The following is a 70,986-nucleotide window of genomic DNA, read 5'->3' as shown; positions in this document are numbered from 1 at the left end:
AGCACTGGGGATAGAGCAGTGAACAAAACAGACAAAAAGCCCTGCTCTTATTGAGTTTACATTTTAGTGGGGGAGAGCAATGATAAGCAAGATAAATAATTAAAATATGTGGTTTCTTAAAAGACAGTAAATGCTATGGAGAAAAAAAAAAGCAGGGAAAGGAGATAAGGAGTTCTGCGGGAGGGCTGCAATTTCAAATTGGGTAGCTGTTGTGTGAATGTCTCCCCAAAACTCATTGAAGCTTGATCCCCATTGCAACAGTGTTAAAAGGGTGGGAAATTAGACTGTGGCAGTATTGAAAGTTGGGGCCCTTGGGAGGTGATTGGATCATGAGGACTATGTACTTGTGAATGTGTTAATCCATTCATGGAGTAATGTGTTAGTGGTTTAATGGGTTATTGTGATGATTCATTTAGGTAGATTAAGGAATATGTAGAAACCTGGTAAAGCATTATTTTGGGGTGTGACTTTGAGGGTGTTTCCAGAAAAGATTAGCATGTAAGCCTGAGTGGACTGGTTGGGAAAGATCCACCCTCAGTATGGGCGGGCACCATCCACTCCACTTGGGGGCCAGAGAGAACAAAAATGAAGGAAAATGCCAATCTCTCACTCTGTTTCCACTGGAGCTGGGATATACTCTTCTCTCCTGTCATCAGAACTCATGACTCTTCAGCCTTTAGGTTCCAGGACTTACACCAGCAACATCCTGGCTCCCAGGCCTTTGGCCTCAGACTGAGAATAGCACCATCGGCGTCCCTGGTTCCAAGACCTCCATACTTGGACTGAACCATGCTACTGACCTATGGTGGGACTCCTCAGCTTTCATAATCCCAGGAGCCAATCCCCCTAATAAGTCCCCTCTCATATATTTTTATGTATATATCATACTGGTTCTGTATCTCTGGAGAACCCTGACTACTACAGTTATCATGGATGTAGGCTGGTGGCTTTATTAAGGAACCGTCTTCCCCCTCCTCCCCATGTCATACCCTGCGCTGCCTTGGGATGCTTCAGAGAGTTCCCACCCATATGAATGCCCTCACCAGATGTCCCCCTGGACCTTGGACTTCCCAGCCTCCCAAACTATAAGAAATAGCCTTTGTTTTCATATAAATTACCCAGTTTCAGGTATTCTGTTATGAGCAACAGAAAATGGACTGATAGAATAGCCAAGGGAAAACCTCTCTGAGAAGTGGACATTTGAGTAGGGTTCTGAACGAGGTGATTGAGCAAGCCATGCAAATATCTGGTGAAAGATACTTCTAGGTGGAAAGAATAGCTGGTGTCAAGGTCTTGAGGTGGGAATATGTCCAGTTCGTTCAAGGAACAGCAAGGAGGCCACGGTAGCTGAGCAAGAAGGAGTAGTCAGAGATTCAGGGGCTGGGGCATGGTGAGGCAGATGATTGTGCAAGGCCTAGCGAGCCATCGTAATGACTTTTTGGATTTTGTTCTGAGTGAGATGGGAAGCCATTGGATAAGCTATGGGTGACAGGGTCTGAGTTAAGTTTTAAAAGAATCTCTCTAGCTGCTGTGTAATAACAGACTGAAAGGGGACAGGGGTGTAAGCTGGGAAACCAGTAAGGAGGATATTGCAATAATGCATTTCCCCTAACTCCTTCCCCAGTTCACCAGCTCTAGACTTCTGCTCTAATAGATGGGGATTTGGCTCACTTACACCACAGCACCGCCCCTCTCTTCCTCCTAATATGTCATCTGTTTAGCTCCCCTCCCCGTAGATAATCATTCTTTTTTCTTTCTTTTCTTTTTTTTTTTTTTTACAGATGACCGGTAAGAGGATCCTAACACTTGACTTGGTGTTGTCAGCACTACGCTCACCAGTGAGCCAACCGGCCATCCCTATATGGGACCCGAACCCGCGGCCTTGGTGTTATCAGCACCACACTCTACCGAGTGAGCCACAGGCTGTCCCCTGTAGAAAATCATTCTAACGTATCTTCTTTGTATGTCTTTTTGCTTATCTTTGTACCTTTATATAAGACACATTCTTGTTCATCTGTAGATAGTATCTCTTGATTCCACACTTTCTAAAATTAGAATATTAGTGCCTCCACATCCTTCCACTCCCCTAATTCTACTTTCCAACTTCTGCAAGCTATGCTTTTGCATTAAGTTTGTTAACGTTTACTTTATACTTTGTCATCATAATTAAGTTTCTCGTGATTTGTCTCTAGGTTGGATTCCAAACATTGAAAACCAATATAGAGTTTACATTATTATAATTATGTAAATGTTTTTCAGTGTAAGGCCAAGGGATGTGCCTTGATTACATTTTCTTTTTCATGCTTCCAATGTTTATACCGCCATTAATTGCTCTATATCATTCCATGTTCTAGCTGCTTTCATTACTGAAAAAATGGCATTTTGGGAGAGTTTTTTATATTCCTTGAATTTCTGATTGCCTTTTTCGTTTTCTACTGCAAGTAGACTAAATATATGCCTTTTTAAAAAACAGTATCCCTGCTATCTTCCAGCTTCTTCCTCATTTTATCTATTGCTCAGAATAAATTCTATTCTTCTGGAAGCCCACTTCCTCTGTTAATTTGAACCAATTTTTCACATTTGATTCATGAACTTCTTGTGTAGCTTTTGCTTTTCCTGGCATTTCTTTATTGCCCCCCCCCCCCGCATTCTCTGCCTTTATTGTATCCTCAGTGTTCATAGCTGTTAATCATACCATCTCTTTTGCTGATTTCCCTTTTACCTGGAGTCCTCCTTCTATGTTCTCTATGGCATTTTTCTGGATTGGTTGGCTCCCTAATTGGCCTTAGTCCCTGTGTGTTCAGTCAATACTCTTCCCTCTAATTTCTGTCTTCCAGAAATTGAGGAAATACATTGTCCTCTGATGTCCCTCTTCTCCTTGTTGTGAGTTTATACCCTTTCAATCCCAGTACTGTAATTCTAATGGTGTCTGTATTAATCTGTTTCTGTTGCTTATAACAGAATACCCGAAATGGGATAATTTACAAAGAAATGAAATTTATTCCTTACAGTTTTGGAGGCTGGGAAGTCTACAGTCCAGGGGATGCCTCCAGTAAGGGATTTCTACAGCGACGTGGGGTGTCATGTGGCAAGAATGGGCTGAACAAGAGTGCTAACCTGCTCACTCGCTCTCCTTGTAAAGTCATCAGAACCACACCCATGACCACCCATTGAAACATCAACCCATTACTCTATGAATGGACCAATCCATTCACTAGGGTACAGTCCTTGGAATCTAATCACCTCTCAGAAGTCCCACCTTTCAAATATCATAATGGATTTCTCACCCTCTTAACACTATTGCAATGGAGATTTAGTTTCTAATATATGAACTTTTGGGGGACACATTTGACCTATAGCAGTGTGTTAGGGAGGGAGAGGAGATAAATGCATGTGGTCATTCTGCCATATTGAACAAGAAGTATGCAGCCTTATAATAATTTTTAAAAATTTTATTTTTTAAGTCCTAAAATTAATACCTTCCCCTTGTAACTAATTTAGACATTAAGAAAGTATATAAAGTAAAATTTAAAGGTTTGTTCACCATCCTCATTCTCCAGAGGTAACCACTTTTTGGTAAATATCCTTCCAGACTTTGAAAGTATACATATATAAAATCATAGACATACACTAATTTGTTTTATTTTTTTAAAGTTGGATTTTATAAATATTTAGACACTTGCTTTTTAAACTTGATGTATATTGGGGACACTTGCATATCAGCACATAGATAATTTTCTAAGAAAATTATTTTTAATGTAAAATTTTTATTGAAATATATGCACATACAGAAAGGTGATGGTCTGTTTTTTTCTGTATTCATATCTCATTATTTTTAATAGTTGCATAATAGTCCACTGTATGGAAGTGAAATAATTAATGAACTTTTTGTATGCTAATTTTTGCAATTATGAGCAATGCTATGGTGAACATCTTTGAACTAGTATTTCTAGATAGAAGTTGGATTGTTGGGTCAATGGTTACATAATGTAAAAATGTTAAGAGAGGGGTTGGTCAGTTAGCTCAGTTGGTTAGAGCATGGTGCTGATAACACCAAGATCCAGGGTTCTATCCCTGTGCCGCCGGCCACCAAAAAAAAAAAAAAAAAAAAAAAAATTAAGAGGTACTGCCACATAGCTCTACTAAAAGATTTTACCAATTTACTCTTCTTCCAACAGTATTTGAGAGTGTACAGCCTTTTGAGTCAAGCTCTCCTCAAGAAGTTGGAGACTGCTGTGAATAGTTGAGAATCTGATTCTGCACTGTTTGGTATTTATCTTTAATAACTTCACAGGTGCTGGTCTTTTCTCCCTTAGAATATTTTAAGTTCCTTGGAGGCGGGATCATGTCATATACTTCTTCAGTATTTCCCATGTGGCCTATTACAGGCTGGGCAAACTGTGGGTGCTCAGTGCATACTTAATGATTGACTGATAAACTGGTTTGTATTTTTAGGCTACACAATCTCTTGAGGTCAGCTCCTGGAATGAGAGGGTTGGGCAGAGTCAAAAACTAGGGCCATGCCAGGTCAGTGTCAGATGCTCTCACTTGGACATCAAAATTAGATCATAATCTGGGAATATAATCTGCGTAAAGCACATGGTGCGATCCCTGGCTCAGAGGAGGTCCTCAATAAGTAGTCTCTACTGCTGTTATTATGATTCTTGTTTAATGAGAGGGTAGTCCTAAGGCTAGTGTTGAGAGTTCAAACATAGCACCAAAAACCATTCCAAGTACAGTCACAAATCCAGTCTAGAGATGGTGCCAAATTGGGAACCAGCAGGAGCAGCTAGGCATCAGAGGAAGAAACAGAGTCTTGACTTTGCGTGTTCAGTTGCATTGTGATGAACACTTTCCCTGCATTGGGCTTTCTGTATGTTTGGCTTTCATGCATGGGTGTCTTAAAGGGGCTGCTCAGTCTCTGAGAGGAGCCAACAATGCCAGCACAGAGCTGTGAACACAGGAGGCACTTAATGAAAGCGATTCTATTTTATCTCTCACCTGGTGGAACAAATAATGTGGCAGCAATATTGAGAATTCACTTGAGAAGATGGTGCTAAAGAACAGCCATTTGACTGCCCAAGCTTTTTCCAATCAGGGGGTGGTGTGGAGGGCTGGGAAACAAAGCAGCCAGTCAGATAAAGATTACATCCAGTATTGAATTTAGAGGCTATGAAAACATGGTGGCATATGGATGACATGGGCTCTACAAAGTGAAGAATGGGTCTCGTTCTTCTTACCTCTCTACTCCCAGTCAGCGGTGTGGCTAAAGGAGGGAGGTGGGAAAGGGCAGATACATAGAATAATGTTCAGCATTGATTGTGTTTCTCCTACATGCCACACATTTAGCACACGTTATCTCTGATCCCCTTTATAACTCTATGAAGTAGGTATTAGCTTTAGTTTACAGATGAGGAAATAGGCTCAGAAAGGATAAATTACTGGCTGGCTGGTTAGTTCAGTTGGTTAGAGCATGATGTTGATAACACCAAGGTCAACAAAGGATAAATTACTTGCTGAAGGTTACCCAAGAGTAGGTATCCATTTCATTTCTTGTAACAGAATACCTGAAACTGGGTAATTTACAAAGAAATAAAATTTATTTCTCACAGTTTGGAGTCTGGTAAGTCCAAGGTCCAGGGACACATTTGGTGAGGACCTTCTTAATGGGAACTCTCTACAGAGTCCTGTGGTGACCAGTGTATCACACGGTGAATGGGTTGAGCAAGAGAGAGCTAAACTTCTCACTTGTTCTCCTTATAAAGCCACCAGAATCACACCCATGACCACCCATTAAGCCATCAATGGATTAATCCATTCATGAGGGTACAGTCCTCACAATCAAATCACCTCTTAAAGGCCCAACCTTTCAATTGCCACAATAGGATTTCCCACCCTCTTAACAGTAACAATGGAGATTAAGCTTCCAATGAGTTTGGGGGACATTCAATCCACAGCAACAAGTTATTAAGGAACAGAGCCAGGAATTGAACCTAGGTTTATCTGGCCATAATATTGCTTATGCCCTTTCTGCTCTACATACCATCCTGCCTCTTCCATGTCAGCAATAGCAGCCGAGGCCTTAGAGAAGCAGATGTTGCTTAAGAATACTAGCTGCTCAAGTGTGGGCAGGACATTCCGTGGTTCTCTTTTTTGCTCATCAGTTCATTTTACAAGCATATATTGATTTACAGCCAGAAAGTAGGGAGAGGGGTGCAAGTCAGGTAGGTGGGGTGGGAAGGGACACTTGTGTAGGGTGGAGGGCAAGGGGACATGGGAGGGTGTAGACTAAAGAAAATAGACAAAAAAGGAATCATCATGAGCTCGAACACAGGATGGGGGCTGATTTCTTGTGTCTGTTCTTAGATACAGTACTGAAGGGTCTCTGGGTGGTTGCAGAAGGAGTCCCTGGAGCAACACTAACAGGCAAGCTCCAACCCATTGATGGCACTCAGGATCTGAGGCCCTTCAAACAGCACTTCGCACCTAGACACACACACACACACACACACACAGAGGAAACATAAATATAGAGACAGGTATTTTTAAACAAGTACATCAGAATATATGCCACTACACAATGAGCTGTCTTATAAAATGGAAAGCTATATCCTGGTTCTAGTGGTGTTTCTAGCACTCATCATGTGACTGTAACTCCCCTTCAAAAGAGCCAGCACTGGTTTGGATGCATAAAGTGGGAGGTTTGTTGAAAGAGAAGAGGAGAGAAAAAGACTATAAAAGAAAAACATCATCTCGGTTTAAGTCACAATTTAGTTGTGTGTGTATTAAAACTTTAAAGATATAAAATGGTGTAATTACATAGAAAGAAGTGCTATGGAGTGTTTGTACACATAGATTTTCCTTATTTTTCTTTTAGTGGTGAGCACAAATAATAACAGATTGTAAGAAAACAAGTCTGACTTACATAGCCACTTAATCCCAGAGGGAATGTGACCCAGAGCAGGGAGGGGCAGAACTCAGGAATGTGTTGCCATGACACATTGATTCCAGGACTCCCCAGGCTTCACCTGCACCTGAGCTATGGACAAAGTATGTTTGGGTGCTGCTGAGTCAGAAGGATGGCAGCTGGGGTGACCATGCTATGTCCAAAGGCATCTGATATACGCAGGCTTGGGAATCCAGAGAGCTGATGGGGCTGAGGGAAGTTCTTCTCCCTTTCATATCAAGTGCGTGCAATACCAGCACCCTTCAGAATTCAAAAGGGAGAATTAGAGGCTATGATACTGATCATATGCTTCATAAGGAATAAACCAAGGATTATACTCAGCATGAGTGCTAAGGAACAATAAAAGCTTTATAAAGACATTTCTCTACAAAGTAATTATAATACATCTCTCTTATAAGAGAATTACCTAGTGATTTTTAAAACCTTTACAATTTTTTTTCTTTTTCTAAACCTTTAAAATTTTTGATTGAAGGATGCCATGAAAATGTCAAATGTAATTATCATTATGTAGCTTTTTGTTTCATCTTGTGTGGGATCCAGATACTGTAAAGGAGAAATAGTTCTTGACCACATATGTGGTCCTTCAACTAATGAAACACTGCCTCAGAAAGAGCTTTGGCAGTCTCTTCTGTACTACTTCCGAATACCCTCACCCTAGAGAAACTTTTGTCAAGCTCAGGAAAACCTAGGCTGGTAATGTAGGCGCTCTCCCCTAACAGTGTGGCTGTTTAAGAGACGCCACCTTCAGGTTTTTTTTTTCTCATATTTCCTTTTACATTTGGAAGGCAAGAGCCATACTAGTAGAAACAGGCCTAGTGCCTTTTGAAGTCCACCGTATAATATAATGCTGTCGTTCTCAACTGTTTCCCCCACTCCAATCTCAAACTTCTTTAAAGAATAAAACTCACTGGGATCAGTAGCAGTGGCTCATGGTGGCAGTAACTGCAGAGGCGGGTCGCAGGAGAAAAAAATCAGTCTGGTTGATGGGTGGAAATTCCGTCTTGGATTCCTCCTTAATTATCATAAGCTCTCCAGATCTAGAAGAAATTTACAAGCTTTTTGGCAATCTTTACTTTATTACCTACCTGGAAGAATTTATATCCTCTCTGTGGAGTTCATCTCCCTTGATGTTAATTACTTGTTTTCAGTACTGCAAAATGATTTCTATGTTCTTGGGGACAGTTATCCCTTTCAATTTCCTTTCTATGTTTGTTTTGTTCTGAAAGCCTTAGAGGCTGGCGGCCGTAGACCACTTAGCCATCCTGACACACCCAGAAAGCCTTAGCGATGTAGGCCAGGGGGACTGAGACAGAGGTGGGATCCCTGGCTGCTGAATGGGACTTGCAAAACAGAAGACTTGTCTTTATGCTTGTAAAGTGTAAGATCCTGAGTTGCGGTTTATTTTGGCTGCTGGCGGGCGTGGGGATACGAACCCTTGACCTTGGTGTTACTTCTCCGGGCTCTAACCAACTGAGATAACGGGCTAGCCCTTTGCGGTTGATTTTTATGCAAACAGAGGAGGAGAGGCCCAGGGCGGACCTGGTTTGGGGTGAGCACCCGGATCTGTGAGCTAGTGTTGCTTCAGCATCTCACCATGTGTGTGCGGGGTTGTGGTGGGGGAGGTTGGTCCCCGCCCCTCCCTGTCCCATCAGCACTACTCTCCAGCTCCATCTGTGCGTAACTATATTAACAGAAGGCAACACTTCACATACTGGCGCTCGGACCCCATAGAGAGGCTAGCAGTAGCTTGGCAGGTGGGCATGTGGCAGAGAGATGGGTGGGGGAGTGGGCGGGGGCATCTCCGAGTGGCGTTAGGGGTAGCCAATAGCAGTTCGGGGCAGGGGTGGCAGGGGCGGAGGCGCCGAGGCTGACCAGCCAATGGAAGGCGAGCAACTACTGGAGCGACCTGGTGACGTGAGGAGCGTTCCATTTGGCCAGCGGTGGGCGGCTGCCACAGCTGGTTTAGGGCCCCGAGTGTTGGGGCCCCTTGTCAGAAGGAGGCAGCCTCCCGGTCCGGGAGGAGAAGTCGCTGCCACCTTTGGCGGCCGACGCGGTCCCCTGGGACAGTCCACTTCCTGCCCTCTGTTGCCTGCGGAATTCAGTCTCTCTCGTTCAGGTAACAAGGGGTGGGGGTGGGGGTCTCCTGGGCTCGGCTGCATGGTGGGCTGCCTCCCCTTTAACTGCGTGGGGACGCGGGGACGTTGGCACCGCCCTGCTCAACTCGCCAGCCGCCCAGCCCCTGGCCCGGGGTGACTACACGTGGCGGGGCGTGTGTGAGTGTGTACGGGCGTGTGGATGCGTGTGCGTGTGGAGGTGGCGCGCGTCCCAACCTGCCTGGGGCGGTGGTCCGCTGTGTGGCGGAGGCAGGGCGGGCCTCCCGAGGCCGCACCCGCGGCCCGTCCCCGGAGTCGGCCTCGGGCACCCGGCTGGTGGGCCAGTCGCTGCTTCCCGACGTATTTTGATCTTTGTTCTCCCAGGCCGGGTTGCCCTTCCTGGTCTCTCTTCTCCCGCTGGGCCGGTTGATCAGGAGGATATTGTTTTCCAGGTTAGTTTTACACAAAGGAAGTGTTCTCCGCACCTCTGGTGCCCCCTCCCCTTTCCCAAGCCATATACCTTCTCTTTTCCCTGTTCAGCTCCTGGTCTGTTTTTGGACCCTTGCCTTCTCCAGCCCAAGAATGATCTAGTTGGTAGTTTCTCTCTTGACAGTCAGGCTGCAGGCTTCCGCCTCATTCTTGCCAGCGTGGGGCATGTGGTGTCAGTAAATAGAGGCCACAGCACCACACCTGCGAGGAGGAGAAGGGTGGCAGTGGCTGAGACGCCTAGGCCTGGGAATTTAGGATGCTGAGTAGAGATGGTACTTATGAAATGTCCAAGAAAGAGCCCTTATGACTTTTCTCAGCGGCTGCCAACACGCCCCCTGCCCCCCAACCGCCCATCATCAGTCGTCAACCATTGCTGAATCTCTCTTGCTTGTCAGCCCTTCACCTGCAGGTCTGTGATATGGTTTCATAAAGATTCCCACAAATGTTAGGCTAGACCAGCAAGATTGTTTAATTTCCCGGACTTGGGAAGTTACAGAGGGTTTGATCAGGGGATATCTGTTCTGTGTAAATATAATGCGTGTATGTGTACAGAGTGTCCAGACCTCTTACCCCTGCCAGAGGGTGACTTGTTCCGTGGTGTGATTCATATTTGAGTGGCTAATTGAAGAAAGAATGTGAAGAAATGGAGGAGGGCAAGGAACAGCACCTTAAGGACAGAAACTCTGCTATTATTTTTAGTGTCCTCTTAATTATTAAAGAACATTGTGGTATAGTGGAATGTGCCCTGGACTGGAAGTCAGCAGATGTGTTTTCTTGTCTCAGTTTTGCAGCTGTGTGACCCTGGATAAGTTATTTCCTCTCTCTGGTCCTCAATTTACACATTTACAAGACAAAGTAATTGGGACAGTCACCTATAAAATTTCTTCTAGTTCCAAGGTTCTATTATTATCAAATCAGTATTAGATTGGAAGCATAGGGGTTTATTTAAGAAATATTAACCCTTTCTTTTTTTTTTTAGGTCCTTTGTTTTTCCTTTTAGAGGACAAATGCAGATTGGAAATAAACTTCCCCACTTCCCTATCCCTGCCCCTTCAGGCAATGTTCATGTTTCTGCCTCTGGGACAGGAGAGTTGAACTGCATTTTCTTATTCCTGTCTCATTTTTTTTTTTCTTTTTGTGCTTTTTCTTAGGGTTAGAAATTGAACTTTTGATGATGTTTGATCCAACAGCAGCAATAGCAGGCGATGTGATTTCAAAGCTGGGCTCAGCCTCTGCTTTTTCTCTCGTGTAATCACAAAGCCCATTTTGGACCAGGAATTCCAATCATGTCTGTGATGGTGGTGAGAAAGAAGGTGACACGGAAATGGGAGAAACTCCCAGGCAGGAACACCTTCTGCTGTGATGGCCGCGTCATGATGGCCCGGCAGAAGGGCATCTTCTACTTGACCCTCTTCCTCATCCTGGGGACGTGTACACTCTTCTTTGCCTTCGAGTGAGTATCCATTAGGTAGAATTGCCAGATTACATTACTTTGGGTCCAGAGGAAGAACCCTCTTTCTGGGGAGTTTGTGGCCTGTCCTTGGATGACTTTTACTATCCTCTTGAGCAATGTCTATAGATCATGCCAACTGAATTCATTGCTTTGTGATTATAGCAGAGTATGTGCTTCCTAAAAAGACCAAGACCTTTAATACCAATTCTATAGCACTGATTTGGGGCTCTGAAAAACTTGGGATATAAAGAAGTTTATCTTAATTACTTATCTCCCCCTTTCAGTGGTCTCCTTAGAGCTTAGTTACAAACTGCCTCTTCCCCACCACTCCCAAGCCTGGGGACACCCCTCATTGTTATAGCACCACTCACCTATTCTGTTATTCTGGGTCCTATTTCCTTAGGGTTCAGCTCTCAGCAAGCTGTTAAATAGAAAAGCCAACTGAATTGGGAACCTGCAGATTGGGTCCAGCCTCAGCTGTACCACAAACTAATAGTGTGTGTGGCACATATATGCCTATCAAAAGTGAATTGCTCTTTCTTTCCCTCAAAATCACTGAACATAAACAACTCTCTATTCTGTGTATGCCTGATACCAGCCTTGGAGTTATTTTTTCCTGTGATGTAGTACCTCGTACTGTAGCCACTGTTTGAAGTCTGTGTAGGTCACTGCTCTAGGGAGGTGGCCAGTTGGATTCTAGGGCACTGTGGCATGACTACTGGATGTGCTGAGAATCCTCTATGCTCTAGGGATGGGAGCAGTTCTAATTGTTTTGGGATCCCTATGGGGAGGGCCTTGAGGAGCCAAGAGGAGTGTGTAGACAACAAGCCACACTGATGTGAGCCTGCTGTACTTCATGTTTACAGATGACCTGCTGGGGCATGGCCATGAGAGGTGGGAGGGGGCTCCTTGACCAGACTTTGTGGGTAATTAAAATAAGCTCAGGTCTCTTGGGGCTCATTTCTGTCCTTCTGTAAGGGCTTCAGCCTTTCCCAGTGCATCGAGAGTGACTTTTGGGATGCTTTGCCAGACTTTTGGATGATTGCAGCTGGTTTGAGAAGCAGTAGGGGGAGGAAGGGAGCCCAGTTTATAACTGGGCTGGGAAAATATGATCATAGGAGCCCTTTGTTAAAGGCCCTTTTGCTGCTGCTGACTTTGTGAAGTATTTGGCAAAGTCAGGCAGGTTGCTGAAGGCTTCTTAGCTACTTTCCAGTCTGAGTTTCCTGGCTGAGTGTGCACATGCTTATGTGTGGCACAAATGAGCATGTGCAGTCAAGCAGGCATATATATAACATTAAAACATTTTTTTCCTTTTCCTCACCCTTCTCTCCAAGTTTTCTTTGCTTCGTTCCTGCCTTGCTTCTTTTTGGAAGTGCAAATCTGAACTTTGCTCTCTATTATTCTCCCTCTCTCTTTGGCCCTTTTTGTCTCCCTTCCCCCATCCCTGTGGTTACGTTTTTATGATTGGAACCATTCAAAACAGAGATGAGACTTGTTTCTAGGCTCTGAGTGAGTTGGTAGTTCTGGGCTCAGGAAACCTCTGGGTTTGACTGGCCAGAGGAACTTGAAATTTGGAACTGTTGCTGTTTGGTCCTTTGTGTATCTGGGAGCCAGCAAGAGAGTCTGATTTGGATCTTTTCCACTTAAGCCCCTTAAGGCCTCTAAAGAAGACTGCCCATGGGATAAAGCTTATAATTAGCCAAGTTACTATTCGAAAGAGGCAGGTTGAGTTTTCTACCAAGGTGATTTTTCCCCCAAGTTATTTCTTGCACTTTGCCTGAGGTTGTTTGTAAAACTACCCTGAATTCCAGCTGTCAATGTAAAAGAATAAATATTTTTGAAGGTAGGGCTTGGGCAGGGAGTAGTGGGAGAAGAAGGGGAGAAGGAAGTAAATCTATTAGCTGAGGAGTGGAATGGGGAAGTATAAGTCTGACCAAAGACAACTGACCCCGGATGAATCTTTTTACTGAGAATGGTGGAATACATGTTCATGAACATACATGCGTGTGTGTGATATACAGACACACAGACACTCTAGATGGTGATTGTCTTGTGCCTAGCCAATGACAGGCTGTACAAGGTACACCAGCATGCATGTGAGGAATGTAGTCTCTTTCTGGTCAGCCTTTTTCTTTGGAGTCTATAATTTGCTACCAGCCACATAGTGGAGGGTAGGGTTTGCGGGGCAGAATATGGGCTCCTTTGTTGGTATTAGAACTTAATGAAACCTCAGGAAATCAGCTGATCTAACCCCCTGCCTTCAGGCAGGTGAGGGTATCTGAAAAGACAAATGGCTATCTATTTTCATTCTTAAATTGTCCAGGAGCATATCCTCTGGCTGCTGCATTTTTGCCATGTGGGAAGATAGTCCAAATCTTGAGGCACATCTGGCTCTGCATTTTAGTAACAGGGTCCTGTGTGTAGCAGGTGCCTAGGAACAAATGTGAGTTGATTTATAGCTGCCTGCAGTACAGCTCTGGGTCAGCCAGATGGCTTGAGGAGGCTGGTCAGGTGTGGGGTGCCCTTTAATGAAAAACATGCAGTGTTAATAGTTAAACATTTTATTTTTATTTATTTACTTATTGGTGGCTGGCCGGTTTGGGAAACATGCAGTGTTAATAGTGCCAGTGGATATCCTTTTATTTTTGGACTTTGCCTTTACAAATCTGGACTTTCAAAGGAGGGACCTGTAATTTTCAGTGGACAGAAAGTAGGTTGAATACATACCTAAAACCAAAAACGGTTGTCCACCAAGAGGCCAGTTAGAAGTGCTGCTGAAGAAACTGGTGGCCATCTCTCAGGGCTGCTGTCACAGAGTGGAAATTGGGCTAGATATTCACTAAGCCTCTTGCAACTCCAAGAGTCTGAATTTGTATATAACCCTGTGTCTGTCTGAAAGATTCAAAATACATACAAAATAGAGTATAGATATACTATATTTTGATAATATAGAGGAAAGTATAGATTACTGGTAGATAGCTGTATTTAAATGTAATTTTATTCATGGTAAATATATTTAAATTTAAGAGCAGAGTGAAAATCATACAATGCTTAAAGAGAAAGAATTTCCTAATTCATTCTTAGGGTGAGATATTTAGGAAATGTGAGTGTGTATGACAGTTTTAGCTTTGAGTACATGAATCATTTTTAATCCTTCCTACTCAAACCCTGTCCAGTGTGTATGATGAATACATAGCCACCAGCTTGGCTTGGAATGTCAGGACACTATAGCAGAATGACACTGACAACCTGTGAGCTGTCCAGCTACTGAAAGGTATTTAGTTAAACTCAACTTCCTGATAAAGTGTTGTCCTGGGGAAAGGACCAAGTGCACTGTCTTCTGGAATTGGCTTCCTAGCTTTCTCTTTTAACTTTGTAATCAGACTGAAAGACTCCCGCAGTGGGTAGTCAGTCAGTTCAGGGAGACCCTCCCAAGGAACAGCGAGACCACGGCTTCGGATGCAAAAACAAGAGGTTTATTGAACACACAGGTACCCGGGCGACTCAGTCTTTCGAAAGACTGGCGCGCCGAGTAGAGCTCCTGGGTCCTTTTTATAGCAAAAAGCGCGGGTACAGAAGCGAGAAGCAAGTTTAATTGGTCAGTTCAAATAAGCGCGGGTACAGAAGCGAGAAGCAAGTTTAATTGGTCAGTTCAAATAAGCGCGGGTACAGAAGCGAGAAGCAAGTTTAATTGGTTAGTTTAAATCAAGCCAGGGGTGAACTTCGGTCAAGTGGGAGTCCTTGAAACAGCTGAGGGGCACTCTTGAAACTTTAACTGACTTGTCTATTTCTGGGAACTATCCGCCCTTGGCTCCGGGCTGGGGCCCAGGTGCATAACTGCAGATATCTCAGACCTGCCCTCTTGGCTGTACTTTCCCTATACCCTTGTAAAAAGCACTTCCTTCATTCCCCCATTTCTCTTGTGGATCGCTCTAATCTTAGAGCGGAGTTAAAAGTTATTTTCATTATCTATAGTCTGATATTTTTGTCTAAGAACCAGGACTTTAATTGTACTTATTCTATCATTGATGAATTGGACTAACCTGTTGATGACACAGGGCCCCAGAATGAGCAACAGAAGAAGGAGTACTAGGGGCCCGGCGATGGTTGATAGTAGGGTAGTGAACCAAGGGGAGCTATTGAACCAACCTTCAAACCAGTTTTGATCTTTTTGGCGCTCTAACTGTCTTTTATCTAGTCTTTGTTTGAGTTTGGCCATGGTGTCTCGTATCACACCTGAATGGTCTACATAAAAACAGCACTCCTCTCTGAGGGCCGCGCAGAGGCCTCCCTCTCTTAAAAACAGTAAGTCAAGGCCTCGCCTATTTTGGAGTACTACCTCAGATAGAGAAGTCAATGAGTCCTCTAACTTGCTGACTGAATCCTGGAGGGCCCGGAGGTCAGTGTCCATGGCAGTCTGGAGCTCGGTTAGGCCCCGCTGGAGGTCTATAGGTCCTTTAATCAGAGCAGCCGAGCCGGTACCTATACCTGCCACAATTCCCAGTAGGACAGCTAGGGTAAGTGTGAGAGGTTCTCTCTTAAACCTGGGATGAGGGTTGTCATAGGCCTGCAACAAAGTTTCTTCAGGATGGTAATAGATGCGAGGAATCAGCTGAACCTGGACACAGAAATCCTTAGACTGATTAAAAACTGAGAGGGAAACGCAAGGGGTGAGACCGGTGCTGCAAGCCCACCAGCTATGGTTGGAGGGGAGAAGGTACTGATGGTCCCCGGAGGAATTGATGGATAGGGTCTGGTTGCAAAGATGTTGATGGGTAGAAGGTATTGTTCCTATACATAACCCTTGTCCTGTGACCTCTGTGAGAGTAAGCTTTCCCTGGGTCCCCCAACGGCAACTCTCGGCGCTGGTATAATTGGCCTCTCCCAAAAAGGCTATTCCTTCATAGTAGGGGGGGCTTATGGCCAGACAGAGCCAGCAATGCTCTGTGGCGTTCGGGTTGGTGGCATTTAGAGCTAGGAAGGCCCCCTGTACAAGACCAAAGAGCCTGTCACCCGTGGTGGGGGGTAGAGTGCCTGGTGATAGGAGGCTCTGTGTAGCAGTGCTCCTTTGTGCCGCGGGGGGTTGCCTGCTAGTCATTGGGAACAGCTTGTTGCTAGGAGGTCCCTGTTCTGCAAGGACGGGGTCGGGGCCCACTGCCACAGTTGGCATATTGGTGATATCTAGGCGAATGGTGAACAGTACACCTGGATCGTTTCCCGTCAAATAGAACCTTAGTCCCCAGGTTCTTCCTTGTGCCCAATCTCTGGAATTTTTTCCTTTCTCTGTGAATTTTATTTTAAGGGGGTTACACCAGCCGGAGTTGTCACAGCTTTTACTGCTACCGTTACGTTCTACAGTTATGAGGTCCCATGAGGAACTAGGTCCCCAGTAGACTGTCCCCGTGGTTTCACAACCCCATTCTTTGCAATATAGGGATTCCAGCCCTCCGCACCTTCTAGCTTCTGAAAGGGTCCGGCCATCCCGGGGGCACACGTAGAAGGGGGAAGCGGCAAGCCTGTTTCTAGCTCGGGGATAGCTGCACCCTGGGACCCCCCAGGTGATCTGATTATAAGCTTTTGTATAGTCTGAGTCAGGGGGTCTGATCTGGGCCTTGGAGGCCGATACACTGGATCCCGGGATATCCCAGGTTTCAATACCCGCCGCCAGGGCACATACATCAGGTTTAAGATCGGGCCACCAAGTCCAAGGAGGCTGGGCAGCCTGTTTGACCCAGACAACGTCTCCAGTTTGGGACAGTACCTTCCAGGTGAGGGTCACAGGCCGGTGAGGGTTCTTACCCGGTGGACTCATTTTTCCGCCGCCGAATACGCAGCTTAAGAGGATGATCAGTCCTTTCCAGCTCCCAGGTCTCGTTTGGTGCCGGGGGTGGTGCAGGCTTGAGATGGGAAGCATGGACCCAGGCAGCGATGCCATCAACTTTTACTGCGGTCGGGGTGGTCAGCAATACCAGATACGGGCCTTTCCACCGAGGCTCAAGGTTGCTGGGTCGATGGCGTCTGACCAGCACTCGGTCTCCGACCTGGAACGGGTGGGGGACAGCTATGGTACCGGGCTGATATGCCTCTTTGATCTGGTCCCAAATCTGGGTCTTCACAACTTCTAGAGCCTTTAAATGGGTAAATAAGACAGGGAGAAAATTATCATCGGGACCCAGTGTTTCTCCCATCTCAAGTATGGGGGGGGTCCCCCGTAGAGGATTTCATAGGGAGTTAGACCGTACTGGCCAGGGGTATTCCTGGCTCTGAACAGCGCTAAGGGAAGGAGGGCCACCCAGTCTTTTCCACCGGTCTCTAAGGCCAATTTAGTTAAGGTCTCTTTGATGGTTCTATTCATTCTCTCTACTTGACCTGAGCTCTGGGGCCTATACGCACAATGTAACTTCCAATTTATCCCCAGTTGTGTGGCCAGTCCCTGGCTTTTTTACTGGTAGCAGAGGGGTGTTCCAGGGCGACTGGCAGGGCACTAAGACCCCTAGGTCTAAGAACCTTTGGATGTGGGGTCTGATGCCTTCCCGGGCTTCTTTAGTCATTGGATACTGTCGGACGGCCACCGGTGAGGCACCCGATTTCAGCTCTACTACCACTGGTGGGACTTGATTGGCTAGCCCCATGCCTGCCCTTTCTGCCCATACAGTGGGAAAAAGCTGGAGCCAGGACGGGTCGATAGAGGAGGGAACTGGCTTTTCATGTAGCCGGTATTCTTCTTCTAGGTTTAGGACCAGGCACATGGTAGAGTGATCTCCCCATGTTACTTGTGGGCCCTCTGTAGAAAACTGGATTTGAGCTTTTAGTTTGGTCAGGATGTCCCGGCCCAACAGAGGAGTAGGGCACTCAGGTATGACCAAAAAGGAATGGGTCACTTGCTTATGTCCGACCCTTAAAAGTCTCTGTGTGGTCCAGGGGTAGACTTTGCTGCCGGTCGCTCCTACTACGACTGTCCGCCTGGACCCTACCTTCCCCATGGGTTGGGTCAGTACCGAATGTTCAGCCCCGGTATCGACCAGAAACTCGATGGGGGTCCCCTCCACAGTCAGTGTTACCCTAGGTTCGGGGAGGGGGTCTCCGATCCCGGACGAGCCCCCAAATGAAAGACTCCCGCAGTGGGTAGTCAGTCAGTTCAGGGAGACCCTCCCAAGGAACAGCGAGACCACGGCTTCGGATGCAAAAACAAGAGGTTTATTGAACACACAGGTACCCGGGCGACTCAGTCTTTCGAAAGACTGGCGCGCCGAGTAGAGCTCCTGGGTCCTTTTTATAGCAAAAAGCGCGGGTACAGAAGCGAGAAGCAAGTTTAATTGGTCAGTTCAAATAAGCGCGGGTACAGAAGCGAGAAGCAAGTTTAATTGGTCAGTTCAAATAAGCGCGGGTACAGAAGCGAGAAGCAAGTTTAATTGGTTAGTTTAAATCAAGCCAGGGGTGAACTTCGGTCAAGTGGGAGTCCTTGAAACAGCTGAGGGGCACTCTTGAAACTTTAACTGACTTGTCTATTTCTGGGAACTATCCGCCCTTGGCTCCGGGCTGGGGCCCAGGTGCATAACTGCAGATATCTCAGACCTGCCCTCTTGGCTGTACTTTCCCTATACCCTTGTAAAAAGCACTTCCTTCAAGACCACTAGTGGGGTCAAGGTCTCGACTTCTCTTGTGGCAGGAGTGACTGCGTGACTCTTGGCCACTGAAGTAGAAGAAGTTTGTTGCTATGATCAGTGCTTATGTTCTCACTTGTGCTGTATGTGGAGGAAATCGTATCAAGGCTCCATCAGACCAGTTTCTATTGTACTGGTCCCCATGGGTGCTATTCATGTACGTATTGGCAGAGGAGTCATTGAATTGGATGAACTGGAAAAAGCTTTGTAACACTGCTTAGTAATTGTCCCGCTTCTCCTTGCCTGTCCAAATTCTACCCCTCTTTCAAGTTCTTTCTTGAGTCTTCCTTCATGAAACTTTCAAGTAATTTCTGCGTTAATTGGGCTAATTATACATACCATTCATTTAGCAAATAATCATATAATATTCTTTATATTTTTGAGTACTGTGGTGATTATACTTTTCACTTGTTGTTGATGTAAGCTCTTTCAGGGTCAAGGACTATCTCCTATGTCTGTGTAGCCCCTGCAGTGCCTTCCACCAGGCCTTACTAGAGTAGGTGGTCAGTAAATGTTGCTCAGTTAATACATTGTGGATGCATTAAAATTTAACCATCTTGACTCACGGAATCATAGGATGGTAGAGTTGGATGGGGCTTTGGAGACTGTCTCCATCATTTTGCAAGTGAGGAAAACAGGCCCACAGAAGTGAGGTCACTCCATCATGATGGGATAGCCAGCCAGTTTTTCTATGTGACACTGCTTTTCATCTCATTATTATCTTTTGGATATGGAATCCTGAAGACATTCAAATTGCTAAAGCTGTGCATAGTGCCAAATGCTAGGCAAGCATATTCTCAGTTCTTGTTAGCTAATATATGTGTTACCTAGTGGCTTCTAGGTTATTTGGGTCTCCCAAGCTCATACTTCTAGAAAACGAAGTCATCTTTGTGAAAAACTGACAGCATTCCGGCATGGCGTTCTGGTAGCCTTGCAGGAATGGGGAAGCCCATCTCTAAATGTGAATTTAGAACATACGGAGCATTGTGAGTTAACCAGGGATCATCACCTCTGTGGCCACTCCTAGTCCCTGCTGCCAGGATGAGGATTGCTCAGAAAAACTGAGCAATATGTGCTCCCTACCTTGTTCCCCTGTGGGTGATTCTGATGAAAGGGTCACTGTGTCCCTTATGGACAGATGGAACAGAAAAAACAGATCTGATAATACAGAGTTACGAGGTTTGAGGAGACACAGGGCTATGTAGATCAAAGCCAAACATTGACATAGCGGAATATTAGTGCCTATAGTGGCAAGGTCTGGGTTCCTGAAGAGTATCCTTAAGTGAGATTGGGAGGAGGAAAAAGTGACTTTATTACGACCTTTAACCAAGAGAGCATTCTCTGGACAATTACTCTATGGAGGTGAATCTTGTGCTTCATCTAGCCTAAGATTCTGTCTGTGAGTTGGCCAACCAAATGACAGTTTTAGAAAGGCATAGTTGCGTCTTTGATACCAATCTGTTACACTTAGGTAAACTTAACTTCCTGATGAGGTATGTTCCCTGAGGAAGGGTAGGGTTATTGCTCCTGAACAGTTTGCTTTCCTGTAACAATTCTTTATAGTTCTGTCATTCAGAATTGCTCTATATATTTTAAGCCTGTACTACCTTTTGTGGTAATGAGTTTCATGCTGTCAGTCTCCACTGAATGCCTCCCCCATCTTTTGAGAATGAGTCTTAACTGGGTATAGTGATCCTCTATTTTGGGAAAAGCAAGCACAAAGAACAGAGAAGTCTTAACTGGGTATAGTGATCCTCTATTTTGGGAAAAGCAAGCACAAAGAACAGAGAAGTCCTCTAGCATGCTAACATCAATTGAGTGTTTATTGAGGGAGAGAAGAGACCTCCTAAATCTTCCTCCTCAAAGATGCCAGAGCTGGTATTGTGTTTATGAACAAATGAGGCATCTTATGCCTCTTGCAATAGCAACAAGCTTGCTAATTCTTGGTAATTAGTGGGATGTTTCTGGAATGGAGCAATGAGAAGACAGGAGCCTTATGATAATGGTCAGACCAGGCCAGTTAATGGAGAGCCTTGGAATACTGTTCTGTGGAGTTTGGGGCTTAATATAATAGGCATCAGGGAATTGTTATAAGTTCTTGAATGGGGGTATATTATAATTGAAATTTGAAATTTGTTATTATAACTGAAATTTGGCAACTGTTGAGTGGGTTTGCCTGGATAGAGGTTTTGAATCTCCTCTGTGAGAGGATGGTGTAGAGCTAGGGCTAGGGTATGGAGCTCACAGACCTTGAGCCCGTTCACAAACCCTTCACACGCAGGTCTTTGAGCTAGGTAACCAGCAAAAAGGTCCTTGGGGCCTTGGTTGAAGAAGAAATAGTCTTTATTCAGCACACACACGCTAAGAGTTAAGCAGTCCACAGGAGAAACTCAGAAACTCAACTGCTACCAGCAAAGTCCACTGAGAAACTGAGCAGCTGCTGGCAGAGTGAACATGCTCTATTTTTAAACCTGAGCTCTGCCAGCCAGGTCTGTTTCACAAACTGAAGAACACACAATAGCAACAAAAGTAAAAAGATACATTGGTGCACATGTGCACTAAGTCCACCCACATACAACTTGTTTACAAGAAATGTGCTGCTTGACCCCCAACCAGACTTGAGCTGAGGGAGCCTGACTAAATTATCCTATTTTCCCCACAGATGGCTTATCACCTCAGAATTGAAAATGTCCCTGTTTGGTTAATTTTCCCCATTGCTGCTGGAGCAAAAGAGGATTATGTGTTTTCCTCTGACCTTCACATAGTGGTAAATCTGGAGGACAATTTTAAATTCTGTTTTTAGTGTTAAAGGAAACTTTTTCCTTCAGTAGACTCTTGAGGGTCATCAGAAGGTCCTTGAAACAGTCTTATGGGTGGTTCTACATGTTTATTGTGCTCTAGAGTTAGCATCTTGCTCTGTTTGGGCTGCTAAAACAAATTACCATAGACTGGGTGTCTTGGTAAACAACAGAAATTTATTTCAGGGCTGGCTGGTTAGCTAGTTGTTTAGAGCATGGAGTTGACAACTCTAAGGTCAAGGGTTCAGATCCCTATGTGGGCCAATTGCCCCCAAAATAAATAAAATAAAATAGAAATTTATTTCTCACAGTTCTGGAGGCTGGGAAGTCCTAGATCAAAGCATTGGAATATTCAGCATCTGGTGAGGGCCCGCTTCCTGGTTCATAGATGGTATCTTCTTGCTGTGTCCTCACATGGCCAAAGGGGCAAGGGAGCTCTCCAGGGTCTCTTTTATAAGGGCACTAATCCCATTTATGAGGGTGGAGCCTTAGGTGACCTAATCACCTACCAAAGGCTCCACCTCCAAATACCATCACATTGGGGGTTAAGATTTTAACATGAATTTGGGGGGGGGGCACAAGCATTCAGTCTACAGAAGGTAGGTAGTAAGAGGACAGGAGGCCATCCATGTTAGGGAGGGCTTATAACAAAGGCTTATTTCTATCATGTGTGACCAAAGGGCATCATGGGCCTCTGATCCTTGGGCACTTTCTGTATTGCAAGCACAGCTCTTTCTTAAAGCCATCCTTAACAGCTGCTATTGGAGCAGTTTCAAGTAGCCACCAGCTCCCCAAGAGAGCTCTTCTCTGACCACTTACAGTCCTTAGAGTCTGAATCACTATTCTAACACTTGATTATTGGTTTTATCTTATTCTTCAGCTGTTTCATATGTTAGTTATGTTTTCCCCAACAGAATTAACTCCTATTTCTCTTATTCTTCATTTGTTAGACCAGTAAATACTTGTTGGCTGATTGATTGCACTGATAAAAGAACAGACAAACAAACAAAAAACATAGTGAGGAAGCTATTAGGGAGACTTAGAAGCAGAGTATTTTCTAGAATACCAATCCAAGCTGCTAGTCTGTGAGGCACAGCCCTGCCATGGAGTCTGTCTGGTTTCTTACCAGCTTCACTCATGAATCTCTTTTGACTTTTTTTTTGTTTGTTTTTTAATATGAATTAGAGTCTGTGTCACTGTCACCATCCCTCCAATGAACGAGCATGCTAGGGATGGGGGATGGGACATGACACATCAGCCTGGCACTGCTGGTTACTTCTGGTCAGTACCACCATGTGGCCTGGGGGTACATGTGGGAATCCAATCACCTAGCCCAGGTAGGAAAGTCTGAGGACAGTCAAGAAGTTGGTAGAGGATTGCTTAAAATGATGATGTCTCTTCAGGTGGCAGAAATGAAGACTTAGCTGGGACATGGCTGCATTTATAAAATTCACAAGGGAGAAAAGGGTCTTCTAACCTCCCGGAAGGAGGAAGACCTCCTGATACTTCGAAGACAAAGGAGAATTCTGTTTCAAGAAGTGTATGGATATCATTATTACAAGAAGTGATATAGACAGAAAGTTCTAGGGGGTTTCAAAAACAATTAGCTTATGTTCGTGAATGACAGATCCAGTCTTTCTCTAAGACAAATTAGTGATGTTTGAGGATATCCCCAACTTTGGAGGTTAATATCAGGAATTACCACTAAAGGTTTACATAGCTTATTCCTGTCAGAGACAGATCTCCAGCTTACTGCAAATATGGGACTAACTAGGGGGGTATTTAATTTAAAAAAAAATAACAAATGGAAATTATACATATTTATGGTATACAACATGATGTCCTGATATATGTATACATTATGGAATAGCAAAATCAAGCTAATTAATATATATATTACCTCACATACTTATTTTTTTGTGATGAGAACGCTTAAAATGTACTCTCAGCAATTTTCAAGTATACGAGGGGTCTTCAAAAAGTTCATAGAAATGTTTGTGCTATCTTTGGATTCCATTTTTCCGTGAACATTTTGACGTACTCTCATACAATATATTGTTATTAACTATAGTCACTATGATATGCAATAGATCTCTTGAACTAATTCTTCCTTATTGAAATTTTGTGTCCGTTGCCCAACATCTCCCCAATCCCCCCACCCTAGGGGGGACATTTTTTTGTCATAACTATTGGAGACAGACACTATGGGTTGTAGTTCAGAATAGTCTTAGCTGCTGGATCTCGAAGTTTCCTCTTACTCGAGTAGAAAGGCCTGCTGGTCACACATCTGCCTTCCTAGCCACACCCACTCACTAGAGACAACTGGCTGCCAGTAGCCTCATCTCTGGAGGAGAACAATACAATGAGCCTGTTGTGTACTTGTTGACATACAGAGTGGATTGTTTTAGCAGGTGCAGAAGATAGTCTATGTGGAGATCACAGAGATCTTTATCCTTGGTGGTGTAGTGTAATTCAAATCTAAGTTGTCCTTTGTCTGATCTACAAGCAGGTGTTGGAACTGGACTTAGTTAAGCTTGGGTCCTTTTGTGCATGGGGACAGCATTAATTCTGAACTTTTTTGGTGGTGGTTCTGTATTTTTTCCCTTTAATAAAAATAATTAAACTCTCTTTGGTGGCCAATCAGATAGCTCTGTTTTTTCTAAGTCTTTTGATTGGAGACCGTACACACAGGGCAGTTTGAGTCCTGGAAACATTCCTTTGCTTTCGAGAGTGATCTTAGTGATGAGCAATGATTAGGAAGATGGCTGTTTTCTGTTAGTGTGGTGATCTCACTTGGCTTGTTCATGAAATGAAGCCTCATACTTCTCCCTAGGTGTAGGCGATTTTTGCTTCTGAATTCACTTTTGATTATCTGTACCAATGTAGGGGAGAAATGGATAGGAGGACGATCCACGAGCTAGTGATATGCAAGAACCTTAATTACCCTGAACTCTGCTGTCAGATCCTTCAGTTCTCCAAATTATTCCCCTATGCTTGGCTTTTAGGAGAAGTAAATCACTCGAAAACAAGCTAAGACCAAGGATTTTGTTAAAAATAAGCAAACAAGCAAACAAAAAAGCCACTAAAATTGTCTTTCAGGTTCACTTCATATGTTCACCTTCATCGCAAACTGCTTAGCCTAATTGAAGTTGTTTTGAGTCCCTGGATGCAGTTGTATGTGTGGTAGGGAGGATGGGGAGGATCTCATGGGGGTCGTTCCGAAACTGCAGCGAATATACAACCCGGGGTCAAACATTTGCTCTGAATGGACAGCAGCTTGCTTACTCCCCATGATGATGAGGGAAGCTTTTCCCCTAGCTTGCTTTCTCCACTCTCCCTCTGCTCCTTGCTCATCCACTTATAGTCTGCCTCCATGTGAAGATCTCTGTTTACAAGGGGAAATGTGCCTCAGGAGGAGGAGAATAAAAATAGGTCAGTGGTAACTTTCATCACATATTCCCGTTTATTTGGTTTGAAATTCAGTTCAGATCAACAAGTACTTACTGGTAAGTTTGTTGTTCCCTTACCGTATTAGGCTCTGGGGGATAAAGAATCATGATGATAATGCTAATAGCTAACATTTACTTAACATTTACTATGTGTCAAGTGCAGTTGTAAGCGCTTTATTTATACTAGTGCATTTGACCCACACAATGAGCCCACGAAGTAATGTTGTTATCCTCATTTTACAGATAAGAAGATTGAAGTTAAAGTCACCCCAACTAGGAGCTGGTAGAGCCAGAATTTGAACTCAAGCATTCCCAGTCCAAAAAGAGCAGGTTCTTGCTCTTATGAAGTCCAGTTGGGAGAGATGTGGTCAATATACTGAGAAACGCTAGGAAATGATACAAGGCTCTGGCAGTGAGGACTGTAGGGAGTAAAGAGAGATTAGTGCAGATGAGCATGGGCCTTTGGAGGAGGCAAGACTTCCCTAAGTCCCAGATTCTTCATCTGTCAAATGGCTCTAATGGAATCTATATCATAGACTTCATGTGAAAATTGGATAAGATGATGAATATAAAGAGCTTAGTGCAGTGCCTGGCATATGGTGAGCACTCAATAAATTGTAGTTGCAATGGTGACGATGATGGTATTGATGTCTCTGGGACCTGAAAGATGAGTAGAGGTTGTATAGCCAGAGAGGAAGAGGAATGGCCTTCCAGGTGCATTATGAGGACAAAGGAAAGTGAACGTGATGTTGGGAAGAGGTAGTAAGGAGATACGATTTTCTTATTCCCTTGATGATGGTCATTAGTCACCTACTAGCTGAGCTAATTGAGGAGACAAGAGGAATGGATGTTGCAGAGTCAATCAGCAGCTCTGAAGCTTTTCCTTGGTCTTGAAGCATGCTGAGATACCCTGACACGGCGAGCCTACTTCCTGATTGGCCATCATCTTTTCTCCCTCCTCATCGAGCTCAGCCCTAATGTCAGATGAGTGGGTGTGAAGAGCTCTGGATGTTCCCAGAGTGGGATCAACCTGTGGTGCTTACAATCCAGGCTCATTTGCTTCCCTGTCCTTAGCTGGGTGGGAGCCTTTCATGAGGCAGTGAAAATGTGGCTCCCAGCGGGATGATCAAAGGGACTGGGCTTGGGGGTAAGGGAGATCCCTTGAGACTGTCTTCTGTGTTATAGGTGACATCAAGCAATTAAGTATATGTTGAGCTCCTACTATGGGCAGAACCATATGTTAGGAGTTTTGGGAAATTCAAGAGAAGTAAATAGCATGGTCCTTGCCCTTGAAGTATTGCTGATTTTGTTACAGAGACCAGATGAACATACTTTTAACAATTGGAGATCAACATTGGGTAGGTATAATTAAATGTTGAATTGCCTGCTTTCTTCAGGTGCCGCTACCTGGCTGTTCAGCTGTCTCCTGCCATCCCTGTGTTTGCTGCCCTACTTTTCCTTTTCTCCATGGCTACACTGTTGAGGACCAGCTTCAGTGACCCTGGAGTGATTCCTCGGGCCCTACCAGATGAAGCAGCTTTCATAGAAATGGAGATAGGTGAGTTTCCCAACCAGCTGGCAAGCTGCTGCGCAGTGGTTGGCCCTAATCAGTTAAGGGAATGGAATCATAATGGTAGCTGCTGATTAACCATCATTTCTGGCTGTTGTGATCCTGAATCTGAGATCATGACCACCCTGTGAATTTGGTAAGGCAGGCGTAGCAAGATTCTAAAGTCGTAGGCTTTGTTCTTCCCTGTGTTGGGTTGCACTTCAGGAAGGATTTGTTACCAAGGTCCTGCTGCATTGTTCCCAAGAGGATGTTTTTTTCTTTTACTTTTTTGGGGGGTTACCAATGCATTTTAATTTTTTTTTGGCAGTTGGCCTGTAAAGGGATCTGAACCCTTGACTTTGGTGTTATAACACTTCACTCTAACCAGCTGAACTAACTGGCCAGCCCTGCATTTGATTTTTTGGTGAAAGCTGTAAACCTTCTCCCCATGAAAATATTCTTACATGCATGCACATCCACACAATTTTGGATATAATTTCAGAGATTCATAGATCTTCTAAAGCACATTCATGGGCCCCTGACCAAGAATTCCTGCTTTAGGGGAACACACAAGGTGAGAAGGGGCAGTTTTGATGCAAGGACCCACTGAAAACTCTAGTAGGGGTAAAGGAAGCAATTGTGGGCCTGGTACAGTGCAGACTGCAGCTCAGGATGATAATATTTGGTACAGAGATGAAGTGCTACACTATCCAGGAGCCAGGGTGGCTTCATGAATTGAAGCAGAACATCCCAGGGCTAGAAGGGGATGTCCTGGGAGCTGACAATGGGAAAGAAGACTATGAGGCCAGTACTAGGAGGGAGTGGGAGCCTACCAGATCAGTAGCAGTGCCTAGTAAATGTTTCTCAAGTTTGGTGCCCAAGTAGCTTGAGTCACCATCCAAGCCAGATAGAGTAGAAGAAGGGACCCAGGACTTGTAAGACTAAGAAGCTATGCCAGTAGCTCACCAGTCTCTGACTAGCCTTTAGTTCCTTGAGGGTGCCTTGAAGGCTTCCGTGCTTTTGTTACTTCTTTTATTTATTCTAGCTATGTTTTCTCCTAGCTTCTTAGTGGATTTCTTTTCGAAAAATTCCAGCCTGCTCTAGTTGAGCTAAGGAGAAATTGGTTTATGCACATATGAGCTAGAAATACTTTGGGGTGGGTGAGGGTGGGAATAGTGGGAAGAAAGCAGAGGCAAGGTGTGTTGACACAGCTGGAGTTCGGGGGAGACCCTGTAGAACTGGGCTAGTTAGGAGCAAGATAGTGAGGGAGAGTTTTGAGTGCTGTTTTTCTCTCTTCCTGAACTATTTTTCTATAGCTTCCTTCCCAGTCACGTATGGAGAAAGTAAGGGTCAAGGCAGTCCCTTGCATCTCAAAGCAGATTGTTAATAAGGTTAGCTCTTTTGGCACCTGATCTATGGGCCTGGGGCCCAGGCTCAAGCTGCCACATTGCGACCTCTGCATTTAGCTTGTTTCTCATGATAGAAGAATGTTTCTTGAATTCATACGTATGTTCACGTTAGCAAGTTTTTGTCAGCTTATGCTTAGCCCTGTACTGGGTTTGCTGTGGGTGGGGGGTGGGGAAAGAAGTTATGTGATTCCCTTGCTTCATAGAGCCTGAGCCATGAACTCTGTCTCTCAGGTGCCCTCATGTAAAGCATATGCAAAGGAACAGTAGGGTGGCATGCTGGTACTTATATCATCCTCTTGAACAGCCATCCCCATCCTTTTAAGACTTGTGACACACTGTTATTGTTTGATTTCACAGCATCTACCCCACTCTGCAAAAAAAGGAAAAATGTTCCATATGGCAGATATTTTTAAAATCAAAGTGAATTGAAAAATATTCTGTTTTTAGAATTATACTGCGTGGCGAGGGTGCAATGAGACAGGCATTCTCATATACTGCAGATGGGCAGGCGTGCAAATTCATACAATCTGTCTGAGAAGCAATTTGGCAATCACTAATATGGACTTTAAGGGTTCATACCCTTTGACCCAGTAATTTTACTTCTCTAAGGGTTTAGCTGAAGGAAATAATCAGATTTTTACAAGTTCCTGTAGGAAGATTTTCAGTGCATCATTTTTTCTTTTTCCCTTTTTCTTATTAATATGAGTATAACTATTTTAATGCCAGCAACTTCATATATTACTGCTCAGACTTCGACATGCTTTTCTTTTTCCTTTCTGTTTTAGAAACTAATTTTAACCCATGAATACATTCTTGGGGAAGGGAGGAGAGGACTGGGATTAGGGTGGTGATCAAAGGGGCCTTAAGCTTTTATCTGTAATGTTTTGAGTTTTTGCATGCAACATCATTTAAATAGTAAAAACCCAGTGCCGTCCAGCCTGTGGCTCACTTGGGAGAGTGTGGTGCTGATAATACCAAGGTCACGGGTTTGGATCCCTATATAGGGATGGCCGGTTAGCTCACTTGGAGAGTGTGGTGCTGACAACACCAAGTCAAGGGTTAAGATCCCCTTATCTGTCATCTTTTATAGGAATTTAAAAAATTAAAAAAAAAAATAGTAAGAAACCAGAGACAATTTAAATGTGCAACAATACAAAATGGTTAAATAAATCACAATGTATGCATAAGATGGAATAATGATGTTTTAGAAAAAAATAACAACCATGGGGAAATGTTCACAGTATAATGTTAAGTAAATAATTTATGGTACAAAATTGCATTTATAATATGATCTCAAATTTTAAAAAATCATGAACGTTTATTTATCTGTTAAGAGAGGATGAGAAGCAAATACACTAAAATGTATGAATATCTCTGAGTTGAGAGGTTTTCAGTGATTTTTGCCTTTTCTTATATATTTTTTTTTCCAACCTTTTTATAAGCATGTATTTCTTTTATTTTAGTAGTTGTTTTTCTAATTCTAAGTATTACCAGTCTTTTTTCGTGCATATATTTTATTTTTGCAAGATAGTTTCCTTTTATCCATATTGCTTTTTAGGATACGTTTTCATTTTGCAATATATTATGAGTATTTTCCTGTGTTTGTCTACATCATGTTAAATGGCTGCATAATATTCTATTCTATGCATGTATCATAATTTACCAATCTGCTATTGTGACATTGAGGTTACTTTTAGTTTTTCACTATTAAAAGGGATTCTGTGACAAATAAACCTCTCTTGTATATTTCTTTGTAATTTTGATAAGTTCTTAGAAGTAGAATCTTTGTTAATATAATAGGTGGAAATGGTATCTTTGTGTTTTAATTTTTATTTCTCTGATTATTAGTGAAGTTGAATGTTTCCATTTCATTTACTTTTTTAGCCATTTTTCTTTTATGAATTTTTTGTAATCAGACAGAAAACCTTGAAGAAACACTTTTTCATATGTACACAACAGAATTGCTTGGCACTCAGTGGAATTCTGGGGCGACACTCTGTGATGTTGAAAGTCTAGTCTAGGGCCAGCCCCGTGGCTCACTCGGGAGAGTGTGGTGCTGACAACACCAAGTCAAGGGTTAAGATCCCCTTACCAGTCATCTTTTTTTTTTTAAAAAAAGAAAGTCTAGTCTGTAGTGCTCACTTCAGCAGCACACATACTAAATTTGGAATGATACAGAGATTAGCATGACCCCTGTGCAAGGATGACACAGAAATTTGTGAAGCATTTTATATTTTTATTTTAAAAGTGCAAAATAAAGCAACCAGGTTTAAATAATAAAAAAAAAAAGTCTAGTTTAAAAATGCTCATGTGAAGAAGACAGTGGGCCTAGGGAATCTTTGATTACCCCCATTGCTTTTGGAGAGATGGTGAGACTTTTGGACTCAAATAATGGCTAGCATTGTTGTTAACTGTCTTTACTGATTTACAGAAGCTACCAATGGTGCGGTGCCCCAGGGCCAGCGACCACCCCCTCGTATCAAGAATTTCCAGATAAACAACCAGATTGTGAAACTGAAATACTGTTATACATGCAAGATCTTCAGGCCTCCCAGGGCCTCCCACTGTAGCATTTGTGACAACTGTGTGGGTGAGTAAAGTCAAGGGGATGTTACTCGGTGGGAAAGCTGAGTTGAACAAGAGGATCAAGGTGGTCACATTCTATGGAAAAATCAGTGGGGGTGGGAAAAAGATTTAGATGGGAGACAAGCTAGATTTAGATAGGACATTTACATAGAAAAGAAGCTCCTGAACAACTGCAAATCAATTGTACTTGTGTTGATCAAATCAGAATTTAAATATTCTCTAGTCTAAAATGAAAAAAAAAAAAAATCTTTGGTGAATAAACTTTACCTGTTTTTAAAATCTACATTTTCCTCTACTGGATTTGTTTCATGCGGGGCTCACCTTATTTGGGCGAGGAGTATCCTCGTCCACTGGAGGGCAGTATTGAGGAAGGAAGGCCTGTACAGTATAAAAAGTGGTGTTCCCAAAGGGAGGAAAGATGCTAGCATTTGACTTCCTACTACATGCTGGGCCCTGTGCTAAGCGATTTCCCTTTAATTTATTTGAGACTCGTAACAACCCGGTGAGATCAGTATTATCCCCATTTTACAGAAGAGGAAATAGGTGAAGCACTTTTTCTAAGTTCATGTAATTAGTATGAGACAAAGATAGAACAGGTCTGAATTCAAACTGCTCATTTCTTCCATATGTGCTGCTGCTGCAAGTGTGTTGGGCATATGTGCATGATATAGGGGTCTGTGCTTCCATCCACATATATATGGCTTAGTTATAATCACTGCCTACTGTGTGCTGAAGCCTGGGAAAGATCAGAAACAAGCTGTAAATATGCCTATTGATAGGCATGTATGTGAAATTGCTGATATTATCACAAGGCATACTTTAACATTCCTTCTCTATGCCATGTAGCAGCATGTCTGAGGACATTGATTTCTTTTTACCAGCCAATTCTTCAGGCAAAGGTTGGGAGGTGTATCTTGCTTTATATGGTAAAAAGTTATATGTAGATAAAATTTTTGTAAATTGAAACTCATTTTAAATGAACCAGAAAAAGATATTTAAAGAGGGTCTGATGTAAGGTTTTCAGACTAATATTAATATAAAAAACTTATTAATATTCTTAAATATGAAGAACTCATAATAATTGATTTTTTAAAAAAACACTAACATTCAAGTAGAAATATGGACCATTCATTAAACAGGAAATACAATTGGCTAGTTAACATGAAAAAAATGTTCATTCCTACTAATAATCAAAGAAATAAGTATTAAAACTGGATGCTTTTTTAATCTAGAGAATTAGCAAGGAAAAGCTGATAATGCTTAGTCCTGTACTATAGGGGTATAGATTGGAACAAACTTTTTGGAAGGCAACCTAATCAGATTCATTAAAAGCCTTAAAACATGTATACCCTTTAATGCCAGTGATTCCCTTTCTCGGAAATTGTATTAGTTCATTTCTGTTGCTTATAACAAAATGTATGGAACTGGGTAATTTGTAAGAAAATGAAATTTATTGCTTACAGTTTCAGAGGCTGGGAAGTCCAAAGTCCAGGAAACACATCTGGAGAGTGTCTTAGTGATGGCGACAGTACTCAGGGGTCTCACATGGCAGGAAATGGTGGAGCAGAGAGTGGAGAGTTCCTCATACACTCCCCTTTTAAATCCCTCAGAACCACTCCCCAGACCACCATTATTAATCCATTCACTATGGCATGGTCCTACCATCTAATCACCTCTTCAAGGCACCATCTTTCAATTACTGTAATAGGATTTCCCATCCTCAACAGTTACAGTGGGGACTTAAGGTTCAACGAGGTGGGGGGGGGGTTTCCAGTCTACAGCATTCCACCCGACCACCTAAAACTCACGGCCTTTTCACATGCAAATACATTTATTTCATCCCCAAAGTCTTAACTTGTTTCAACTCAAAAGTCCGAAGTTCAAAGTCCCATCTGTGAAATCAACAACAAGTTATCTACTTCCAAGATACAATGGTGGGACAAGCACAGGGTACACATTCCCATTCAAAAAGGGAGAAAACGGCCAAAAGAAAGGAGAAATAGGCCCCAAACAAGCAGAGTAAGCATCAAATCTTAAAGCTGAAGAATCCTGTACTTTGACTCCGTGTTCGATGTCCTCTGCACACTGGTGTGGGGTTGGGTCCCCAAGTCCTCAGGCAGCTCCGTTCCTATGGCTTTCCTGGTGTCAGGTGATGCTTTAGCTCTTCGCAGGCTGGCGTTGCACGTTGGTAGCTCCATAATTCTGGGGTCTCTGTGGCAGTCCCGCTCCACCAGGCTCCAGTAGGCATGGCACTGATGGGATTTCTCTGCTGCAACTCTGACTTCATTATTTCCTCTTGGCAGTTACGGTGGAGTTTTAAGCTTCAATGAGGTTGGAGGGGCATCCAATCTACAGCCGTAGCCCTTTACCCAGAGTTGTAACATTCTTACAGCCTTATTTTTTGACCAGTAAACAGCTCACTGCTTTTTAAAAATGATCTATTTTTATTCTTTGTGAGTTTTTTATTCATTAAAATAATACATGTTCATTGTAGAAAATATGGGAAGTACAGAAAGTATAAATAAAACTTAATTCTAAACTCACTTTCCATTTTGCTGTATTTCCTTTCCGTCTCTCATTTGTGAAATTAGACCATATATGATAGTTTTTAAATCTTGCTTTTGTCACTTAAAATCCTTAGTGCATTTTTCTACATCTCTAATAAATGTTTTTTGAACATAGTATTTTAATGACTGCATAATCCATCATATGGTTATATTCTAGTTTATTTAGGCAGTCTCCTGTCATTAGACATTATTCACTATTCCTTTTTATTCATTATTATAGCACTGCAGTCAAAATTATTAAAATTAAGAATATGGAGAAATTGGAACCTTCATACATTGCTGTAGAAAGCCATTTGGTAGTTCCTCAAAAAGTTAAGCATAGACTTACCTTATGACCCAGCAATTTCACTCCTGGGTATATACCTGGATTAGTGTGCTCAGGCTACCATAACAAAATACCACAGACTGATGGCTTAAACAACAGAAATTATTTTCTCACAGTTCTGGAGGCTGGCAGTCTAAGGTCAAGGTGCCGTTAGGGTTAGTTTCTTCTGAGGCCTCTTTCCCTGGCTTGCAGATGGCTGCCTTCTTGCTGCATCCTCACACACTCTATACTCACATACTCCTGGTGTCTCATCCTCTTCTTATAAGGACACCAGTCTTATTATATTAGGGCCCTACCCTTATGACCTCATTTAACCTTGGTTACCTCCTTAAAGATCCTATCTCCAAACACAGCTTCATTGGGGGTTAGGGCTTCAACATATGAATTGGGGATGGGGGACAAAATTCAGTCCATAACAATACCCAAAAGAATTGAAAACAGGGACTCAAAACATACTCATATGTTGATCTTCATAGCATCATCATTTGCAATAGCCAAAAGGTGGAAACAACCCAAGTGTCCATCAACAGATGTGTGGGTAATATAAGATGTGGTATATCCATACAATGGAATATTATTCATTTATAAAAAGGAATGAAGTAACTGATACATGCTACAACATGGATGAACCTTGAAAACATTATGCTACGTGAAAGAAGCCAGACACAAAAGGACAATTATTGTGTAATTTCATTTATATGAAATATCAAGAATAGGCAAATTTATAAAGAGAGAAGATTAGAGGTTGCCAGAAGCTAGGGAAGGGGGAAATGGAGAGTTACTGCTTAAACAAACAGGTACAGTGTTTCTGTTTGGTAAATGAATAAGTTTTGGAAATAAATAGTGGTGAGGGTTGCGCAACATTGTGAATGCAATTAATGTCACTGAATTATACACTTAAAATGGTTAAAATGGCAAATATATATATTTGTTATATATATGTATATGTTATATATATTTTACCACAATAAAATTTAATAAAAATTATTGAACTTATATTTCTGTGCGCATCTCTATTTCCTTATGAGAAATTACCAAAATGGATTTATTCTGCCAAAGGGGTATGAGCATTATTAAGGCTCTTGATACATACTGCCAAGTTGTTTTCCGGAAAGGCTCTCTCAATTGATACTCCCACAAGCAGTACCTGAGAGTGTCCATTTTACACTATTCTCACTAGCACTGGATATTATTACTTATATTCTTATTTATTATTATTTTTTAAAATAAACTCTGGGGCTTTTGTCACATTAGAACAATGGGATCCAACCCTTTTGAACACGAGAACCCTTTTTTTTTTTTTTTAAATTTTATTTTGTCGATATACATTGTGGCTGATTATTGCTCCCCCTCACCAAAACCTCCCTCCCTCCTCCCTCTCCTCCCTCCCCCCCAACAATGTCCTTTCTGTTTGCTTGTCGTATCAACTTCAAGTAATTGTGGTTGTTATATCTTCTTCCCCCCCCCCGGGTTTTTGTGTGTGTGTGTGTGTGTGTGTGTGTGTGTGTGAATTTATATATTAATTTTTAGCTCCCACCAATAAGTGAGAACATGTGGTATTTCTCTTTCTGTGCCTGACTCGTTTCACTTAATATAATTCTCTCAAGGTCCATCCATGTTGTTGCAAATGGCAGTATTTCATTCATTTTTATAGCTGAGTAGTATTCCATTGTGTAGATGTACCACATTTTCCGTATCCACTCATCCGATGATGGGCATTTGGGCTGGTTCCAACTCTTGGCTATTGTAATATATTCTTATTTTGATAAGCAAAATAGTATCTTATTGTTTTACTAGTATTTCACTGAATTATTAGTGAACCTGAAAAATTTTAAATATATATTTATATGGTATTTATTAACTGTTTTGCCCTATTTTTTGTTTGTTTTATATATATATATTTTATTTTTATTTCCAGCTTTACTGAGGTATGATTTACAAATTGTATATATTCAAGGGGTACAATGTGATGTTTTAATATACATATATATTGTAATGATTACCACAGTCAAATTAATCAACATATCCATTACCACACATAGTTACCATTGTGTGTGTGTGTGTGTGTGTGTTGAGTACACGTAAGATCTCTCTTAGTAAATTTCAAGTAATCTTTGGCCATTTTCTTTTCTTTTCTTTTTCTTTTGGCTGGCTGGTATGAGAATCCAAACCCTTGACCTCGGTATTGTCAGCACCATGCTATCCCAAGTGAGCTAACTGGCCAGCCCCAGCTATTTTCTTGTGGAAATATTTGTATTCTTATTGATTTGTAAGGTCCTTTCATATAGTAAGGTACAATCTTATATACAATGCTGTTTTTTTTCTCTTTAGATTTCTTTATAGTATTTTTTAACATGCACAAAATATTTTTTTCAAGTTTATGGAGTCAAATCTGTTTTTCTTTGTCATTTGTGTTTTCTTCTATTACTTTTGCTGTTTATTCTTCCTGAACTTAATAGACCCACCTGCTAAGGTTTTTATTTGGAAAAGCAATGTCTTTACTGTTAACTGGCAAAGTGAGACAGATCACTTAACCCCTCAGTGCCTTAGTTTCCTCATCTGTAAAATGGGTAAAAGAGTATCTCCTTTTGCCCAACTTCCAGGATGATTGTGGGGATCAAATGAGATGGCTGTGAAAACATTTTGTAGAAGTAAAAAGCAGAAATCTGTGTATTTTACAACTGAAATAGGCAGTAACCCTGGGGGTCTTTGAATAAGGTATTATGTGGATGGTGGGATTGCTCTGGACTCTCTCTTTGACACTGGACTCTCCTCTTTCTTCCACAGAGCGCTTCGACCATCACTGCCCCTGGGTGGGGAATTGTGTTGGAAAGAGGAACTACCGCTACTTCTACCTCTTCATCCTTTCTCTCTCCCTTCTCACAATTTATGTCTTTGCCTTCAACATCGTCTATGTGGCCCTCAGTGAGTATTCAGAGCAGTGTCTGTTGTTGGAGTGGAAGTGGGATGGGGTGGGGGGAGACTTGAGGACAGCTTAGGGGGGTAGTTGGGTTTCCTGGTGGGACTTTGACCACTGTGAAGGCACTTTAGGACCGGTTAGAAATGAGCACTACTGTCTGCTCTTGAGCAGGGCTGCAAACCTGGGCTCACATCAGTACTTACTGAATGTGTTGGCATTCTCTCTGGCCCTCTGCTGGGGACTGGGACAATAATTAGTGGTCTACACGCAGAGTACTGGACATTTCTGAGTTGATCCCAAAAGTTAGGGATGCATTTTGGCTCTGTGCATTTTCTTTTCTTCTGCCTTGTGCTAGATGGTAGAAGGTTTTTTTTTTTTTTTTTTTTTTACCAGAGAAATGCCTTTTAATAGCTCATGGTCTACTTTGGGAGATAGAAAACACACACCCACATGTGTGCACATGCACACACACACACAAAAACAATCTGAGGGTGGATGGGATGTGGAGTTAAGGGGGTGGCCTTAATCAAAACAGCTTCCTGGAAAGAGGAGTCATGAGCTGGATTGTGAACAAGGGAAGGGCACAGACTGGTGAGGAGAGAGGAATTTTCTTGGCTATTTCTGATTTCTTTCATCTGTTAATGCCCGCCTGCTTGCCCATAGTTGGAGGCTAGGGAAAAGGGAAGGGAGCATGATGCTCTGGCCAGCTCTCTAGTCCAGTGCCTGGTCCTGCTTTGGAAATGTGAACTCTTTAGTCATGAGACTACCAGCTTGGAGGTGATATTCTTCACCCTTGCCTGAGTGAGAGCTTATCTCTCTCTCTCTTTCTCTCTCTCTCTTTTTTTTTTTTTTTTTGGTGGCTGGCTGGCATAGGGATCTGAACCCTTGACCTTAGAATTACAAGGTGGCGCTCTAACCAAATGAGCTAACCAGCCAGCCCCTGAGAGCTTATCTCTTGCTAGTGTGTAGCATGGGATAGAGAGGGAGAGGAGTGAGTAGGCACTAGGATAGTGTGTAGTTTTGACTGTAGTCACTAATTTTTCTCTCTATTCCTCCTTCCAATTTCACAGAATCCTTGAAAATTGGCTTCCTGGAGACATTGAAAGAAACTCCTGGAACATATCCTCCCCTGGCAGTATGTCCCTGTGAAGCTTTCTTAAACTACTTTCCAGCATGCTTTCTCCCAGCAGTTCTCCCACCATCTAGTTTTTCAAACGTCAAAGAGTGCCAAGTCTAAAATAAAAAAATGTAGTCTTAGTGCAAGCAATCAGAATGGAAGATGGCCCAGGCTTGGAGGAAGGACTTCCCCTCACCCCCTTCTCGGTTGCCTCCCTCCCAAGTCCTTCTGATCCTAGGCTCAGTCTTCTCTCCTTTGGTGGGATGTACTTTGCCTCAGTATACCTCTTATGTTACTTACTGGAAGTCCTGCCTTCCTGTTACAGCTAAGACTTATTTTGTACAGTGGCTGCATTTCTGAAAAGGGGATTCAGGTGAGATTTCTATAAAACACATCCCTTTTTTTCCACTATTTTTTTATTTATAAAGTTTATTTTTTGGTGGGATTCCCATTGGCAGTGATGGCCAACATTGTTTAGCTTTGGGCCCCTCCTAAACATCCTCTTCAAAGAGCCAGTGGTGAATAAACAGGCAAGCACTTAAATACACTAGAGATGCCAGAGATCTACTCGTAGTGGATGAACAGAAGTCCTTTACCTTTCATAAGGGTTTAGAATTCATCTGTTGTTATGTATGGACACTTGGTTTTTTCTGATATATGTTCTAAGAGGTAAAGACAGTGTGATTGGTGCCATTAACACAGGTTAGGCATTGAGTCCCCTGGTGTGGCTTCTTCAGCATTCCTTAACCTCACCCCACTGTTCTAGAAGTCCTCATTTGCTTCTTCACGCTGTGGTCCGTCGTGGGACTGACTGGATTTCACACTTTCCTCGTGGCTCTCAACCAGACAACCAATGAAGATGTGAGTGAACTATCTCTTCTCCTCACCACATATTCTTCCTCTCCCAAAAGACTGGTCTCTTGTTACCTGCTAGAGAACTGAGTCTCCAGGGCCCAAGAGGTTGAGGCATGCAGAAACCTGGGGTTTCGATAATGGGCCACAATAATCAACCACATTGTATATCGACAAAATAGAATTAAGGAAAAAATAAATAAATAAAAATAAAAACTCAAAAAAAAAAAAAAATAGAAACCTGGGGTGGGAGATCGTTAAATTGCACGTGTGGAAGAGAAAGTAGACAGCTTTGTTTGGAGCTGAATGCCTGTAGGGCATTAGGAAAACTGTTAAAAACTGTTTGGTGCCTCTGGATTTGGAATGGAGAGGGACAGTTGCACTGAATAAATCATTACTTACCAATCAGTCCATGTTCATTGTAGAAAATCAGAAAATACAGATGAACAAAAAAGAAGAAAAGTCCCTGTAACTACCTCCTAGACATCACCTTTGTTAATGGAGTGATTTATAGTCTTCTAGACTTGTCTAGACTTGTTCCCATGTTTATGTGTATACATTATGTATTTTTAAATAAAAATAATATGTATTGTTCAGTTATCCACTTTTTTCACTCTATTGTGAATGTTTTTTCATGGTTATGTATGTATTTCTTTTTTTATTGTGATAAAGTATACACAATATAAGACTTGCCATCTTAACTATTTTTTAAATGTACAATTCAGAGGCATTCAATACATTTGCATTGTTGTACAACCATTGCCACCATTAATCTCCGGAACTTTTGCATCATCCCGTGCTACATGTATTTCTTCAACATAATTTTTAATGTAAGCCTTGGCTTTTACCATGCAGATCAAAGGATCATGGACAGGGAAGAATCGTGTCCAGAATCCCTACAGCCATGGCAACATTGTGAAGAACTGCTGTGAAGTGCTGTGTGGCCCCTTGCCCCCCAGGTACTCAGGGGACTAAAAGGTCCTGGGGCTCTTGGGATGAGCAACTCAACCCAATCCTGTTACCTGGTCTGATACATTCTTTGGAATGTGGCCTCTTGGTGTCAAATAGGTCTTCCCACAGGTTGTCACTTGGTACCATATCTACACAGACCATAGACCATGAGCTGGTTGTTTGGAAGGGATGATCTTTCATTCTTATTTTATTTGGTTGTTCCCTGGTTAATGTGGCATTCCCTGGTTTGTGGAAGAAAAAGTGAATAGAAGATAGGAGGCATGTGCTGGGATGAGTCTAGATTGCTAAAGGACAAGTTTATGTTTTCCAGTATACACAGCAAGGATCAGTGAGCTGGGTGGGTGGGGAAGTGAATGCCAAGTCCTTTATTAACTCTTCCGTCCTTTCAGTGTGCTGGATCGAAGGGGTATTTTGCCATTGGAGGAAAGTGGAAGTCGACCTCCCAGTACTCAAGAGACCGGTAGCAGCCTTTTGCCACAGAGCCCAGTAAGTGTTCCTGACTCTTAAGGCTGAGTTGGTGATAGAGAGGGTGTTGGCTAAATTTACAGCTTAGAAATATAATTAGGTGATTTTGTATCCTAATCACTCTAGCTCCCCTGTCTCTGTTTCTGTCCCGACATTGCCTTTAGGTCTTTGTGCCCTTGAGGTAGATTAAGATGTATTCATTTCTTCAGCATAAATTAAGCAGCTCCTCTGTGGCAGCCACTGAGTTAGGTGCTGGGGATATACTGGTGAACAAGGCAAATGATATCCCTGCTTTCAAGAGCTCATTTTCTAGTGGGGATGAGAGACAAGAAAACAGGTCATTGCTCAACTTTGTGAAAAGTGCCTTGATGAGGGAAGCATAAAATGCTATAGGATATCATGTTGGAGTTGGTGATGTGGTTACCTTGGTAGAAGAGGACTTCCTCACTGGACTGTGCAGATGTTGTGGAAACTCTTCCAGCTGTCCTGCTCAAGATGTACTTTATAAAGCAGCTGGCTGGTGATAGGAACTGAACTCTGGACCTTGGTATTATCAATACCACACTCTAACCAACTGAGCTGACTGGCCAGCTCTTATGTTTCTAAAAAGTTATTATTTGAACTTTCTTTTTTAAAAACAAGAGCTTTATTGAGATATGATTCACATACTATACAATCCCTTTTTAAAATGTCTAATTCAGGCCAGTTAGCTCAGTTGGTTTGAGTGTGGTGCTGATAACACCAAGGTCCAGGGCTCAATCCCTGTACTGGTCAACCGCCAAAAAACAAAGACCCAAAAAACAAGAACAAAATAAATAAAATGTCCAATTCACTGGTTTGTAGTATATTAACAGAGTTGTACAATCATTGCAAAAATCAATTTTAAAATATTTTCATATCTTCCCCCCCCAAGAAACCCTGTACCCATTAGCAGTCACCCTCCCTTTCCATCACCTTCCCTAGGCCCATCCCCAGAAAACCACTAATCTACTTTCCTTTGCTATAGATTTGCCTATTCTGTACATTTCATATAAATGGAATCATGCAATGTGTTGTATTTTTTGACTAGCTTCTTTCACATAGCATATTTTCAAATTTCATCCGTGTTGTAGCATGTAGCAGTGCTTCGTTTCTTTATATGGCTGAATAATATTCCATTATGTGGATAAACCACATTTTATTTATCCATTGGTCAGTTTATGGACATTTGGGTTGTTACCACCTTTTGGTTATTATGAGTGATGCTGCTGTGAACATTCATGTACAAGTTTTTGTATGGATGTATATTTTCATTTCACCTGGGAGTGAAATTGCTGGGTCATATTTTGAGGAACTGCTGGACTGTTTTCTGAAGTAACTACACCGTTTCACATTCCCACCAGCAGTGGGTGAGGGTTCCAGTTTCTCTACATCCTTAGCAACTCTTATCTGACATTTTGATTCTAGCCAATTTAGTGAGTGTGAAGTGGTATTTCATTGTGATTTTGATTTGCATTTCCCTGATGACTAATGATGTTGAGTGTATTTTAATGTACTTATTGGCTATTTGTCTATTTTCCTTGGAGAATTGTCTATTCAGATCCTTTGTTTCTTTTTTAATTGGGTTATTTGTCTTTTTTATTGTTGAGTTGTAAGAGTTCTTTATATAATCTGTATGCAAGTCCGTTACCAGATACGTGATTTGCAAATATTTTCTCCCATTCTGTGGGTTGTCTTTTCACTTTCTTGATGGTGTCTTTAAAAAAAAAAAAAGGTGACCGGTAAGGGGATCTTAACCCTTGGCTTGGTGTTCTCAGCACCATGCTCAGCCAGTGAGCGAAACAGCCATCCCTATATATAGGATCCGAACCCATGGCCTTGGTGTTATCAGCACTGCACTCTCCTGAGTGAGCCACGGGCCAGTCCTTTTTTTTTTTTTTTTTTAAATTTTATTTTGTCGATATACATTGTAGCTGATTATTGCTCCCCATCACCAAAACCTCCCTCCCTTCTCCCTCCCCCCCTCCCCCCCAACAATGTCCTTTCTGTTTGCTTGTTGTATCAACTTCAAATAATTGTGGTTGTTATATCTTCTCCCCCCCACCCCCGGTTTGTGTGTGTGTGTGTGTATGTGTGTGTGTGAATTTATATATTAATTTTTAGCTCCCTCCAATAAGTGAGAACATGTGGTATTTCTCTTTCTGTGCCTGACTTGTTTCACTTAATATAATTCTCTCAAGGTCCATCCATGTTGTTGCAAATGGCAGTATTTCATTCGTTTTTATAGCTGAGTAGTATTCCATTGTGTAGATGTACCACATTTTCCGTATCCACTCATCTGATGATGGGCATTTGGGCTGGTTCCAACTCTTGGCTATTGTAAAGAGTGCTGCGATGAACATTGGGGAACAGGTATACCTTCGACTTGATGATTTCCATTCCTCTGGGTATATTCCCAACAGTGGGATGGCTGGGTCGTATGGTAGATCTATTTGCAATTGTTTAAGGAACCTCCATACCATTTTCCATAGAGGCTGCACCATTTTGCAGTCCCACCAACAATGTATGAGAGTTCCTTTTTCTCCGCAGCCTCGCCAGCATTTATCGTTCATAGTCTTTTGGATTTTAGCCATCCTAACTGGGGTTAGATGGTATCTCAATGTGGTTTTGATTTGCATTTCCCGGATGCTGAGTGATGTTGAGCATTTTTTCATATGTCTGTTGGCCATTTGGATATCTTCCTTAGAGAAATGCCTACTTAGCTCTTTTGCCCATTTTTTAATTGGGTTGCTTGTTTTCTTCTTGTAAAGTTGTTTGAGTTCCTTATATATTCTGGATATTAATCCTTTGTCAGATGTATATTTTGCAAATATTTTCTCCCACTCTGTTGGTTGTCTTTTAACTCTTTTAATTGTTTCTTTTGCTGTGCAGAAGCTTTTTAGTTTGATATAATCCCATTTGTTTATTTTTCCTTTGGTTGCCCGTGCTTTTGGGGTCGTATTCATGAAGTCTGTGCCCAGTCCTATTTCCTGAAGTGTTTCTCCTATGTTTTCTTTAAGAAGTTTTATTGTCTCAGGGTGTATATTTAAATCCTTAATCCATTTTGAGTTGATTTTAGTATACGGTGAGAGGTATGGATCTAGTTTCATTCTCCTGCATATCGATATCCAGTTATCCCAGCACCACTTGCTGAAGAGGCAGTCCCTTCCCCAGTGAATAGGCTTGGTGCCTTTGTCAAAGATAAGATGGAAGTAAGTGTGTGGGTTGATTTCTGGATTCTCTATTCTATTCCATTGGTCAGTGTGTCTGTTTTTATGCCAGTACCATACTGTTTTGGTTATTATAGCTTTGTAGTATAGCTTAAAGTCAGGTAGTGTTATGCCTCCAGCTTTATTTTTTTTGCTGAGCATTGCTTTGGCTATTCGTGGTCTTTTATTGTTCCATATAAATGTCTGAATAGTTTTTTCCATTTCTGAGAAAAATGTCTTTGGAATTTTGATGGGGATTGCATTGAATTTGTATATCACTTTGGGTAGTATGGACATTTTCACTATGTTGATTCTTCCAATCCAAGAGCATGGAATATCTTTCCATCTTCTTGTATCCTCTCTAATTTCTCTCAGCAGTGGTTTGTAGTTCTCATTATAGAGATTTTTCACCTCCTTGGTTAACTCAATTCCTAAGTATTTTATTTTTTTGGTGGCTATTGTAAATGGGCAAGCTTTCTTGATTTCTCCTTCTGCATGTTCACTATTGGAGAAAAGAAATGCTACTGATTTTTGTGTGTTGATTTTGTATCCTGCTACTGTGCTGAAATCATTTATCAATTCCAACAGTTTTTTTGTAGAGGTTTTAGGCTGTTCGATATATAGGATCATGTCATCTGCAAACAGGGACAGTTTGACTTCATCTTTTCCAATCTGGATGCCCTTTATTTCCTTCTCTTCTCTGATTGCTCTGGCTAGTACTTCCAACACTATGTTGAATAGGAGTGGTGAGAGTGGGCATCCTTGTCTAGTGCACGGGCCAGTCCTTGATGGTGTCTTCTGAAGCATAAAAGTTTTACATTTTGATGTAGTCTAATTTATCTATTTTGTTCTTTTGTTGCTTGTGCTTTTGGTGTCATATCTAAGAAAATGTTGCCTAATCCAAGGCCATGAAGATTTATACCTCTGTTTTCTTGTAAGAGTTTTATAGTTTTAGCTCTTTGATCCATTTAGGTCTTTGATCCATTTTGAGTTAATTTTCGTGTATGGTATGAGGTAGGGGGTCCACATCTTTTGTATGTGGATGTCCAGTTGTCTCTGTACCATTTGTTGAAAAGACTATTCTTTTTTCATAGAATTGTCTTGTCACCCTTGTCAAAAAATCAATTGCCTATAAATGTGAGGGTTTGTTTCTGAGCTCTCAGTTCTATATTATTGATCAATATGTCTGTTCTTATGCCAGTACCACACTGTCTTGGTTACTTTAGCACTTTAGCATTGTAGTAAGTTTTGAAATTAGAAAATGTGAGTTTTCCAACTTTATTCTTCTTTTTCACAATTGTTTTGGCTATTCTAGGTTTCTTAAATTCCCATATAATCTTAGGATCAGCTTGTCAATTTCTGCAAAGAAGCCAGTGGGAATTTTGATGGGGATTGCATTGAATCTATAGATCAGTTTGGGGAACACTGCCATTCTAAGAAGATTAAGTCTTCCGAGCTATTAACATGGGCTGTCTTTTCATTTCTTTAGGTCTTTAATTTCTTTTAACAATATTTTGTAGTTTTCTGAGTTTAAGTTTTATACTCTTGTTACATTTATTCGTAAGTGTTATTTTTGATGTTATTGTAAATGAAATTGTTTTCCTAACTTCATTTTCAGATTGTTGATTGGAAGTGTATAAAAATACAATTGATTTTCAGATATTGATCTCGTATTCTGAAACCTTGCCAGACTTGTTTATTAGTTCTAATATATTTTTAGTAGACTTGAACTTTGTTTTCAAATAGAATCCTACTATTAAGTTAATGCTTTTTGTAAGGTAGATAATTGTTCTCTGCTTTGCCTTCCTAAATGTTGAATTTTCTTTTTGAAGTACAGCAAATCCATGTTTATATATTACTGTCATCATTTTGAATATCATTTTTCTGATGAGTCTGGTTTTAAATCATAACAATCTAGGTTAGTGATTCTCAGTTGAATGTGGGGAAGGGTGATATTTGAAAATCACTTAGGGAGCATTTTCAAACCATATATGATCATCTGAAGATTTTGACATCCCACCTTCTTTGGTTTAGAATCACTATTCTAGTTAGCTATGTGTTAGGGCAGAAACCAGACTGGAGAACCATTGGGTCAGGCCTTGTTAGACAAGCAAAACATTCTGTTGTGAAGGAGTGGTGTGTGTGTATGTGGGGGGGTGCTGTGTGATTATTTGTACTTCCTATTATTATTATTGTGAGTAATAATGGAAAATTTGTCCACAATAGACACTTAAGGGTAGAACTCAAATAAACTTCAAGTGCACTCTGCTGAGAAGACGATAGCCTGGTCTTGGTTCTGACTTTGATGTTGGTGGCTGCATATCTGTAGCATCATTGTGGCTAAGGGGTTCAGAAGACGAGTTCAGTGTCTATGGATTATCTGCATTTGGATTTTAAGGGAGAGCTTTGTGTTGAGTCTGATATCTTTTCCTTCTCAGGCCCCAACAGAACATCTGAACTCAAATGAGATTCCGGAGGACACTAACACTCCCGAAGAGATGCCACCTCCAGAGCCCCCAGAGCCACCACAGGAGGTGACTGAAGCTGAGAAGTAGCCTATCTATAGAAAAGACTTTTGTTTGTGTTTAATTAATGCTATGAGAAATTTCATGGGAGAAGATAAAACCTGAGACAGAGAGCAAGTAAGCTGTCCATCTTACGGTCTTTCTTTGGTCTTTAGTTACTCAATTGCACACTGGCATTTTCTTGCTGCAAGCTTTTATAAAACATTTTTTAAAAAAGTTTATTTCTGGTGAAGATGTCAGTCACCGCTGGTAACTGGATAAATGAGTCTCTTGGGCCTGGCACTGGTTTTCCATGGCCTCAGCCACTCCCCTGGACTCCTCTCTCTCTTCCCTCCAGGTCCCAGCTCTCTGCTTGGGATCATTGCTTTCATTCTGGGGCTAAAGGTTCTTGGGACTGGCTCAAATTGTCTCAAGCTGCTGCATGTCCCAAGTCCAGAGGCAGTAACAGGAACCTCTAGCCAGGGAATCCTAACTGGGTTCTTGGGGCCTTCAGAATGATGAGGATGGAGAGTGAGATTGGAGGATTCCCCTGGCTACAAAGTGCCAGCATTGCCAGCTAATCCTTTTAGGAATGGGGCAGGTACCTTCCACTTGTTGTATTTATTCATGTAGCTTCTCCTTTGTCCCCCAACCACTCTCTAACACCCAAGCCCCACTCTTTTCCCATTAGATATACGTAAGTAGTTGTGGTAGAGATAACAACTTACATTTCTTGTAGACTACCCAGAAACTTTAATTCCTGTGCCATTCTCAATAAGCACTTATGAGATGCCAATGGTATAGCCCCTCACACTCTCTGTCTCATCTCTACTCCTTTCTCATTAGCTCTTTTAATTTTTTTTGACTCTTGCTCCCATTAGGAGCAGGAATGGCAGTAATAAAAGTCTGCACTTTGGTGGTTCTTTTTCCTCAGAGGAAGCCCAAGTGCTCACTTAAACACTATCCCCTCAGACTCCCTGTGTGAGGCCTGCTGAGGCCCTGAATGCACAAATGTGGAAACCAAGGCACAAAGAGGCTCTCCTCTCCTCTTCCTCTGTGTCCCCTCAAAACAAAACAAAACAAAAACAAAAACAAAAACAAAAAGAAAGAAAAGGCTAACCAGTACTTCCATTAAGCCTCAGCTGAGTGAGGGAAAGCCCAGCACTGCTGCCCTCCCGGATAACCCACTCCAAGGTCTCCGCCCACCTCGGGCTATGGTAACCACACCGGGGGCTTCCTGCAAGCCCTGCTCTTCCAGCACTTCCACCGACAGAGTCCCAGAGCCACTTCACCCTGGGGGTGGGCTGTGGCCCCCAGTCAGCTCTGCTCAGGACCTGCTCTATTTCAGGGAAGAAGATTTATGTATTATATGTGGCTATATTTCCTAGAGCACCTGTGTTCTTCTCTTTCTAAGCCAGGGTTCTGTCTGGATGACTTATGGGGAGGGGGAAAGTGCAAACCAGAACTTTTAATCTATTTGAAGGCAATTAAACTGTGTCTAATGCAAACTGCCTGCCTCCTCCTTCCCCCTTCCATTCCAAGAACCACCTTGGGGATGTGAATGTGTTTGTGTATAGGGTGGGGGTGGGGGTTGGAAAGGGTTGCTTGTTACTACCCATACTTCCATTTTCCAGGGTGCCCTTGGGTAGAAGAGATAGCTCCCAAACTCTCCATTGACTTATTCTACATTCTGGGCTGAAGTTTATCTTATTCTGGATTATGAAGAAAGGCCTTTGAAGGCAGTATGTAATGTGAACAAGATCGGGAGGGTAGGGGGATTATATTTATTTAAGAGAACAAGGTCTTTATTAGGCTATTTTTTTTAAGCAGATGGCTACTGCTAATTGCAAATGAGTCTTGGTTATTAAAGCAGACTCATCAGAGCCTCCCCTTGGAAATATTTTGTTAATGATCTTTTACAAGTGATGGTATATATTTCTTTTTAAATGGTCTGTAATCAAGACCCCTTTCCAATACCTATCTCACTGTTCCCAGTTAATTGGAATTAATGAAATCTGGCCACTCCCCATTTTTTCTCTATGTCTTCCTATTTTCCTTGAAGCAGGATTTGAGTTTAGTATTCCTGAGGGAGAGAGAGATTGGGAGAGAGACTGGCTCACATTCCTCTCCTATCAGTTTCTACTTTCCCATTCTTTTTCTCTCTTAGTTTTTTCCTCTCAGATTTTATTTATTTCAAAACAAGGCCAAGCCTGGAGAGTTTGGAAGTTATTAGATTTTTACAGTTAACCTGCCACTCATATGAACTCCTTTAGTCAGGACTCAGCCCATCTCCTCTCCTGGGCTAGGATGGATTTCTCTCCTCCCTCAACTTACCTCAACCACTCTCCTGCAGACTTGTAGGTCAGTCAGAGAAGCTTTCTCTTTCTGATGTGAAGGGTCAAAATGGAAATCTCTTATCTTTAGTGTGAAATGACTTTTTAAAAAGTTTCTGCTTTTTCATACTCCCTGCCCTCTTTCTTGTCCTTTATAAGTCTTCTTTATTTACTTAGTATTATATATCTAGTATTTAAGACTGTGGCCTGAAGATCTGTCCCGTTCATACCATGCACCAGCTGGGACTGTCCCTAGCCTGAGTTCTGATTATAGGAGAGACTGAAAAATTGATCTTTCCCAGAGTGGGGTGGGGAGGAGGAAGGCCTTAAATTGTTGGGCTGACACTGTCTCCAACTCTCCCCTTCCTCCCCATTCCTCCAGCTTCCTATGCACCCCACCTTCCCAGGCCAGGATGGTTGGCGCTGATCCAGAACTCCTGGGGGCAGGTGGAATTGGGCTATGTTGGGCCATTTCTTTATATCCAGTTGGCTCTGAAGCCTCGCTGGCCCTAGCTGAGATCATCTCTGTCTTTGCTTTTCCCCCCAGGAGTGGGGTTGGATTAGAAGTGGGTTCTAATTCTACAGCAGCTAAAGTCCATTCTTCCTGTCTATACCATCCTGCCTTTACCCCTGAGGCCCCTTTCCAACTGACCAAATCTCTTTACTTTGTGGGGGGAAAATGTATATTGTTTTTAAATCTATTTTCTAACAAATGCAATTTAATATGTAAATCTCTGCACTTTTGTGTGAGCCTACAAATGTGTATGTGTTGGGGGTTTTTCACTCTCTGGTATTTCTTAATAAAGAAATCTTTCTTTTGAGGGGAAGCCAATTAATGAAGGAGACTTGAACGGTTTTAGAAATACAGGGCTGTCTGTTTTTCTGTGCTTCTGCCTCATTTCTTTACTTGTGCCTAATGTGAGTGATTGGCTCTCCTCCTCCACCTTTTGCCCTCCTTCCTTTGAGAGGGCCCTCAACTTAGTAGGGCAGAGAGGGACCTGTCCTGTATCTGGTACCCCTCTGGGACCACTTGGATTGGCTCAAGTGGTAACCTAGCAACCTAGCCTCCTTCCCTTTCCCTGTAGCTTGGCCCTGTTCGTCATTTTCTTCCAGCTCAGTTCATTTTGTGCTTCTGAGGCAGGGGCCAGGCTAGGGAAAATCAAAAAGGGATCATAGCAAATGGTTTTAAAATAAATGATAATTTTTTCTCATACCTTGGTGCTATTAAAGAAGAGCCATTTTCCCAATAATTTAAAAAGCACTTGTGCCAGTTTTGAGAATACATTTTGGGGATCTCTTGCTGTTCTTACATGACAGGTTTTAGAAATGCTGTCAAAGGCTAAAACTCTGAATATCATTAGTTTTAAAGGATGCAAGCCCAACTCACAGTTTTAATATATACTCTGAATTTCCAGAAATGCAACAACTGTGTAAATTGGGGGAAGATGGTATTTTATTTTGTTCAGAACTTTACTAGGAGCTGTTCACAACTTTTGAAAATCGTGTCACTGATGGCAATGCCATTTATGGGTATTTAAGTTGCCAGTGTGACATACCTGTAGAGTCTTCATTTGCAGTGAATGCATTCACAGTGATTCTACATATAGGTGGAAGCATCTCACTACTTTTTTATATGTTTTAGTATAGTCTTGCCCAGGTGTTTGTATATTGAAATACATATTATCTTATTAGAAATTTCTTTACTTTTATTTCTCCTTTATAGTGTAGCTATTATATTATATTGCTCTAATTGAAATTATGTGTTTGAGCAGGTTATACTAACTATGAAGTTCATTTCAGGGTGGCAAAGAGTGCCTTACAAAATATTGTATACACTAAGGGATTGTTGAGAACCACTGGACTAGATTATCTCAAAGATCCCTTTCTATCTTTAAATAATTTGGATAGCTTAAAAAGAAAATAAACAAACAGCCCCTTCCCCTCATATCTTTAGTGTGCTCTTTTTAAATTTTGAGAGTAATACAAGCTAATTGTTGAAAACTAGGAAAGTACAGGAAAATAAGATTTTTAAAAATCACTGGTAAACTCATCACCAAGATATAATAATTACTGTTAATGTTTTTGGTGTATTTATTTCTAGTCTTTTTTCTGTGCATGTAAATTTTTAAACATAACTGGAATTCACCTATAAATATAAACCTGCTTTTTTAACTTAGTATTTTTCGTATCATTAGAAATTATTTGAAAATACTTCTTAATGACTCCATAACATGTACATAACCCTCCCCCTAATGTCAGACATTTAGGAGTTTCCCATTTTGTATTATCATAAATAATGCTGTGATGAGCTTCCTTATACTTTTATATGGGCATATCTGTGATTATTTCCTTAGGATAAATTCCGAAAAGTGGGATTACTCAGTCAAATGGAATGCTCTTTTAAAGGCTCTTGATAAATATGGCCAAATTGTTTTGCAGAAAGGCTGTCTCTGTTTGTCCTGCCAGCAATGTATCAGAGAGCCTGCTTCAGCACATCTCATTTAAGCATTTGGAAATTTGGTCGATGTAGACTGTATCTTCATGTCATTTCATTTCTATTTCTTTGGTTAATAGTCAGGTTAAACATTTTCTTTATCTCCCCTCTGCTTTATGTTTATTGCCATTTGTATTTCTTCTGAATTATCTGTCCAAATCCTTTTTCTATTTTTCTTCTGGTATTAAGTGGTTTTCTAATCGATTAATAAATTAGAAGTTGGAACTCACACACTACACCTGGGCCAGGAAATGCAGGGGCCTTTGATTTAGAAGTGGTTTTATGATGCTGGAATATGGACTAAAATGACCTCCCACACATTCCATGCCCCTTCTCTTTCAAGCCCTCCTTCCTACTGCCCTTTCTGCCAGCCACTTCCCATCTTCAGCTATTTGGCTCTTCCAACTGGATTAAAAGGGTTGGAGTTTTGCACCCAGATAGGAGACATAATGATTATTTGTCATAAAATATATGCTCTGGTGAACAACACAGCTGAAAGGAACATACTGCTCACGTAGTCTATGCTGCTGTCTCTCTCTCTCTCTCTCTCTCCTGTCTCTCTCTCCATACGAAGTACTGTAATGTAGCCAAGGTCACACAGACAGTTACTGACTCCCAATCCAGACAGCTTTCCGGCATAACCCCCTGCCCCTCTGTTAAGCAGGTGTAGGCAGATATGAGTTTGAATAATTTTAGATGTCACTTGAATGAAATGAACCTTTCATTTATTTAACATTCAGTAAACACTTGTTGAAAACTGACCACATGCTAGGGTTAACTTTAGGAGAAATTGCATTGCCAGTGATTTTAGAATTACAGTATTTGTATGTGGTCAGCAATGCAATCCTTGAATTGTTTTGGATTGATATTACTGATCTCTCCATTTTAGGCATATAGAGGGCTGACTGTATATAGTTGAGCTGAGATGGGGGTGGTTGTTGAATTTTTGTTTTAAACTTAAATCTCTTAAATCTCTTTCCAGACCCCTGAACTTAGGTTGAACTGATGGTGGGGGTTCTTAAGCACAGAAAGTCAGGAAGTTGCATTACCAGGTTCCCACAGTCCAGTTGGCTGTCCCTTTATGAGGGCCATTGCCCTGGGCTCTTTCTGATGCTATCCCTGGCAGGTCCCAGAGGCAATGGTATACAAATGCTATATTGGTCACTGTGAAGTTATAGGAAAAGGTGAAGCCTACATATCAAGTGCTATAGAATTCCATTGATTTAGGTCCTTCCTGATTTGAGGAGTCTTGGCTGGGTCTAGAGGGGAGGCAGTTCCTTCCCACTTGATTGTGTTGTTGGCTGAGTAATATGTAATGTGGCCGACGTTGTGTGAGAAGCCAGGGTAACCTCTATTGTGAAGGAGAGGTGGGAGAGCCAGGTCTTTTCCCCAGCTGGGAAACCTCATACTTCATCCTGAATTTCCTGACTTTGGAGGGGGGAAGGTGTTGGGCCTTGTTGAGACCATGGTGATTAGTGGATTTTTTGTTTGTTTTTTGTTTTTTTTTTTTCCCCCTTAAAAAAACCTCTCTTAGCTTTTGTTTCAATGCCCTTGGTCTCTCATGGCCCAGCTGCAGCCTCCACTTCTGTGAAAAGCCTGGGCGCAGAGCTGTGTGAGTGAGAAGTTGGAAGCTGACTAGCAGGAGCTGGGGCCTCAGTGCCATGTATCACATCATGGTGCCATCGGGCTTGGGAAACAGGAGAGGGAATTTGTAGAGGCCTTTGGGGGAGCTGATCAGAACATGCCTGGGGTAGTCTAAAGTAAGGTTGTGAAACAGAGGCAGAGAGTGAGAAGGGAGAGAGTTCAGCTGAGATGTCCAGTGCCTCCAGCTGCTTCCCCTGGTGGGAAGGAGAGGAGGAAGGTGGCTCTAAATCTGAACTGGCGGGGAGCTGGCTGGACTTGAACTCTGCTTGAATCTGGCCTTTATCCTCTTCCTTCTAGCATCCCATGGAAGTGCAAGGGAGTTGTCTAACGTAAGTCTTATGCCCAGGGCTGATCGTCTTACTGTGAACCGGACAGAGCTAGGCTGCCTCAGGCCCCTCAGATGGTCCTTGCCAGCCTCTCTGGGCACCCTCTACCCTTGAATCCCAGCACCTCCTGGGGGCTTGGATGTCAGTTTGTCTCTGGGCCATGGCAGGCCCTAATGCCAAGTAGTCTACAGACAAGCACATATGGACATGGCCTTTATGCCGTCTTGAGCTCAGCGCACTGGAGGTTACAAACAGGTTAAATAGCCGCCATTTATTGTTACTGTGTTCCAGGAGCTTTATATGAATTATCTCATTATTTCTCTAATGACCCCAAGAGGTAGGTATTATTAGATCATTATCCCTATTTTTCAGAAAAGAAATGTATGTGTATGTAACTTACCTGAAGTTGTGTAACAAGTAACTGGGGGAACCAGAATTTGAAAACACTTTGGTTAAACTCCAAAGCTTTTGCTCTTGGTCACTGAACTGACTAGAGGTCAGAGGTGAGAAGAGCCTGAAAGGAGTGAAATGGGAGTAGAAGGGTGGTGCAAATTGAGGCGATCAGACACATTATCATTCATTGAGCATTTATTTTGTGCTGCATATTGTGCTAAATACTTTACATACACCAGTTCATTAAATCTTCCTAACAGTCCCATGGGACTAGTACTATTATCTTCCCTTTATTGATGGAGAAACCAAGGCTCAAGGAGGTAAAGTGATATGTCTAAGGTGACCCAACTAGTGAGTGACAGAGCCAGGACTTGAACTTGGGTCAGCCCAAGCTCCTAAGTGCTAAGCTTTGCCTGCCGCAGAGGAGCTTCCACTGACTGCTCCCAGGACCTGGAGGGGCCTTGAACCAGCCTGTCCCCACCCTTCCAAGGGGGGCTAGAGGCTACAGCTCCCTAGGCCTCTGACATCCCAGACTTGGGTGGGGTACAGGGTCTCCAGCTGTGAAGGGTCAGCCTCTTGAACCTCAGATCTTGGTTTGCAGAGCTCAGGGTCCCACTTGGCATCTTCTAGAAGTCCGTGGGGCTGGACAAGAGGTTCTGACAGCCCTGCCTAGAGGAGGAGTTTTGGCTGGGGAGCTCAGCACTGCCTTGATGGCCCCTGAGGCCCTGGCCTGTGGTCTGCCCCTCCTCGCCTGCCCTTTCCAGACTCCTGTGATTGTTAGAGCCCTTGCACAGCTGCCTTCAGCCACTAATCACCCTACAGGCCAATCTGGAGCCCAGAGCTCTGACACATGCTACCACCCCTGGCCTCCTCTGCAGGGCAGGGGAGGATTTCAAAACATCATTTTCTCACGCATCTCAAGCATCATTTTTCTGATATTTTTCTTTCCACAGCTTAGAGCTAGTAGATAGACATTACCCAGAAGTTTAAAAAGGTTTAGGAATCCCCTCTGATGGGGGCCCAGGCACCCTGGGCTTTTTGGATTTTTTAAGCACTTTGGGCATTATTCACTCCCACCCCCATCCTTCCAGAAGCTGGTGCCAAAAGGCAGCAGGATAATGACTTCATTGCTACTCCATATTGGAGGCCAGAAGCTTGGGTCTTATTTGTTTGTTAATTTAATTTTATTTTTTCAAAAATTGAAATATTGTTTCTTTTTTCATAGATATAAAAGTCATAGGTACTTCTGAAATTCAAATAGAACTAGGGCGTAGAAAGTGAACACTTCTTTCCCTCACTTCCCCAGTCCCACCCAACTCCTCTCATAAGATCACCACTGGTAACCATTTGGAGCAGATCTTTCCAGTCTTTACTCAGTGTGCATGTTTTCTTTTTCTTGAATAAAAATGGAATCACTATATGAATAATGTTTTAGTACTTGCTTTTCCCCTGACATAGCATGGATTTCTTTTACACAAAAATGTTTGTACATTATTTGTATAATTTTAAAATTTAAAATCAAAGAATAAAAAAAAAAAGGTTTTCCTGATGTCATTAAATATTGTTCTACAGCATCATGTTTAATGGCTGCACAGTGTTGTACGAACGAACCATAATGTATCTAATTCCCCATCTGTGGTGTTTCCAATTTTTTACTATTACGGACAGCATTGTTGTGAATGTTTTCGTCCATATATCTTTGTGCACTTATGTGGCTCCTTCTGTAGATCAGATCCTAGAAGAGGACTGGCTGGCTCAAAGGGTCAGATTGCCCTCTGAAGGGCCTAGGGCCTTTGAAAGCTTATTGGAAAGACAAGGCCTTGGGAGAAGCAATGTGGTATAGGGGTTAAAAGAGCATGGGCTCTGAAGTTGGGCACACTCCTTGCCCTGCAACTTCCTAGTCAACTTCTTCAACCTCTCTGAGCCTCAGTTTCTTCCTCTGTCAATTGGGGTGATAATGGTACCTACCCCAGGGGGACACTGTGTGGATCATATGAGATAATATATATAAATATATGGCTGGCACATGTGTAGGTTCTCACTAAATGGCAGCATTCAATACCCTTGGGACTTTGAGGCTAAGACTCTTGTTTCTTTGGTGAGGACAATGCTCGCAGTTTCCTGACACCATGGTCACTAAGGGCAGTAGGATGAGTGCAACTGAGAACAAGGCCTGGGAGCAGAGTGGCCTTATCCTCACTCTGGTGGTAGCTCTCACTCTAGTGTGCCCTCCCTAATGCACTTAATGCTGGCAGAAACCGAAAGGAAACCAGGGGTCGACATCTTCGTCTCACCTCCCAGGAGATGGCGCAGCTTTAGTGGGCACAGTGTGGGGCCCAGGAAGAGGTGCCCTCAGAGGAAAGGCCCCACCGAACTCAAATTTCCCCCTCTTGGACACTTCTTCTCTTGTTAAAGTGAACATTTATAGGAAGAGAGAAATAACTACCTGCCCTCCACGCCCCCCCACCCCCGGCCCCAGCGAGGCCTGTGGCCAAAGGAGCCTGAGCCCTATTCTGAGGAAGGCTGGTTGGAGAGAAGGGCAGAGCCAGCTAGTGTTTTGGACTGTAGTTTTTAGTTCAGCAGAGTCAAGGGCTCTGAGCATCTTCAGGGAGGGGAAAGATGGCCCTGAAAGGACAACGGAAGGACATTTTGCTGAGGCCAGCTTTGAAGGAGACTGGTCTGTCCCTCCCTCTAACCCTCTGTAGGAAAGATAACTGGAGACAGTATTTAATTCTACCCATGTTTATTGCTACCAACTTGTCTCCCTCCACCCCCTCATATTTACATTCAACCCCTTCCCCAAAGCTAGCTTTTACCATAGTCCCTGGTAGTAGTTCGAGAAGTGTGTCCACTAAGCAGGCAGTCCTAGATGTAGTTAGTGGGTACTGTTTGTCCCCAGGCCAATTGGGCACCAGGGAAGGCTACTCTGGAGATTCAGGGCACAGACTTGGTACTGGGGTCAAGGGAGGCCTCTACCAATAGATAGTCTCCTTTTCTCTAGGAGCTCAGGGTACATCAAAACCATTGGCAAAGCAAAGTTGGGGTAGCTGACTCCCCAGTGTCAAGCTTAGTGCTTTCTCTGCTTGTAAGGACCCACACAAGTGGCCAAGTCTGGACCCTGACCTGCATCTGGCTTCTGAGGGCAGTTCTGTCCTGGGAAGCCAGGTCTGAACATTTGCCATCAGCCTCGCGGACAGTCTTGTTTGAAGGGGCCAGGAATGAAAGGGCGCGTACACATCGTGTGAGGTACAGGCATTGTTTTAAGCTGGGGGAAGTTGCAGCTTGGCCTGAGTTACATGGAGAGGGATGAAATGGATGAGCAGGAGGAGCCATTTCATTTGAAAGCCTGAGGCCCCTCCGGCCCCCTCAGTAAACCCAACTGGTGTCCAGGTCCACAGTAACAGGAGAGCAGACAATGTCACAGAATGTCAGAGTTGGCAAGGCCTTCAGTGACTACCCATTCTAACTCCAACAAGTCCTAAGGGGAAGGCACTTGGTTCAGGTCTCGCGGTAATTTAGTGGCCAAACCTCTAAGAAAGTTAAGGAGAAGGAAAGTGGGAATAGTATATGTGGCTTCAAACCTTATTTAGGGAAATCTGGATCCATCCATGATTAACAGGAGTCCTTTCAAATGGCCAGCTTCCCTGGGGTGTTAACACTGACCTGAAACATTGGCTTGGCCCCCTTTTTTAGGAGCACTGTGACAGGGGTAGGTGGTGTGGGGCAAGGAGGGTTTGGGGGCCTTGGTGGTGAGGGACACGAGCAGGGTCCCTCTGCACCCTACTTGCTGTGGCCGTGGCCATGGCCCTGGCAGGCGGTGCCGGGAGGGGCTGTGCTGTCAGTCTCTGGTGGAGGGAGGGGGTTGGGCAGGAGGGATATGCCCTCGGGCGGCTCCTCATCCACTCCTGCTGAGCCTATAGGGCTTTGGTCCAGCCTCTGTGGCCCTAAGTGCCCCTGGGGAAGCAGGGCCAGGCTTGGTGCCAGTCCTCTGGGCCTGGGCCGCCACGGGAGGTGGGGCCCATCACTGCAGCCTTTATAGCTTGGGCCCAGCCTCAGCCTGCACCATCTCCACCTCAAGGTGCCCCGGCCAGGGAGAGGCCCTGCAGCTGCTCCTCGGTGCCCGCCAGCTCCACCTCATCGCGCCCGCTTTCCGAGCCCTCAAAGCAGCCGGAGTCGCGTGGGATGTCCACCTTGGGCTCTGACATTGTGTGTGCCATTGGCTCCTGGCTGCTCTCGGCACCCTCTTCTGCCTCCTCACTGCCAGCTGCCAGGGGTGAGGCAAGGAGACAGAGTATGGGGGGGCTTGGTCCTTAGCTGTGGGGTTAGAATCCCCGGGGAGCCCCGTTATCAGGGTAGGGACCTGGGAAGTCGGCTATAGGCAGTCTCTCCCTCTGGGTATCCGCCTCCACCCTGGCCCTCTTCCCACCACTTCCAGCTTAGAAGCAGGTGGAAGTTGTTTCCAGGCCAGCTCCATGGCCTGGGAGCTCAAACTTCTTTGGCACTAAGCTGGAGCCAGGCAACCAGGGCTGGAATCCTGGCTCTGTTATTACCCAGCTTTGAAGCCTCGGGTGAATGCCTTACCTTCTCTGGCCTCCGGTCTCCCCTTTGATTCAAAGGGGGGTTGGGCTTGATCATTCCTATAACCCCTTCCCCCTACAAACTTTCCCTGAAAGTGCCTTCCCACTGCAGAGGGGCCCCGGGGCATAGTGTGTTCAGGGGTCAGGGACAGGGCAGGCCTCCCCTCTCTGGAAAGCCAGGGGGCACACCCACCCTCCACCCCGCTCCTTGAGCCACTCACTGTCATAGTCCAGCAGCAGCTCAGCAGCTGTGAGCAGCTTGGCCCGGTGCTGTGGGTCCATGATGTTCAGCTCATTGAGGTGTGTTTCCCGCAGCTCTTTGAAGTCCTCCAGTGTCTGGTAGCCATTGAGCAACAGGGTGGACGTATGCTCCTGTAGGCAGGGGTGGGCCACCAGCACGGCTGCTTACAAGCCACCCCTGCCTAGGACCTCCCCCCGTTCACACACACATAACTGTCATTCCCTGGTCCCCATCCCAGGGGCAAGTGTGCCTCCCTTGATATTACTGCAGGTCCAAGCTCAAACCTCCAAGCCGATGCGCTCCAGCAGCTCGTGCAGAGTCTTAGGCTTGGGCCTCTTGCCCTTGCTCTGTCGGCGGCTGGGGCGGGCAGGCCCCACAGCCTCCTCAGGCAGCACATCCACATAGATGAATTTGAAAGAGCCCAGCTTGCCATTTAGCAGGCCCAGCCACGTGCCCACGGGTGGCTTTTCAATGATCTGGATCATATCTCCTTTCTGTGGGGGGAGAGGAGAGGAAAGCAGAGGAGATAGAAGGGGTGGCCCCTTGGCCTTTACTGACACTGTCCTACACTGGCTCAGTCCAGCCTCCTGCATGGGAGCAGCCTGCCTGGCTCCAGAGGGGCCCAGATGCCAGCCTTACCTGCAGTTTCAGCGAGTCGTGGTCATAGGGGCTGGGAGTGAAGTCGGTATGGACTCGTGCCCGGCCACAGAAGGGCCCTGTGTACTGGGGGGCAGGTGGTTCCTCCCCGAAGCTGCCAGAGCCTGGGCTGGGGCTGCAGAGCTCACTGCCTGCAGGAGATGGGGCAGGGAGGAGGCTCACCTTTGTCCCAGATCAGCTGGGGCAATGCACAGCAGGTGCCTTCCAGGGGATCTGTCTAGAAAACCCAGGCGTAACCCTGGGGAGGAAAGCTAGGCTCTGGCAAGCCTCACACTGCAGAAGGGGTTCTGACCCATCCCCTTGGCCACCCTGTGGGAGCATGGCTTCACCTCTGGGGCCTCAGACTTGAGAAGAGTTTACAACAGAAGAAGTGGCTCAGACCAAAGATAGGGCAAATTGCGAAGGCCTCTTAAGACCAGCTGGGCCAACGCCCCAATAAACAGATGAGGAAATCCGAGGCCGGACAGGCTAAGTGAACTGCCCAAGGCCTCTCACCTCAGAATTAGCAGCACTGGGTCCATTAGACTCCAGGTCTCCTGACTCTCACTCCAGTGCTCCTTCCACCCAGGAAGCCACACCCGGCATTATTTTACTTTCTCTATGTAATAGGACTCAGTGTTTAGTGACAAGGTCACACGGTAATTCAGATGGGCTCTTTCTCCCTTGAAAAGGTAGGATGATGGGTATCTTAAATGGCTTTCAGTTGGGGGTAGGGAGATGTCTGTGGAGCAAGGGAAAGAGCAGGAACCTTGGAATGGGCCCGAGAGGCGAGAAAGTTGGTGCCTCTTCTGGTGCCTCAGAGAAAGCCCCTAGCCCCTTCTCTGGGCACAGAATCTCTTGTCCAGCCCCACAGATTTCTAGAAGATGCCAAATGGCACCCCGAGCTCTGCAAACCAAGGTCTGGGGTCCATGAGGCTGACTCTTCACAGCTGGAGACCCTATACCCCACTCGAGCCTGGGATGTCAGAGGCCTGGGGAGCATCTAGCTCCCCTTGGAAGGGTGGAGACAGGCTGGTCCAAGAGGAAAGAGCTCTTCCTCTGCCCTTGAGCCCCTCCGGGGCCTGGGGACAGCCAGTGGCAGCTCCTCCAGGGCAGATCTGGGTTCAAGACTGGGTCACCTTGGGCAAGTCACTTAACCTCCCTGAGCTGCAGTATCCACATCAATCAAGTAGGGGTGATAGCACTGGCCCATGAGGTTGCTGTTGAGATTTAATGTGAAGACGGCTGGGAAAGTTCCCAGCAGGCAAACAGTAAATGTTCATTTCTCGTAACCCGCTCCAGACAGCCCTCAGGCACAGCCCTAACCCAGCCCTTTCCAGCACATTCAGCAGGTGTCCCCCCACCTCCCCAACTCACCCGTCGAGGCCTGGCGGCTGAGCGCCAAGTGTTCCCGCTCTTCCTGCTCTGAAAAGGCTAGCACCGTCTTCTCAGGGCCGGGGCTGTCCAGGCTGCCTTCTGGGGACGTTGGGGAGGCTAAGCCCTCCTCCAGAGTGTCTCCCTGTGGCGAGGGTAGGCAGGAAGACCTGAGCAGCCTTGCAGGATGCACATGGGGGCAGCCCCAAGTGCAGCTCTGCCACTTATGGTCTGAATGACACTCTCCAGGCCCTGGTTTCATCTTGTGTGAAAACGGGAATGACAGTCCTTGCCCTGCCTACCTCACAGAATAAGGCCCAACCAGGGTGCTGTGTGAATGTGCTTTGTCAGTGTCAAGTGCTGAGGTCCATGCAGAAGAGGCCATGGTGGCAGAGCCTGGCCCAGAGCCACTGCTGTGGTACAGTGAGGCAGACAATGAATGGCACTGCGGAGGACTTCTGCCTGTGCTCCTGTGTGCCGGGCCTGCCTGCCGTCTCACTTCATCCTCACAATGACACTTGAAGGTGAGTGCTGTGGTTGGCCTGAGCTTGCCGATGAAGAGAGATGTTACCAAGGCCCATGGGAACCTACAGCCAAGTGGCCTGACTCCAGAGCTCCTCCCACCTCACCTCACCTTGTCTCGCCTCGCCTCAGTGCCCAGGTAACTGTTTAACAACTGGCTCTCTGCGAACAAAAGCCCTAAGGATTTGTAGCGTTTGCCAATTCCTGTTGTAGATACTCCCCACCATGGCTGCCAACGAGCTGTCATCTTGAGGTCACTGGACAGAGTTGTCTATTTTCCCACGCAGATACTACAGACGCAAACAACCTCAACAACAGAGGTAAGAGTAAGAGGTAGCGCAAGAATGAAGAAGGGGATGAGTTTTGGAGATTTAGTGGATTACCTTTGCTTTTAATAGAGTGTACTTATTTGTGGCTTTATATAATTTGATTTTTAATAATGGTTGTATGTAACAACTGGCTTACAAAATTCGTGACCATGTGACCAACTGCTGGCTCTCACCAGCTGGTCCAAGCCAACTCCAGCCCACCACTGCCTCGGTGCCTCCTGTACGAGCCACAAGCACACCAGACTCACTGTGTGATAAGCTAGCTGGGCTTTGCCTGCCCCACAGCCGTCCGTGTCATCCTCCCTGGGCCAAAGCCAGCCTTCTCTATTTTCTCTCATAGCGATCCTCTTTGAATCAGCCCTCCCAATCCCAGGGGCTAGTTTCAGGCAAAGCTTTGAGGTGGATGGTTTTGCCTCAGGTGATCTCAACTCCCTTTCAGCTGGCCCCTCCCCTCCAGCCTGCCTTCGAAGGAAGCTTCTGTTTCCCAGACTTTCATCCCTCCTCGAACCCTGCCCCTTCCCAGCCAGCCTCCTGCCCCCTCAGGACTATGCCTGGCTGTGCTGTCCGTGGCTGACAGTGAGCTCCCTGTCCTGTCCCAGGGGACCTTCCTTCTTGCATTTAATAGGGTCTTCAGGCCTGAGCAGAGGCTGCCAAGGTGGTCATGTTCACACCCTGACCCCAACCCCTTCCCTGGATCCCTGGGCCTCACCATCTCCTCTGACAAGGCCTTCACCATCATCTTGCCCATCTTCCTGTTCATGGTTCGGGAAATCACTGCCCTCCACTTCTTCCCCAGCTTTTTGCCACTCTTTCCAGCATCCTCTGGGGTAGGGATACCTGAGTCATCTTCTGGAATCTGTGACAACAAAAGAGGAGGCCCAGGGACCCTGGTAACCCTGCCTGGGTCCAGAACCTGGGGCAAAATGAGGCCTTTGGGTCACGGCAGAGGCCAAAGGGCATGGGATTGAGAGGACACCATACATTTCCTCCCCCTTTAGCCCCAGCCTTGTCCTCAGCCATATCAATTTGTAACTAATTTTCCATTTAATTCGTAACTGAAAAGAATGCAGGTGAGTGCTTGGGGCCCAGAATTTTGGTGTGCAGGAGAGCTGGGCCTTCTGTGTTAAAGGAGGTTTTGCCTCAACAATCATATCTCCTCTTCCCCCTCCTTCCTCCCACTCCTACCCCACCACCCCGAGACTGCAGCCAGATCCCCAAAGGAGGCTCTGAAACTCACGTTATCATCCAGATTAAATTCCTTCTCGCTCACCACAGGGGAGCTGGGTTTGGATTTGGCAAAATCCTTGAAGCTGCTGGAGCGCTGAAGGGAGAGCTGGAAAAAGCAGAGGTGTTGCAATCAAGTGGTGCTAAAATGGCTGTCAGGATGACCCGTTCTTCTCCCTCCCAACACTCCGCCCGCAGGGCTGGGCAGAGCCACATGTGCCCTGAAGGCCCAGGGCTAATGAGATGAAGTGCCTAGATGTTCTTGGAGCTACCTGGCTTTATCTTGTTCATCAGCCTAACCCTGGCCATCGACCAAGCTCCTGGCCTCAGGAGCCTCAGACCTAAGTCAAACCTCAGACTGAGTCCAAATTTCCACCAGTACCTGAAGTTTGGTCCCCAGAGGCCTGGAGTGAAAGACTAAATGAGTCAGCGTAAACGTATTTCTGCTGCTAGAGACATCCCCCAGCACATATGAGAGCATCACAGTTACTTAACTGAGAGCAAATCCCTCCCAAACCCTGCAGCGCTGGCTTTCACACCTTGGACCTGCTGTAGGCATGGTCTCCCATCACAGAAAACATGTGGGGGCGTCCAACCTGATGAATTTGTGTCCCAAGAAGAGCAAGACAATCTGGCCAGAAGCCAGCAAGACACAGCCTGACACTTTCTGGAAAATCATAGTAGAGTCTTACAGAAGGTGCTCACAGATTTGGGACACAAATAAATGATTGCAGTTAATTTAGTAAGAGAAAGCTGCCATTTTCTCTTTATTCATCTCAGCTTTTAACCTTAGCGACCAATGTGATGAGCTGGCACCTGTGATGTAGGCCGGTGTTTGGACCATTATGCATGACCTATTGTTTGTGTTGACTAGACTATTCACAGGAAATGAGATTTCTTAACTGTATACACATCCACATGCCAAGATAGCAGGCAAAAGCCAGGGCAAGGCAGGTGAGGGGGCAGGCCTTAGACACAAAAAGTTGGGGCTGAGCCTGTATCAAGATAAACAATTAAGACCAGAAGATACATACAGGAACTAGGGTTCACAGATGGCCAGACAGATGGAGTAGGATAGACTGCAGACACCCGAGATAAAGACGTGAGGAACTGAAGCCCCAAACCCACACAAAGCTGAAGGTTTCACATCCTCTTTCCTACTAAAGTGGGTATGTATTCAGTGACAACCCTCCCAGGACAGGAGCGTTATCACCTGCCCACCAACACACGCACAATTGGCCCCAACTCCTGGGGACTGCGGTGGAGCAGTTTAGCACTCTTGGATCTTGAACAAAGCCAAAGTCAGCAATTGGGGACCAGGGGCCACACGTTCCTAGAGGGCACAGAAAGGGAGTTTACCAGAAACTAGGTTAGCGGTCAGGCCAAGCAGACACTAGCACCATCATGGGTGGGGCACATGCAGCCACAGTCAGAAAGCCTCCTCTGTGCTACATTGGGGAGCTGGAAGAGGGGGCTGTAAGTGGGCATACAGAGGGGAACGTGTGATCGTGGAGTGACTGCTCTGGTTCCCATGCATCTCCTCCATCCTCCTTCCTCGGTTTTCCCTCCCAGTATTCTTTCCTGTTTCTCTCCCTTTCTCTCCTCCACCATCCATTTATTTCCTCCTCTTGTATGGCTAGGATGCAGCTGCCTGGATAACTTCCTCCTCTTATTGCATGGAAAAGAGGGAACAGAGAGAGGGTGGGCACTGGGCTGGCCTGGGCCCAAGGAGGGCAGGCTGGGCTGCTATTTATGGGCCAACAGAGCCTATTGTGGCCTTCTCTCCATCACCTCTCAGCCTGGTCTGCAGACCAAAGAGTCGCCCCTGAAGCCCCAGGGACTGGCGTGGCTGGAAGGCAAGCAGGAGGGCAGGCGTGGGGCCGGACATAGGCTTTGTTGGGGAAGAGTAAACTCACTGCGCAGCCGCCCTCTAATTGCAGCTCCTTTCCGAGGCCTTTTCCTGTCATTAATCTGCAGTCTGGAGGCTGGGAGGAGGGGCCTTTGTCTGAGGCCCTCGTGTGAGGGCCCCTCTATCCCAGCTTTACCTTTGGTGGTGCTGAGGGTTGGGCCCAGCTGGCTGCTCCACAGCCCAGGGAGTGGAAGGACTAACACACGTTTTCTGGGTGATCAAGGGTGAAGGCTGGCCAGGGTGGCCTTTGCCCAGGCCTCTCACCTGGTTTCAGAGGCAGCCCCGAACATCCTGACTGCCATTCGGTCAGAGATGCTCCGCCTTCCCTAGGGACAAGTTGAATCCTCAAGGCTGTCTGGGTTTCCTGCCTGTCTCCCTTTGTGGTGAGGACTTCCTGGGAGTCCTGCCTGGCGGGCGAGGTGGTACCATACCTTTTTCATGTCTAAGGGGAACATGTGGGCCTCTCGGAAAGAGCCACGTTTCTGTATCAGACACTGACGAGTTCAATTCTGGGATGTGTGACCTTAGGCTAGTTATCTAACCTCTCTGAACCTCGTTTCCTTCACATGGCATCAGGCGGCAAGGGGTCACATCTTGGTTCTGCCACTGCCCACCTGTGTAAAGCTGGGTAAGTTATTTAACTTCTTTAGACTTCTGTCTCCTCAGCAGTAAGATGAAGACCAAAGCACCTCCCTCATGTGGTTGCTGTGGAGCTGAGACAAGCGGGTGCTCACACAGGCTTAGAACATTGCCTGACACAGCAGTCCCTCACCATAGAGTGTCGGTCTATGCTCAGCCTTCCTGCCACCCACCTTCCGACTCTTATCCTGGCATTTCCACATCTGGAATGCTCTGCCTCTCTCTCTGTCAACCATAGTTTCTCCCCTTCTTCAAATTCCAATTTAACTGGAAATAACCCAAATGCCCATCAACTGTAGAATGGAGAAATTAATTGTGGCAGAGTCATACAAGAGAATAGTACTCAACAATGAGGTAGTACAATTCTCCCCAATGATATGGATGAGTCCCACAAATATACTGTCAAGCAAAAGGGGCCAGCCACCAAAGAGTATATGGGTCCACCTCCATAAAGTTCAAAACCCAGCAGAACTCATCTGTGCTGTTGGAAGTCAGGATAGTGGTTACCCTTGGGGAAAGGGGGTGTGTAGTGACTGGCAGGGGCAGGAGGGAAGCTTCTGGACCTCTGGAAGTGTTTTGTTTCTTGATCTGGGTGCTGCCTGCATGGGATGCTCGCTTAGGGAAACTCAGAGTGGTGCACTTATGATTTATGCTTTTCTCTGAAGGGGTGTTAGACTTCAATAAAAAGGTCTCAACTCCAGGTTAAAAGGCAGCACTCCTGCAGAAATCCTCTCCTGACCACCCCTCAGAGCCTCTCACTGCCCCAGTAGGTGTCTTCTTCCTCTGCTTCGTAAGCAAACTTGGCCTTCCCCAGGCATCACTGAACCACCCTCTCAGCTCATTGTACCTGGAGCTCAGATGAGCTGCAGGCCTGGCCTCTGCGTATGTGGGAGTCCAGCAACAAGGGGTCGGACACTTCCGTGTGCCCTGCACACTGCCAAGTGCTTCATGGGTGCCAGCTTGCTTCAGCCTCACCACGACCCCATGTCACATCCCCACCTCACAGCAGAGGAGACTGAGGTGTGGAGAAAGGAAGTATTCTAGGCAGGGTCACACAGCTGGTTGAAGGTAGAGCAGGAGTTCAAACCCAGGTCTGTGACTCTAGAAGTCTGTGCATGTTGCTGTGCTCATTACACCTCAGAGCCCATGCTCTTGTCCTCCCAACCCCCCACCTCCCGGTATGGAAGTGGATCGAATGCAATGCTGGCTGCGGGCGGTGCTTCAGTGGAGCTATGAGGAGAGCAGGTGGGAGCGTGGAGGAGGAAGGGCTCAGGAGGGCTTCGTGGAGGAGATGCGTTTGAGCTGGGCCAAGCAGGGGAGCCAGGATGTCGCCAGGTGGAGCTGGGAAGGGTTTAAACAAGAGTGAAAGTTAGGGACGTTCCTAGCACAGGTGGCTATGGTGGGAGGTGGAGCAGAAAAGGTCATGGAAGGCCCTTGGCAGCCATGCCAAGGCACTTGGGCACTACCCTGTGGGCCATGAGGAGCTACTGAAATATGAAGTGCATGCTGGGGGTGTTATGCTAGAGGTATGCTCTAGGAAGGGGGCTGTGGGGCGAGCAGCGTGCCAGGTCTGGGGACAGAAAGAGACTGGGAAGAGGGACCAGTTGAACCCTCTAAAGGGAGCCTAGATCTTCTCCATTTCTCCTGGTGGGAGGTCTGGGGTTGGTGGAAAGTGGGCGTGTGGTGGGCTAGGATCATCCTTAGGGGAGGCGAGTCCAAGACAAACACCTTTCCAATTCCTACACCCCAGCACTGGCCTTTGGGTGAAATCAGATCAAAGGGAATGCAGAGCGAGAATTTGAAGGAGGTGAAAATCTCCAAAGGGCACCTAAGGGGTATGTTGCCTGACCTGGGGCTCCCCCAATCCTTCCTGATCCACAGTAGGTGCCATGTCCTGACCCCACCATCCAGAAGGGCCTGCTCCCTCCTCTGCTCTTCTGGCTGGAAGATCACTCATGCCACAGGCCTCTGGGTTGAATCTTTTATGCTCATCAGACTCTTCTAGTGATTTTGAGATCAGTAGGGGCACAAGAGAGTGGAGAGAAAAGAGGTTAAAACTCTGGAGTCAGACAAATCTTGGCTTGGATCCTAGCTCTGAGGCCTACAAGTTGTGTGACCTTTGGCACGTCGCTTCACCTCTCTAAGCCTCAGGTGTGAACTAGGGATAATGAAAATATCAGCCCCTACCTCGCAGGGTTGTCATGAGGAATCAGTGAGCTAAGAGATGGTAAAGTGCACAGCACAGTGCCTGGCACCGATGATTCCTCCCTTAATAGTGCTATTAAGTCTCGTTTTGTCTACTTCAAGGCTGGGACCATGGCTCGTTCTTTTTTGCCTTGTGTCCCTACCCGCACCCATGCCTATAGCACACATGCGACAGAACACTCTCACATCTACTGTTCCAGGTAATCGTACAACCTCCTGAGGTGGGCAGATCAGGACTTATCCCTCTTCTCAGAGATGAGGAAACTGAGGCCCAAAGAAAGTCAATGAATTGTCCAAGGTCCTATAGCTAGAATGTGGTAGGATTCCAACTTTTCCTGTCCCCTCCCGGCACACTCTCCACTTGGCAGCCCAGGAGGAGAAGCAGGGGCAGGAGCGAGATGCCTCCCTTGCCTTTGTGCTTTCCCCACCACCATGTCACCTCAGCTTCTAAGGGGAAGGGACTTGCCCAAGGTTATCATGCCAGCAGTGACAGGGCTAGGCCACTGCCTCCAGGCCTGGGAAAGATGCTGTCTCTACCTTCCGGATACCTGGCTTTTCTAATGGCATTTCCACAGCGTGGGGCTTGGAGAGTGAGTGGGGGCAAGCTCGTCTTGGCTCTGGAGGCTGGCACAGGCTCTGGCAGGGGTGGTTGGGGTGTGCCTGGACTACTCGCCCTTAAAAGACGTGGACTTCAGAGTGCCTACATGGGCCTTGCTTCTCCTGGGAGAGCCTGGGGGAAATCCCAGAGGCCCACCTGCCAAATGCAGAATCTGGGTATTTGAAGCTGGAAAAGAAGAAGGGGACTTCTTCTGGCTTCTGCGTGCCCCTAGGCACCTCTGCCTGAGGTGGCACAGGGTCCCAGGGTTAAAGTGTCAGCTCTTTCTCGGACTTTTTCCTCCAGCTCAGCTCCCTTGTGGTTTGGCGCCCAGCAGTGTCTGTAGAGCAGACTCTGCTTCACACCCCCACTGGGCAGAGAGCTAAGGGAAGTGGCCCCACTTGCCGAGCAGTGGCAGCCAATGGCAGGCCTGCTGGGCCTAGCACCGTGCAGGGTTTGACTGAGGTGACAGAGACCGTGTGAAGATTCATGAATGTCCCCCTCCCCTGCCCACCACCACTGCAATCTTAGAGAAGCAGCTGGGGTGGGGAGAGTACTGCCGGAAGTGGCAGCTACCCCAGAACCTGAGAGATGAGGCAGGATGCACACCCCAGTGCCCTGAGGCTTAGTCTTTCAGCTGCCTGTGCCTACACCTGGGAGCTGCTCCCTTCACAAGGGAGCTCCCCCATAGGGCACCTGGGCTGAGCTCCAGGGAAAACTGGCAGGGTACAGCGAGGGCCTGGAAGCCCCAGACCTTGGCCTGGGCCTTTTGGGTCTGGTTCAGGCCTGCTTTGGGATGGTCTTGCTGGATGTGCGAGAAGTATTTGCTGATTGCCTGGAAGAATCCTACACTTGAGTTAAAGAATTAAGTCTAGAAATCCTCAAATCCAATCAGAGAAACCTAGATCTGGCAGAACCTTCAAGGAAACTTCTAGTCCTGCCTCTGCCCCAGGAAGATGAATACCTCAGCTATCCATGACAGCTGCTTTTCTTCCTGGCCTTAAAATCTCCGCACTGAATTTTCCCTCCTCAGCCATCACTCCTGCTTGCCATCCCATCAGCTTCATTTCTCATTCCTCATGCACAATTTCTCCCTGCCTGGGAAGAACCTTATGGCCTCTGCATCCCACTGAAGTTTCAGAGGCCCCTTCCCCCAAGTCTAGAAATGACCTCAGGTCCCATCGCCAGTGGGCCTGGGAGCTGCCACAGAGCTGAGCTGAGCGGGCAAGGTCCGGGCCACGGCTGAAGGGTGGGGGCCCTGGAGCATCATGGCTCCAAGCTGGGTGGCCCAGCGGGGCCCTTTGAGGGAGATGGCTTCTGAGAGGCCATGCTTGGGTAGAAGTGGTGGCAGGACCAATGCAGGGGACAGAGAATTAAGTGTAGTCTTTAGATTCAACTTGAACATTGTATTTTGTAATTCTCGAATTCTAGTCCTGGATTCTGGCCCCTAATTTTAGGTCTTTATCCCATCATTGTAGGGTTGAATTCTGTAACTCTAGACTTCTAAGAGTCTATTCTATAATTCTGTCACTCCAGAATTTTAAATCTCTTCTGTACTTCTGTTACTCTAGTAATTTTTGGACCCTTGTCCCATTGCCCTCTGGGAGAATGGCCCTCACCTACAGACTCAGCATATGACCTTTGGCCCTTCCCACTTCTAAGAGCCCTGGAGGGGATGGGTCGAGAGAGCAGAGGAGGTAAGGATGGAGTGGGTTCCCAAAGATGTTCTCACCTTTTTCTTCTGAGTGGGCTCCTTCTCACTGGCGTTGGAGGGCTTGCGGCGCAGCATGGTCCTCCACCCTGAGGAGACTCCGTCCCTGCTCTCCTAGGTGTCAAGATGCTGAGGCCTCTTGCTCAGCCTCACCAGTGCTGTCCAGGGGGCACGGCATGGACCGAGCCTCCAGCTGCCACTGTGACTGCTGCAGTGGCAGCTTGGGGTGCGGGCCATGGACACCGGGCGGCAGCAGCATACAGGAAGCCCTGCCACGTGACCTGCTCTTACAGCAACTGCAGCCCCTGCTGGCCCCTAGGGAGGAAGGAAGTCCCAGCTTCAGTCTCCAGAGATTCTGATGCAGACGGCTCTTGGGTTGAACAATCAGAGAAAAGTCCCTACCTTGTCGTCTCATGTTAATCATCATCAGTCCTTCTGTTTCATCTCTCAGGAGATGACCAATCAACTTGACACTATATGGACGACTCAAGCCCTTTATCTCACTGACTAGAATCCAGAAACTAGAATTTGGACTCTCTTTGTCTGTTGTATCAATGTTCCTGGTCAAGTTGCATCTCCAAGGTCATCACTGCCATTACTGCCACTACCATCACCCCTACGGCTGTCACCCCTACAGCCATCACCACTGCTACCATTGCCCCTCTTGAGAGCCATCACCCCTACCGTCATCATCCCTGCAGCCAGCTCTATTGCTGTCAGCACACCTACAATCATCATCACTACAGCAACCACCTCTACAGTCAACAGCTCTCAGCCATCACCTTTACAGTCATCACCATTGCCACTGTCACCCATCCAGACATCATCCTCACAGCCATTGCCCTTACAGATGCCATCACTACAGCCAATCACCTCACCGGTGCTCTCATCCCTACGGCCATCACTCCTACAGCCACCCACCCTACAGCAGTCATCACTTCTTAGTTGTCACTCTACAAATAATCATCCCCACTGCTATCAGCATACCTATAGCCATCATCACTAGAGCAGTCACCCTACAGTCAACACTCCTTGGCCATCACGAGTGTATGTATTTATCACCACCACAGCTGAAAAGCATCTACAGGCAACCCCATGCCACCAGCAAATGTCCCGTTCAGAGCAGACATTTATCAAATGCCTATGAAGTATTTTCACTTTGTGGATTATCTGTGGCAGACATTTTAACAACTTGAATAACTTATTACAAAAACAATTTTGTGTTCATAATATACAATCTAGCAAACACAGATAGACAAAAAGAAGACAGAATTTTAAATTTTCCAAAAGTCTTCCATACTGTTGGCACGAATATCCTTTTCTCTTTTAAGCATCTGTCTACCTCCCTGTCTATACACATTTTTTCTTTTTATAAGAATCATACTGCACAGAAAGCAGATCATTGGTTTGGGGAGATAGGGAGGGGACAGGAGGGAGAGCTCACAAAGAGCCCTGGGAAGCTTTTGGGGGTGATGAAAATGTTCATTATCTTGATTGTGGAGATGGTTTCAAGGGTATGTACATATGTCAAAACTTATCAAAGTATACATTTTAAAAATGGGCACTTTATTGTAGGTCAGTTATACCTCAATAGAGCTGTTTTTAAATTTTTTAAAATTAAAAAGAGTCATACTTCACAATCTGTGTTGGTATCTGCTTTTCACACGGAAGACAACATCATTAAGATTTCCTCATGCGGTGAAATATTCTTCAATTACAGGATTTGTAACGGCTACCGAGCATCGCATCGTGTGGATATGCCATCTTTATTTCACCAGGCCTCTACTCACGAACTTGGCTTGCCTTAATTTTTTTTTTTTAACCATTTATTGAACACCCTTAAGGTAAAAATTCACAAGTCCCCCCCCCCCCTTAGGAGAAATGTCCAGAAGGGAAATTGCTGGGGTAAAACGTAGGCACCTTTTCAAGGCTTTCAGTTCTGTGGCACTTGTGAAATCCTGGGCTGCCCCCCCGCTTCCCAAGATGTTCTCTTGACTTCCTTGCTCGACCCTGCCCCACACCTTCGCTCCATCCATCCGTCGTCGTCGGCGGGGCGAGCCCAGGGAATACTAGGTCCTTGTCCCCCAAGCTGAAACCATACTTCCTTTGGCTCCAGCCTATTCAGCCTGCGAGGCAGACTCTTGAAAAGATTCCGCCTCCCAGATCGCGTCCCCACGGCCTGGCATTCCAGCCTGAAAGTCCCTCCCAGGTCACCCAGGGGCACGAGCACGGGAACTGGGCTAAGGCTTTGCGGCGTATGCAGGAGCCCGGCAGCCGCGTAGGGGACCCGTCGGGCCTCTGGGGCGTGATCAAGGGCGGGGGGGCAGCGCCGGGGGTGGGGGTCCGGGGCTGGGGCCGCCGCTGCAGAAACCGCGAGGGAGGGAACAGCACGCAGAACTTTCTGGGCCTGCGCAGCGGCAGTGAGTCC

General features: G+C 44.9%; 2 protein-coding genes and 1 non-coding gene across 3 annotated transcripts; 2 read left to right on the top strand and 1 right to left on the bottom strand.

The window, feature by feature from the left end:
• Nucleotides 1-10,763: 10,763 nt before the first annotated feature.
• On the top strand, nucleotides 10,764-48,575 carry ZDHHC9 (zinc finger DHHC-type palmitoyltransferase 9). The gene is made up of 9 exons (XM_063083464.1): nucleotides 10,764-11,002; nucleotides 26,311-26,471; nucleotides 30,303-30,461; nucleotides 36,137-36,274; nucleotides 37,340-37,388; nucleotides 38,145-38,247; nucleotides 39,094-39,197; nucleotides 39,600-39,696; nucleotides 45,341-48,575. Exons 1-9 carry the CDS (start codon nucleotides 10,836-10,838, stop codon nucleotides 45,455-45,457), a joined length of 1,095 nt encoding a protein of 364 aa, XP_062939534.1. The 5' UTR covers nucleotides 10,764-10,835; the 3' UTR covers nucleotides 45,458-48,575.
• Nucleotides 30,006-30,109, top strand: LOC134368772 (U6 spliceosomal RNA). The gene has a single exon (XR_010022481.1). It is a non-coding gene; the product is annotated as a U6 spliceosomal RNA (small nuclear RNA).
• An 8,094-nt stretch (nucleotides 48,576-56,669) lies between the features above and the next one.
• On the bottom strand, nucleotides 56,670-68,636 carry SASH3 (SAM and SH3 domain containing 3). Its single transcript, XM_063084357.1, has 8 exons — nucleotides 68,580-68,636; nucleotides 61,513-61,608; nucleotides 60,985-61,131; nucleotides 59,428-59,569; nucleotides 58,054-58,202; nucleotides 57,699-57,908; nucleotides 57,395-57,545; nucleotides 56,670-56,860 (listed from the first exon to the last, which is right to left on the bottom strand). Exons 1-8 carry the CDS (start codon nucleotides 68,634-68,636, stop codon nucleotides 56,670-56,672), a joined length of 1,143 nt encoding a protein of 380 aa, XP_062940427.1.
• Nucleotides 68,637-70,986: the final 2,350 nt, after the last annotated feature.

This window comes from Cynocephalus volans, chromosome X (assembly GCF_027409185.1).
Source record: "Cynocephalus volans isolate mCynVol1 chromosome X, mCynVol1.pri, whole genome shotgun sequence".
Classification (NCBI taxonomy): domain Eukaryota; kingdom Metazoa; phylum Chordata; class Mammalia; order Dermoptera; family Cynocephalidae; genus Cynocephalus; species Cynocephalus volans.
Note: the sequence above shows the minus strand (reverse complement) of the source record. Positions and strands in the feature narration are given on the sequence as shown.

Coding starts and splice junctions, on each gene's coding strand:
- ZDHHC9 (XM_063083464.1), top strand. CDS start 10,836: ATGTCTGTGATGGTGGTGAGAAAGAAGGTGACACGGAAATGGGAGAAA. Junction 36,275..37,339: donor CATCGTCTATGTGGCCCTCA/GTGAGTATTCAG, acceptor CCAATTTCACAG/AATCCTTGAAAATTGGCTTC. Junction 38,248..39,093: donor ACCAGACAACCAATGAAGAT/GTGAGTGAACTA, acceptor TTTACCATGCAG/ATCAAAGGATCATGGACAGG.
- SASH3 (XM_063084357.1), bottom strand. CDS start 68,636: ATGCTGCGCCGCAAGCCCTCCAACGCCAGTGAGAAGGAGCCCACTCAG. Junction 57,909..58,053: donor ACGACTCGCTGAAACTGCAG/GTAAGGCTGGCA, acceptor CTCCCCCCACAG/AAAGGAGATATGATCCAGAT. Junction 57,546..57,698: donor TGGAGCGCATCGGCTTGGAG/GTTTGAGCTTGG, acceptor CCCTGCCTACAG/GAGCATACGTCCACCCTGTT.